Raw genomic sequence first — 72,089 nt, forward strand, 5'->3', positions numbered from 1 at the left:
CTTCCAAGAGCCCTATGAAATAGATTCTATTATTGCCCTGATTTTATAGATGAGGACACTGAGGTACATAGAAATTATGTGACTTGGGGCAGCTAGGTGGCACAGTGGATAGAGCCGCAGCCCTGAAATCAGAAGGATCTGAGTTCAAATCCGGCCTCAGACCAAATACTTGACACTTACTAGATGTGTGACTCTGGGCAAATCACTCAACCCCAATTGCCAAAAAAAAAATTGTGTGATTTGTCCAAGGTCAAATGTAAATGTATAAAACTAGATTTGAACTCAAGTCATCCTTACTCAGGACACCTAGATTACTAAATATAGAAAAAAGATAGAGCATCCATTTTCTACTTAAATACTACCAGTGATGAGGAGTTTATTAATTCCATTGTTACATGGATCTATTTTGTTATTCTTATGTTAAAACTAAAATATGCCCCATTGAAATTTCTACACATATTTTCCCAACAATTTCTCCTGGAGTAACAAAAGCTCATCTGTTCTACATCATGTGGAATATTTGAAGAGAGAGAAAATTGCTCCCTACAGCCCTTAGTATTCAGGTGTTTTAGCAGTCTCATTTTCACAAAGAAGAGAGTTAACTAGGTACAATGAATGCTTGCTTTAAAAATAATGCTGAAGTTTTCCACTTCTGGAAGCCAAGATGGTGGAATGAGATGTAAGTCGCTATTACTCTCTCATATTAACCCTGAAAGCCCAGAAAATATCACCCCAGGAAAAACCCTGGAGCAGCTGAACCAGAAGTAACATGGTGTACAGCAGTCCAGTAGTCCAGGTAGCTTGAGGGATGAAGGGGCAAGGCCGCTCTTGCCCTGGGGAAAGGGGAACAGTACAGGACAGGAGGCATCCCAACAAGCTAGCGGAAAGCCCCACCTTAGCATACCAGGAGGAGATCCTGAAACCCAGGAGGTGGAGCAGGCAAATACCAACACCTGTACCCCCAAGTGCCTCAGTGAGATCTGGGGAACCAGTGGAAAGCAGCTTGGAAAACCATCAGGTGCCTTGGCATTCTACAGCAACTGGCTTACCCAGGGCCTCAGCACTTCATGGGGCCCCGGGCAGTTAACTTCCTCCAACACCCATCAGAAAGGAGCTGAAGAATGTAAAAGGAAAGAAAGGTCCAGGTGAGCAGGAAATCTCCAGGAGCCATACTACCCAATCCTACACCTAGAGTTCCATTGTTACTGATTCCACCCCAACACCAGGTAAGCTGCCAGAACCCTACAGCCTTTAACAGCCAGCACTGGAGGCCCCAGAACACAAAGTCAGTAACTAGGCCATAGGCTCCTAACACAAGAAGCTGGGGTCAGTGTCCTCTGCTCCCCAGTAGGAGAGCTCAATCTCTTTAAAGGCCAGGAAATAAGCAAACACCATAAGCAAAAAAAAAAAAAAAGTATGACAGATTCTTATTATGGGAAGAGTAAGGATCAAGGCAGAAATTCTGAAGAGGACAACATTGTCAACAAACCCACATCTGGAACCTCAAAAGGGAATATGAACTGGTCTGAAGCTCAAAAAGCCTTCTTAGAAGAGCTCAAGAAGGATTTTAAAAGTCAAATGAGAGAGGTAGAAGAAAAAATGGGAAAAGAAATGAGAGGTATGCAAGAGAGAGTCAATAGCTTGGAAAAGGAAGGACAAAAGTTAACTGCAGAAAACAAGTACTTAAAAAAATACAATGGCCAACTGGGAAAAAAAAGCACACTGAAGAAAACAAGTCCTTAAAAAATACAATTGGCCAACTGGAAAAAAATCATAAAAGAAAACTGCCCTGAGGTCCTAGAACCAAAGGGTAAAATAGCCATAGAAAGAATGCACTGATCACCTCCTGAAAGAGATCCCAAATTGAAAATGCCAAGGAATATGGCAGCCAAATTCCAAAATTACCAGGTCAAAGAGAAAATACTGCAAGCAGACAGAAAGAAACAATTTAAATATCATGGAACCACAGTCAGGATTACACAGGACCTTGCAGCTTTTACATTAAAAGACCATAGGGTGTGGAATATGATATTCCAAGAGGCAAAGGAGCTTGGCTTACAACCAAGTAACAACTACCCAGCAAAAATGAGCATGGTCTTTCAGGGAAGTAGAATAAATTCTTATTGAATGATTACTAAATTAAATCAATTTTTGACTAAAGTGCTTTTCTCCATTCCCTAACAGCAAACCATGTTGCATATGTTAACCAATGAAATAGAGGACTTCCAAACCTTCCTGATAAAAAGATCAGAGGTCAACAGAAAATTTGATCTTCAAATGCAAGACTCAAGAGAGACATAAAAAAGGTAAATGAGACAGAAACAACATGTTATTAATAAGGGCAAACTGTTTACATCCCTACAAGGGAAGATGACATTTGTAACCCTTGAGAACTGTATTATTATTACACCATGTTAAAGGGGTATACATAAAGGGGGTGGGTATAAGTTGACTTTGATGTAATGATAAAAAAAATCTAATCAAGTTGGTTAAATGGATCCAAGTAAGTGGATTAATCTGGTCTAAATAAGAAAATGTACTGAGAGAAAAGGAAAGGAAGAGGCAGACAAGGGTAAATTGCATTACAGGAAAAGGTACAAAAATCTACTACAAGCAGAGGGAAAGAAGGGAAGGACATGAGCATAGTTTGAATCTTACTCTCATCTAATTTGGCTCAAGAAGGGAATAACATAATCAGTTAGGTACTAATATTGACAGACTTAACCCTTCTCAGTAATACAAGGATCTAAGACATCTCCAAAGGCCTCGTGATGGAAAATGCTATCCACTTCCAAAGAAAGAACTATGGAATTTGAATGCAGATAGAAGCATACTATTTACTGTTTTTTTTCTTCTGTTCTGTTTTGTTTCCTCTTTCTGGTGGTTCCTCCTATTGGTTCTAATTCTTACTTACAACATCAGTAATGTGAAAATGTTTAATAGGAATGTATATGTATAGCCTATATCACATTGTGCGCTGTCTTAAGGAGGGAGGTGGGGAGGGAGGAGGAGAAAAATTTAAAACTCAAAAGCTTATGGAAGTGATTGTTGATGAATCAAAATAAATTAATAAAAAACAAAAACAAAAACAAAAACAAAAACAAAAACAAACCATCATTCTCTGCCTTCTAAAATTATGTATCTTCCTAACATTATTATTTCAAAATGATGGATTAGCCAGACATAGAATAATGACTATTATATTCATGCTAAGACTAATTTCTTTGTATACTTTGAAAAAAAAACTTTTAAAAATTGAATTGATAGCAAGCCATATAAAAGGATATTACATACGTATGTTATACATATACACACATATATGGTATACAAACACACTCACATATATAAGAATTTTAATTCTAGTATTTAAATATTATTTTACTTTTTAAAAGAAAGATATATTTGGTTTCTGGGTGCAAAACAAATGGTAATGAAAGAAAATCTATTCATATGACCTATAAAATGATTAAAAATGAGAAGAAAAAAAACATCCTTCAAGAACAAGTAGAATAAATTCTTATTGAATGATAACTAAATTAAATCAATTTTTGATTAATAGTACTTTTCTCCATTTCCTAACCAACAACAAACCACATTGTACAAGTTAACCAACTTTCAAATTCTTTCTTCACTTCCATGAACCCAATAACTCTTTCCACTTCAGTATTGTTTTTTTGTTTTGTTTTGTTTTGTTTTATCTTTCCCAGATTCAGGCAAGGGGGATTTATACTGAAGTACTTATTAGATGCTGATTGATTGAATGAATAACCTCCTTTCCTCTATTTCATTTAAGGAATAACTATGTACGTAACAAACCATAAAGTTATTAATGTTTAGTGTATATCCTTAGACGATATATTTCCCCTGAGCAGACCTTTTGTCTTTATATATTGCATGTTATGTCATACATGGGGAAGGTAGGTGGCTCAATGGGCAGAGCGCTATTCTTGGCATTGTAAAGACTAATCTTCTTAAGTTCAAATCTGGCCTCAAAAACTTAATAGCTGTGTAACCGTGGACAAGTTACTTAACACTGTTTACCTGAGTTTCCTTGTCTATAAAACGAGCTGGAGAAGAAAATGACAAATCACTCCAGTATGTTGGCCAAGAAAATCCCAAATGGGATCATGAAAAATTGGAAATGACTAAAATGAACATTTTGCATGACTACCTTACAAACTATGGATACTCAAATATTAGAAAAAAAAAATTCGATTATACCAAATTTGGAGTGTGTGATGAGAAAAGGAAGGAAAAAAATGAGGGAATGTGAAAAGAAATTCAGCTTCCTTCATACTTCATCTTTCCCTCCCCCTTAGCTAACTATGCTGTGCAATCATTCACTTTCCCACAAAGACATGAGCTAGTCAGTTTTGAGAACACCTCTATTCTCATTCTTGTCTTGTTTCCTTCTTGTGGTCTGGATTCCTTCTTGTGACATCATAACAATTTCCATAACAGCTCATGGTAACCTGTAATAACCAGAGTCTGAGAAGTAGAAAAAAGAATTTTTTAAAGATACCATATGGAGAAAATGGTTTCTAAATAGAATGATTTTTCAGAGTTTCCCAGGAGATGTCAGCACTAGGTCTTTAAAATAGCATTTTATAATGTCAGAAGATTTTTTGTTTCACACTAGGTATGTCATATAGTGACATTAAAAAATAAATAAGATGTTTTTTTTTAAATTTCCAACTGTGAAATACTTTTTGAATAGTAGCACTGAAGCTTTTTTTTTGACCAGTACATAAATCTGCATGCCCTCACCCCTCAAAAAAAAAATACTGAAAGACCCTGTTTGTCCATTTTGCCTCATTTTTCCTGCTTTGAATATTCAAGATTTACTGCAAATATCTGGGGATTTCTTACATGCTGCAGTATGGGATATGGGGATTAGAGAGAAGTGGCTTTGTTGCTTAGGGTAAAGCAATTTAGTGTTGAAAAGGATGTTGTTTTTAAGTTCAATACCCTCTTTTTCAAAATAAGGAAACTGAGGCAAAGAGAGGTTAAGTGACTTTCTTATTATCTATTACCTCTGTGATCAAATGGAAATTTGTTGAGCTTTTAAAAGTCTTCATAACATTCCCCCAGTCAACTTTTACAATTTTATCATATTTACTCCCTTACATGTACTCTATAGTTCAATGACACTGATCTCCTTGCTGTTCCACATACAAGGCACTTTAGCTTCTAGGCATTTTCACTGACTATCCTTCATTCCTGGAATTCTCTCCATCTTCTTCTCCACCTCTTGGTTTCCTAGGATTCCTTCAAGTCTCAACTAATATACTAATTTCTGAAAGAAGCCTTTTCTAAGCCCCATTAATGCTAATGACTTCCCTCTGAGATTATCCTCATTTTAACCTGTATCTGTCTTATTTGCATACAGTCCTTTGCATGTTTTCTCCTCTATTAAATTGCATTTCACTTGAAAATAGAACTGTTTATTTTTTGCCTTTTGGGAGGGGGGATTCCAATTATTTAGCACAGCTTCAGGCATATAGTAGGTGCTTAATAAATGTTTCCTGACTTGACTTGACTTTCCCAGAGTTACAGTTACTAAGTATATGAAGTGGAATTTGAACCCAGTTCCTTTTTATTCCAAGTATAGCTTTCCATCCACTACTCCAGCACTGTTAGAAATTTTTGTTAATTCTTCAGTTCTTATAGCATCATTTGTATCATAATAAGTAAGACTATCTTCAGGCAATTAAGGAATCCAATTCCACAGAAAACACATAGGGAGGACACACCAACAGATATTTCTTAATATTAGAAAACTAGCAAAGGAGGCATCACATTTGTCAGCAGAACTGCAGATATGACTCTATCAATAATCCATGGCACTTTTGTATTTCCCAGCTGAGGCTATTATCCAGCTTTGGATGACAGCCTGCTTCAACTTCATCACAGGATCCACTGGGACAGAAACTCATAACTGGCTTTCAACCTAGATCCTTCTTATAAAAGGTAATAACCACAGCTAGGCAGGATAGAGGGATTATCAAAGTGCAGTAATGAACAGCAAAGTTTGTGGAAAGCAGTTTGACATAAACCTGACCAAAATAAAACCAAGCCCAAGACAATACTTCTTTAAATGCTTGAGGTAAACAGAAAATTGACACAATGTGAAAAGTTTTCATGCTTTTAAGTATCAGACAACAGCTGTAACTGGTTAAGTCATTCATTATATTGAGCCAAAGAACCTCAACCTACCTTACCCTAACAATTTTGCAGATTAAGTAAAATACTCTTAACAAAATATACCCCCAAATTGAACCCCCCTCAACATAATAATAATAATAATAATCTTCTTAGAATGTCTCCTCATATATCAACATGTTTGAAAAATAAAATTATAAAAAAAATTATTGAATTTAACCAAAAAAATAAGAATTGCTTTTTTTTTCATCTGAGGAGAAAAGCGGGATGTCCTGGTTCATGAGGGAGAGGGAGAGTGAGAGACAGAGAGACAGACAGAGAGATGGATATATTTTATATGTGTGTATGTGTGTACATGTCTGTGTGTGAGGCTCAAATGAGATAGTAATTGTAAAGCAATGAGCACAGTGCCTGGCACATAGTAGGCACTAAGTAAATATTATCTATTATTATTAAATTGGGGTTCATAATAGCACCCTACATCTGAGAGTTTCTTGTGAGGATAATAAACAAAATAACAAAACAAAATAATATTTGCAAAGCACTTAGCATAGTGTCTAGAATATAACAGGTTCTTAATACCTTGTTTCCTTCCTTTTCTTTACAGATATTCCGAAATCAAAAGAAAGTTCAGTATCTCCTACTGCATCCCAGACCATCTCCAATCGTCCTAATCTGTATTTGCCACTGGATTCATATAGCTCTGAAGGAAAGAGTAAGGCTGGTGACTTTGCACAACCCTCACTCAAATTCAATTCATTTGCAAGTCATGGCATTACCTTCCTGATGTCATGGTCCTATTCAGGAACAAAGGACAAATAACAACAAACTGAAATATCAGACACTTTGCATTAAACTCTGCTTCTTCAGTGGATGTACTTTAAGTTCCTTTTCAGCATCCAAGCAGAAATCAGAAAAAGGAAAAAAAGAGTGGAAAGCAGGACTTTAAAACTATTAAAAAGGTTAAAGTTTTGCTATATAACTCTAGACATATACCTATTTGTTGTCAGATTTACTGAAAAGTTTGAGGCTGCAATCTGACATATTTCTTGCATTACCTTGTATTGTAACAATGGGAAATCAATAAGTAAATGGCTGAGAACTTGGGGCAAATGGAACAAATTCCTGCCACATCAGTTACAGGTTCAGCTGTCAAATTAAACATTGGAGGAAAATTTGCCTAACATTACACTCTACATGACACCCTTTGAACCTGCTCTTCTCTCCCCACCATACTGACCCCCTCAAAGGAAAGTAATGTCACCTTATATGTAAAGAGACTGGAACCAAAACTGAAAAATAACCATTTAAACAAAAATAATGAACTTTCTTTTAGGAATTAGATTGATGGGAAGCTAAGCAGTAAATATTTCCAAAAGACACCTCTGCTATAAGTCCAATAAATCACATGAAAATAAAAATGAAAGGTTATTTGAATACCGAATGTCTTTTGGGGAGTTTTATAAGTGATATGATTTAATAAAAGACTTTAATTAAAGGCTAAAGGGTAGCTTTCTCAGGAGTCAAAAATAATCTCAACATAATTTTATAGATTTATATAACTGAAATGAGCTTCAAAAAGTCATTTGGTACAACTTCTCACCTTCTTGCATGTGAACATTTAATCATCTAATACTAGTGGTTATTCTTCCTAATTTGAAAACCCTCAAGAGGCCAAGTCCTTATGACTTTCTTAGATAGCCTGTTATGTCATTTAATTATTCTTACACTCACTATTATGTTTTTCCATACTCTCTCATCTTATAATCATACTTTTGTTTTTTAATCATATTTTGTGAAAATTGTTTGGCTTAAATTCTGCATCTGATACCACCTCTAGGCATATATGCACATGCAGACCTTTGATAGGATGTAAGCTCACTGAGGACAGTATCTCCTTCATTTTTATTTTAATATCCCTCCTACTGAGAATACTTCAGAACACATAGCCAGTGCTTAATAAACGTGTGTTTATTGGCTGATGTGTTATATTGTTGATTCTTGAACATTTCCAGGTAGCTAAATATTACTCTATAGAATATATGTATGTATGTATGTGTGTGTGTGTGTGTATATATATATATATATACACACACACACACACACACACACACATAGCTGCTCTTCATATGCATCCGTAGTGCCTGCTACCAATTTTTAAATCTTTAACTAAAAATGATGGCAATCAGATGTATGTTTTCTAGATAGCCATGTGCTTTATGTCATCATTCCACTGAAAGAAGGAAATCAAGGAAGGCAGAAACAATCATTTCTTGACTGATGCTTTATATTTCCTGGTGCTCAAATGAGCTACTCTCCCATTACTTCAAAATTAAACTAGCTACATGAGTAATGAGATGGTATACAAGCATGAAAACAGAATTTTAAAAGCCTTTCTTGCAAAAAATGAAAATGCTTAGATAAAAGAAGTCATTGTGAAGCTCAGAATCAGCTGGTGAGGAAGTGAGGGAGCAAATAGATCTTCCTCATTCCTATGGAGAAGCTCTATCTATTTCAGTCTTAATGGGATAACTGTTTATACTTCACACTCCAAAGAGAATACATAAATATTTGGAAACCTAGTGGGCATAATTATTTAGGTAGTGCAGTTATTATGAATGAGATGCTGTAAGAGGCACTTATGATGTGTATTGTTCATCCTACTGAAAAGGAAAATTGAGTCTGATTAAATGTATTTATGCATAGAAATGAAATAAAGATATTGAAATCATCCCTTTGAGCCTTAGAAGACATCCTTCTTCAAATGACCTGTTTTTAAGGGAATGGCATGATCCAATAGTCTGACTTATCTATCAAACTTCTCATTAACAAAATCAAATATTTATTTCCAAAAACTTCTAACAGTACCAATTCTATAGCTGTAAAAGAAAGATATTTCTATACACCAGCTGAAAAAGAAGAGTGCTTTTAGATGAAATGAGTGTGGGAAAACTCCTCTTATATAACAATTTTTAAAGTTCTCCATAAAATAATGAAGCTGAGATCTTAGCTAACACGATCACTCTATAGATGAGGAAACTGAGACCAAAGAGTTAGAGATGATGATGTTTTTAGGGGATTCCTCCCTCTATACTATAAATGACTGTGATAGTATTTAGGAATATAGTGCAACAACCAGATATTATAGTCACTATTATTGGAGAGACTGAGGGTGGTGGATAGCTTGAGCTGAGAAATTCTAAGCTACACTAGGGCTAAAGCCAATTGAGCATCTGTACCAAGTATAGCAGCAATATGTTAGTCCATAAGGGGATCACCAAGCTGCCTAAGGAGAAGCATACAAGCCCAAATCAGAAAAATGAAAAAGGTCAAGCTTCCATGCTTATCAGCTAGGGGATCATGTCCATGAGCGGCCAGAGAAGATAAATCATAAAAAAGAAAAGGACAATTCTATAACAATAAAGTAAATGTTACGCCTTTTCGAGAATGTCTTCAAAAAAAAGTTCAGGTGGGGAAGAGGTGAGGATGAAACCAACTTGCCTTGTGGTTCAGCAGAAATAGATGGAGTAGCTAGCCAATTTCTATCATAAGGAATATGAAAATCATATTGAGGGGCTAGAGCCAAGATGGCAGAGAATAGGTAGGGACTTTCCTGAGTTCGACCAAATTCTTCTCCAAATAACTTTAAAGAATGCTTCAAAATAAATTCTGGAGTGGTAGAACCCACAAAAGAACAAGGTGAAACAATTTTCCAGCACTAGATAATGCAGGTCAGCAGGAAAGGCCTGTCTCACCAAAATGAGAGGAAAGTGCAATCCAGGACAGCAGCCTGCATCCCATCAAACCAGCAGCAGTCCTTGGGGGTGACTGGAATCAGCAGGGGCAATGGCAGCTTCTGGAGCCCTCAGCCCACAGATGGCAAGGGGTCAAATAACTGATCAGAAGGGGATTACAGGGATCCATCTGCTGGAACTGGGTACAGGACTCTTGAATTGCCCATGCTTGGATCCAGGTCGCAGTTCCAGGGGGAGGAGAAGCATTAGCACACCAGAGCTTGAAGCAAAAGGGGGATAAGGGATTCTGGTCATAGTTGCAGGGTAGAAAAGAATGATTGTGGTAACTCAGAGCACAGGCTGGGAGAGTAGTAAATATGCCTCTCCTTAGACAATACTACCGTGGAAGAACTAAAAACTTACAGACACCAGAACTAGCTCTGAAAACAGCTACTGTAAGGCACTTATTAACATTATAGATAATTTTCTACTCTCTCTTCCCCCACCTCCATTTTACTGGTAAGGAAACTGAAGCCCAGAGAAAATGGCATGTCCAAGGTCACACAGAGAGTAAAGGGCAGAAAGAGAATTTAAACCCAGCTAGGTGGTGCGGTGGATAGAACCAGAGCACTTGTCTTGGAATTAGAAAAACCTTAATTCAAATCTGGCCTTAGACATTTTCAAGCAATGCAACTCTGTTAAGCGCAACCACTTAACCACTGTTTACCTCAGTTTCTTCAACCACAATGTTGAGGGGATGCAGATAACACCTACATTGCAGGTTTGTTGTAAGGATCAAAAGAGTATTAATTTGTACTTACCAAATTTTCTGGAAAACGTTAGGAACAATATAAATGCTTATTCTCTTCCTTTACCTTCTTACTGCAAGTCCAGCATTCTTTCCCCTGTAATACGCTGTCTCTCTACAATGTTTATTCAGATTTATATTCATGTTCTTAATGGGGCTTAAGTAGTTTAGGGCAAGCAAATCTATCTATGTCAAGTGGCTGTCTAAAAGTTTGTATTTAATGTTAATTTTTTAAAAAGAAAAGAAAGTACTTATTTTAAAATCTCTAACAAAAATAATAGCACCATCTAGAAACACCATTTAGGAATACCTGAAATTATAGGTAGGGTTTATTGATATGTTTTATTTCTTCTAATACTTGGAACTAATAAAAGAAAATTCATTTTTTCAAATAGCAAGACGCATTCTTTCCTGAGGTTCCACAAATTAACAGCAATACATATTTTTTTTCAGTATTTGGATGTTTTGAAAAGTAGATATATCATTGGTGTGCCTATTCATCAGCTTAAAACATGGTAAAATCACTCAAAGTTTCTTGAATTGACTTGATTGGAAAATTTTACATCCAAATGGTGGAAATAAATTACATTAGAATAACTTCTCTGGACTGATCTTTATACTTGAGCTATTACAAGGTCTGTACTTGAAGGATTTCTAGTTTCATAAGAGCTATCGTGGATTGAGCACTGGCCCTAGAGTCAGGAGGACCTGAGTTCAAATTTGACCCTCAGACCAAACCCTTGACACTTATTAGCTGTGTGATCCTGGGCAAGTCACTTAAACCCAATCGCCTGAAAAAGAAATAAATAAAATAAGAACTATCCAAACCTATGAGACCCCAAGGACAGGTCAACACCATAACTCTGAGACATCAGAATAGAAATTTAATGGTTTCATGTGGAGTCAAAAACACTCTCTTCCTGAGTTCAAATCTGAACTCACCCACATGACCCTGGGCAAGTCACTCAACCCCGATTGCCTCAGTTTCCTCAATTATAAAATGAGCTGGAGAAAGACATAACAAACCCCTCCAGTATTTTTGCCAAGACATTCCCAAAAGGGGTCAAAAAGAATTGGACACAGCTGAAAATCAACCAAAAAAGGTTATTCAATAATGGAATAAAGGCTACTTCATTCATTTTCCAGGCTATAATTTTTTTAAAGTTATTTTCAACCTAGAGGACTCTGGAATACCACACCTTTCTTCTTTTTTCAGATCTTTTATATTTTGCCTTCTCCCCTTAGAATATAAACAAGAATGATCTTTCTGCTTTATTTGTATTCCTGAGGCTTACCACAGTGGATAGAACATTAAAAGCACTCACTAAATTCTTTTTGCCCATCTTCCTACCTGTTTCTAATTTCATATTCCTTCTTTCTCTCTTTCTCATATTATTTCTTATAATTGTACATACCATATGGTTACTATAACCTTACTTTACATAGCTCTTTCTATACTTCCTCAAATACTTTCTATTTATCAGTTTAAATATAGATATAGGTATAGATAGATAGATAGTCATTTATGATCATTTGAATCCCAATAAGGGCCAAAGCCTGAACTAATCAACCGCAAGAAGCACCCCAACACAATAGATATGCCTATTTTGAGAAGAGATAATTGATATGCTGTAATTTGAGCTATGGGATGAAAGGCTGGTCCTCTTTGACCCCAAGTTGTAATGAAGCTTAGAGAGCATAGTATTTGTATTGGAGGAGAGGGGGCGAGAAGAGGCTGGGGTTGGGGTGGGGGGGTTGGTCAGTTCTTATAAGTACAGAGTGTTTGGCTGATATCTTCCCCACAAGGACTTAAACACATAGGTAAACATTGTGTAACAGCTTTGTTAACCACGGGCCTAAGAGAAGCCTCTTTGATTGGTTGCAAAGGTGGAACTGACAATGAATTCAAAAGGCATTTTGTTGTCCATATTCCTTCTACTTGGCTGACTTCTTTTTCCCTAGTTGTGTTCTAATGAAAGCAAAGAGGAATTTCATAAACGAAGAAGCCATGGGACTTCCCCATCTGAGGCCAATAAGTATCCTATAAATACAGATATTTTATTTTATTTTTTTACTTGCTGTGTATTCTTTTGTTTAAATAAGAAGAGTGGAAGTTATGACAATGTGCAATTCTAAAGGTCAGGAGAGTGAGGCACCAGGAACTTCAGGTGTGGTAAAAGTATTGGAATTATCTCCCAGCCAGCCCCTCTCTGAGACTCCAACAGTATAAAGGCACTCAGAAACTAGGCCCAAGGACTCAGCTAGCTGCAATACCATGTTTGGATGCAAACTTGGTTCAACCAGTACTATGTAGAAACTTTGTTAAATATATTTTCATCTCCCTAGTGACCGTTTGTGCCCCCTGAAGTCTTGAGGAGTGTAAAATTTAGATTTTTTCATCTTTTTCTATTTTCAAAGTAACTAATATTATTTGGTTAAATGAAACTGCAATGCTATTAACTCACAGGTAAAGGTGGGGAGAACATAACCAAATGGTAGGTATGAGTAAAGCAGGCCAACATTATTTTCATATTCCTTCTCACACAAAGGGAACTATACATTTTGGTTAGCTCCTTCTCTTTAGCCCTGGCACAGCAAACTTTTTTTTTTTAAGTAAAATGGAAAAATAGTAAAGGAATTTGAAATTATAATGTAGTATTTAATAGTTAATGTGAAAACACATATTTTAAATAAGTTTATGTGAAAGACAAAAAAAACCCCTCAAAACCCAAATAAATAAAAAGACTCTGTTAAACAGCAGATTTAATCTTAAGAGTCTCCAAAATGGTATCAACATGCAATGCCAGAATGCCACAGGTTCACACCATATGAGCAGGTGAACAAAATAAAGTGACTGTCAGCCTGTGATGAATTCTTGTCCATTAGGCATTCAGCTCAACATGCCCTCCTGCATCTGATATATATCTTAGTGTCTGAGATTTCAGTTGGTGATTTTAAGAAATTAAAAGGCCACATGTAATGTAAAAGGGATTGTGAAACAGTCAAAGAGTCTATTGAGGCAGCTAGCACAAGGTTAAATAAGATGGCATTGAGGGAGATTCCCATGCAAACTAAAAGAAATACGATGAACAGGTTTGTGTTCAATGTTGTTGTGCTAGTAGTATAACCAGATGCTGAGGGTGTACATTTTCATAAGTGAATTTTATTATTTTTTGGACTCAACCTGTGATTTCATCAATGTAGGGATCTTGAGGAAAAACTGCCTCCAGAAATACAGATTGGGATTTTCTTGGCTGTTTAGACTAGGACAGCTGCCTAGACTTCGAGTATTCAGAGTAAGTGACATTTCCAGGATCACACAGCCTTATGTGATGAAGGCAGGACTTAATCCTAGTAGACAGTGATAAAAATTCTTAAATCCATGAGGTAGCATAAGAATGTAGTGAAATTATGCAATAATAATATTAATTAACATAATTAATTAAAGAGCTAAAGAACATATTAACTCATATCTACTAAATTATTGTTGTAGAATAAATATGTGAATAAACAATAGTATTTCTGAGAAGCTGCTTCAATTAAAACTTAACTATATTTTTCCCTCCTGAGGCTTGTCAGACAGAGCCAACAGAAATGTTTTAAAAAGCTTAATCCTATGTAAGCCTCAACACAACCTTGCTACTTAACCATGTAATCTTATATCTCCCCTTCCAGAGTACCAAAGAGCTCACTTGTTTTGTGTTTCCTTCTTCTCCCTTGCCCCCTAGAATTAAAAGTTATGTTCATAATTGTTGAAATTGAATTTAAAATAGGAAGTTGTTGTTATTGCTGTTTTTTAGCTAGAAGGAGTAGCTTCACTAATGAGGAATTGCCACTTTTAGTTGCTCTTGAAGGAGTCTTTATTTCTGCCAAGAAGCAATGCTTTCCCAGCATGATGTGGGTAAACAAATTGCATATACCCTTCTGTGAGGGGTTCTGGAAGATTCAACAGTTTCAGAGGGGAGCCATCATAATTTTGTATTAAAAAAATCACCACAAGATTAAAAAAAATATTTACCAACAGTGCCAAGGAAGGGAGAAAAAAGTCTTAGAAATATCCTGTATTTTTATTAGTGGTTTTTACTGAAATTGCCGTGAACTGGATAAAACTGGAGTGTATTTTTCCCTGAGAAAATGTTTTATATCTCCCCAAGGACATGTTTATTGTGATCATTCCTGCACTAAGAGCACATCTTTATTGATTATTTTTGTAAACATCAACAAAACTTGTAGATGGTGCCAAGGTGTGTGTGGGATACATATACATACATACATACATACATACATACATACATACATACATACATATGTACATACATATATTTATATTTATATATACACACATATACATATGCATATATAAAATTCCATATAAATGCCCAAATCTTCAATAGTGCTCCACTGCTGAGAAGATTTCTTAATCCAATACTCAAGGTCTACTCAGATTTTTCCCCCAGCTAATTTTTTCAAGCAAATCTCCTACTTCTTTCTTACACAAACTCTTCATTCCCTCCATACTGGCTTGCTCACCATCCCCCAAATATTTTTCTATTTCTCTGCTGTCTTACTTCCTCCTATTCTGAAAGCTCTCCCTCTGTAATTTTTTTCTTTCTATCCAAATTTTTACCATCTTGCAAGGCCCAGCTTAAATCAGTAATTCTTTTATCTCCTCATATCTGATGTGTCATAGCCCGCTTCTGAACTTTGAAGGCAATGATAATGTACTCTTTCTTTATTATCTTAAATCAACAAAGGAATTATTTAAGAAATTCAACCTTTTAGTGTTTGTGTCATTTCTCTACCTAAACTGAAGATTCCTTCAAGTAATGAACATTTTTTTTATTACTTTTCCCCCTCAGTTCTCCCCAGTTTATCACAGTGCCTTCTGCATCCTCGATGCACAGTAATATCTTGTTTGATGCTTGATGACCTGGTAAATGGAAGTTTCCTCTTCATATTCTCCCAGAAAAGCTTCGAAACAATTCAATGTATACCATATCAGAGGTTCTTAAACCTTGTGTGTATGTGTGTGTGTGTGTGTGTTTGTGTGTGTATATCTGTCTGTGTCTGTGTCTGTCTGTGTCTCTGAGGTAAAATCTATAGACTTCTCAGAATAATACAGTTAAATACATAAAATGAAATACACAGGATTACAAAGGAAATTAATTACATTGCAATAAAGTCAGATAGACCGTATCCACTGACCTATCTGTTTTCTAAATCACAAATCCCTGCTGCTTCAGTGATTGCACTTGTAGCCTTTACTTAAAGTAACAGAGCTTAGGACCTTCTTTCCTTTTCATTGTTATTAGTTTTATATAGTCAGTGCTTGTATTTAAAAACAATAAAAACATATTCCTTTATATAATGCATATGTATCAATAATAAAAACACCCATAAGTCCTAGGAAAAATGCTCTCAATTGTGTGAGTAAAGAGTTCCTGGAAACCCTGAAGTATTGAAAAATTAAAAGGTGGGGGGAAACCCTATGTATTACTAAATGGAGCCATATAAACTCTGTAGTAGAAACAGGGTCTCATTTGGGCACTCACTCAATCACCTTTTCAGGAAGCAACCTAAGGAAGTCCACAGAGGTAAGCCTGAAGGAGAAGCAGTATTCATATAGACAAAGTAAGGTTCAACACAATGAGACAATGCCTGAAATTACTGGCTTGGAGTTTATCAGGTTTACTCACAATGTTTTATTGTCTTCTGTAGCAGTTCGTAAAATATAGCTGTTTAAATTATACATCGTAATCATGCAATTTACAGATAAGGTAAATGAACTAAATGTTTCGGCTGCTCTTCATCCAAGGAAACTTGATCAATGACGCATTGATTTTGATGACACAATATATCAGTGTTAAACTACTTTCTCTTTTGTAAGGCATAGTTTTATTATATGTTAAATAAAACCACACAATCGATAGGCAAGTGAACTTCATGACCTCTATGTATAAAACACAGCGACTCTGATTAGCATTGGAGTTGTTTCATGGTTTCCTATCCTATGGCTATTTTGTCTTTTTTCTTGGACATAATGTAATGAAAAGTACTATTATGTATGTATGTGTGTGTACATATATATATATATATATATATATATATATATATATATATATCACACTTCATACATTTTTACCTTGATCACTATGAGAAAAAAAATCTTAGAATGGTGGTGCCTAGGAAGAGCAAAAGGTACAGGAAAGAAAAAAAAATTGGATGTGAGCAAGCTAAAGTGTTCGAGAGAGAGAGAGAGAGAGAGAGAGAGAGAGAGAGAGAGAGAGAGAGAGACAGAGAGACAGAAACAGAGAGAGTTAGACGATGGTGGAATAAAGGCAGGGACTCACCTAAGCTCTCCCTGAAACCCCTCCAAATACCTTTAAAAATGACTCCAAACAAATTCTAGGGCAGCAGAACCCACAAAAAAGACAGAGTGAAACAAATTTCCACCAAAGATAACTTGGAAGATCAGCAGGAAAGGTCTGTGCCCCAGGTAGAAAGAGGAGCACAGACCAGCCCAAGCCATGCCAGCACAGAACTGGCCGTAGAAAACAGGGAGCAGGCCTATGGGTGACTGAATCTCTCACAGCAGTCATGGTTTCCAGATGGCTCACAGACATCAAAGACAACTTAGAAGGTCAACAGGAAAGGTCTGTCCCACCTAGGTGAGAGCAGAGGGCAGTCCAGCACAGGCCACACCAACACAGCCCCTGCTCAATCAAACCAATAGCACTCCTTAGAAGTGCCACCAGTAGTGGCAGCAGCTGTCTCTGGTAAGCCCACAGAAGGTAATGGGGTTAAACAATGGGTCAGAAGGAGATTACAAAGGTCTTTTTGCTAGCCCTGGGGTTCAGGACACTGTTGCTTTTCCCATACTTGGATATTGGTTGCACTCATAGGTGGTAGTCCCAAGTTGAGAAGGAGTACTGGCATAGCACAGCTTGTGGCCACAGTGGATGGGGGTCCCTCTTCATAGTTCCAGAGCCAAAAAGAGTGCTTGTGATAACTCAGACCAGAGCAAAGGCCAGGAGGGTAGTAAATATGTCTTCTTAGACCATACCACCTTGGAAGAACTGAAAACTTACAGGTCCCTAGAAGTATCTTTGAAAACATCTGAACAAAACATCTGAAGCATGGGACAGTTTGCCTTCCACCCTGAAAACAGAGCCCTACCTTAACAAAGAGTTACAAGGTTAAGTAATAGGGTAGGAAAATGAACAAGCAACAGGAAAAAAAAAAAAACCTCTGACTTTTGAAAGTTGCTATGGTGACAAGGAAGATCACAACACACACTCAGAAAAAGACCACAAAATCAAAGCTCCTATATCCAAAGCCTCCAAGAAAAATATGAGTTAGTCTCAGACCATGGAAGAGCTCAAAACAGTTTTTGAAAATCAAGTAAGAGAGGTACAGGAAAAATTAAAAAAATGAGAGCAATGCAAGAAAATCATGGGGATTTCTGCTTCTGGGAGCTAAGATGGCAGAGTAAGAAGTAAGTAGCTGACCCTCTCTCATTGTCCTCTGAAAGCCTAGAAAATATCAACCCAGGAAAATCCCTGAGCCAGCAAAAAGACAGGGCACCACAATCTTACACCCCAGGAAGCTTGGGGGGATTAACAGGAAAGGCTTTCCTTACTCTGGGGGGAGGAGGAGCAGTAGAGGATTGGAGACATCCCAGCAAGCCAGCTCCACCCCAGCATGCCATGGGGGAGATACTGAGACCCAGGTTGGGGAAGCAGGCAAAGGCCAACACCAGGAACCCTGAGAGCCTCAATACAAGAAGGGTGACTGCTAGACACCAGCTCATAAAACAATCATGAGTGATGGAATTCTCCAGCAGTGAAATCACCCAGTGCTTCAAACACAACTCTGGGAAGCACAACTACAGAAGGAAAGATCCAGGCTCAAAGAAACCCACCAGCAGTGAAACATCCCTGTGCAAGGCCCAGGCAGCCAGGAGCCAAACATCCAAGTGCAAGGCTCCAGTGAGTAGGAAAAGAAGCTTGTGTCCCCTTTGCTCCAGCAGGAGAACTCAATAGTATTTTTTGTAAAAAGCCAAAAAATAGGCAAACACCACGAACAAAAAGCAGAAACAGAAAATGACCATAGATTCTTATTTTGAGGAAAGGGAAGATCAAAGTACAAATTCAGAAGAGAACGACCTTGTTAAAATACCCACATATGAAACCTCAAAGGGGGATATGAACTTGTATCAAGACCAAAAAGCCTTTTTGGAAGAGCTCAAGAAGGATTTTAAAAGTCAAATAAGAGAGGTAGAAGAAAAAGTAGGAAAAGAAATAGAAGGTATGCAAGAGAGAGTCAATAGCTTGGAAAAGGAAGGACAAAAAATTAACTGCAGAAAACAAGACCTTAAAAAATATAATTGGCCAAATGGAAAAGGATCCACAAAATCTCAATGAAGAGAAGAACTTAAAAATAAAATTGACCAAATGGAAAATGAGGTACAAAATCTAATAGAAGAAAACAACTCCTTAAAAAATTGAATGGGGGAAATGGAAGCTAGTGACTGTATGGGAGAGTAAGAATCAGTCAAACAGAAACAAAAGAATGAAAAAAATAGACGAAACATAAAATATCTCATTGGTAAAACAATGGACCTGGAAAATAGATCCAGGAGAAACAATTTAAAAATTATTGGTCTACTTGAAAGTGATGATGAAAAAAGAGCCTGGACAACATCCTTCAGGAAATCATCAAAGAAAAATGCCCTGAGGTCCTAGGACCAGAGGGAAAATCAGTCATGGAAAGAATCCACCTATCATCTCCTGAAAGACATTTCAAATTGAAAACACAAAGGAATATAATAGCTAAATTCCAAAACCACCAGATCAAAGAGAAAATACTGCAAGCAGCCAGAAAGAAACAATTTAAATATCATGGAACTACAATCAGGATTATGCTGGACCTTGCAGCTTCTATAATAAAAGATCAAAGAGCATGGAATACAGGACTCTGTAAGGTAAATGAGCTTGGATTACAACCAAGGATCAACCTCACTGAAACTGAGCATAATCTTTCAGGGGAGAAGATGAACATTCAATGAAATAGGGGACATTCAAACCTTCCTGATGAAAAGACTACAGCTCAACAGAAATTTTGACCTTCAAATAAAAGAATCAAGAGAAGTATAAAAGGGTAAACAGGAAAGAAAAAAACCCAACAACATCATATTATCAATAAGAGCAAACTGTTTACATTCCTACAAGGAAAGATGACACCTGTAACTCTTAAGAATTGTAATGGTATTATTACATTTAAAAGGGGGTATACTTAGACAGAGGTGTTTGTTTAAGTTGACTTTGATGTGATGGCAAAAAATCTAATTAAGTGGAGAAAAGGGATTGGTGGGAGAAAAAGAAAGAAGGAGGAAGACAAGGATAAATTACATCACATCAAAAGGCACAAAAACCAAATGCAGTAGAGGGAAAGAAGTGAGGGAAAAGAAAATTGTTTGAACTTTCCTCTCATCACATTTGGTTCAAAGAGGGAATAACATAATCAGTTAGGTATAGAAATCTAACTTACCCTATAGGAAGTAGAAAGGGTAACAGGAAAATAAAAGAGAGGGAGCTGATAGGAAGGAGGGCAGACTGAGGGATATGGTGGTTAAAACCAAACTCTACTGAGGAGGAAAAGGGAAAAAGGAGAGAAAAAAGCATACATGAGGGGGGAGGGGAATAGGATGGAGAGGAAGACACAAATAGAAATCAAAACTGTTAATGTGAATGGGAAGAATTCTCTCATAAAACAGAAATGGGTAGTAGAGTGGATTAAGAACCATAAACCTACAATATGTTATCTACAAGAAACACATTTGATACAGAGGGATACTCAGAGTAAAAGTAAGAGATTAGAGAAGAATATATTATGCTTCAGTTGAAATAAAACAAAACAAAACAAAACCAACAAACAAACAAAAAACAGGGGTACCAATCCTGACCTCAGACAAAGCAAAAGTAAAAATTTGTCTAATTAAAAGAGATAAGAACAGAAACTATACTTTGATAAAATGTACCAGAGATAATGAAGTCATATCATTGCTACACATATATACATCAAGTAGCATAGCAGCCAAATTTTTAAAGGAGAAGTTAAATGAGATACAGGAAGAAATAAACAGCAAAACTATACTAGTCGGGGACTGCAACCTCCCCCTCTCTCAACTAGATAAATCTAACGCAAAACAAATAAGAAAGAAGTTAAGGAGATCAATAAAAGCTTAGGAAAGTTAAATATGGTTGACCTCTAGAGAAAACCAAATGGGACAGAAAGGAATATACCTTTTTTCTCATGGAACATGGCACCTACACAAAAACTGACAATGTACTAGGGCATAAAAACCTCACAGTTCAATGCAGAAAGGCACAAATATTAAATACATCCTTATAAGATTATGATGCAATAAAAATTACATGTAATGAAGGGCCATCAAAAGATAGACAAAAAAAGTAATTGGAAACTAAATAATGTAATCCTAAAGAATGAGTGGGTCAAATAACAAATCATAGAAACAATCAATAACTTCATTCAAGAGAATGACAATAAGGAGACAACATACCAAAATTTATGGGATTCAGTGAAAGCAATTCTTGGGGGAAATTTTATATCTCTAAATGCTTACATGAATAAAATAGAGAAAGAAGAGATCAATGAATTGGGCATAGAACTAAAAAAGCTAGAAAAAGAACAAATTTAAAATCCTCAATTAAATACCAAATTAGACATTCTGAAAACCAAAGAAGAGATTGATAAAATGGAAATTAAGAAAACTATTGAACTAATAAGTAAACTAAGAGATAGCTTAATGAAAAAGAGCAATAAAATAGAAAACCTTTGATTAATTTGATTAAAAAAAAAGAAAAAAAAGCCAAATGACCAGCATAAAAATTAAAAGGTTGAATTCACCACCAATGAATAAGAAATGAAAATGATAATTAGGAGCTATTTTGCCCAACTGTATGCCAACAAATTTGTCAATCCTATGAAGTGGATGAATATTTAAAAAAAATATAAATTGCCCAGATTAATAGAAGAGGGAATAAAATACTTAACCAAGCCCATTTCAGAAAAAAGAAATTGAACAAGCGATTGATGAACTCCTTAAGAAAAAATCTCCAGGGCCAGATGGATTTGCAAGTGAATTCTATCAAACATTTAAAGAACAACTAATTGCAGTACTATATAAACTATTTGGGAAAATAGATGAAGGAGTTCTACCAAATTCTTTTATCACACAAATATGGTACTGATACCTAAACCAGGAAGAGCCAAAACAGAGAAAGAAAATTGTAGAGCAATTTCCCTAATGAATATAGATGCTAAAATTTTAAATAAAATACTATCAAAGAGATTACAACAACTTATCTCAAGGATAATACATTACAACCAGGTAGGATTTATACCAGGAATGCAGGGCTGGTTCAATATTAGGAAAACTATCAGCATATTTGACCATACCACCAACCAAACTAATAGAAACCATATGATTATCTGAATAGATGCAGAAAAATCATCTGACAAAATACAGCATGTATTCATATTAAAAACACTAGAGAGCATAAGAATAGTGTCTTCCTTAAAATGATGAATAATATCTATCTAAAACTATCAGCAAGCATTATATGAAATGAGAATAAACTAGAGGCATTTCAAATAAGATCAGGGATGAAACAAGGATGTCCATTATTACCACTGTTATTCAATATGTTACTAGAAATGTTAGCTGTAGCAATTAGAGAAGAAAAAGAAATTGAAGGGATTGGAATAGGCAAAGCAGAAACAAAGCTATCACTCTTTGCATATGATATGATGATATATCTAGGGAATCCTAGAGAATCAAGTGAAAAATTACTTGAAATAATAAACAAATTTAGCAAAGTTGCAGGATATAAAATAAAACCACACAAATCATTGGCGTTTCTATGTGTTACTACCAAAGCCTAGTGGCAAGAGATAGAAAGAGAAATTCCATTTAAAAATTACTGTAGACACTATAAAACATTTGAGAGTCTATCTGCCAAGAGAAAACCAGGAACTATATGAACACAATTACAAAACATTTTTCACACAAATGAAGTTAGATCTAAATAACTGGAAAAATATCAGTTGCTCATGGGTAGGACAAATGAATATAATAAAAATGACAATTGTATCTATACTAATTTACTTATTCAGTGCCATATTAATCAAACTACCAAAAATTATTTTGTAGAGCTAGAAAAACCAATAACAAAATTCATCTGGAAGAACAAAAAGTACAGAATATCAAAGGAACTAGTGAAAAAATGCAAGTGAAGGTGGCTTAGCTGGACAGGATATTAAATTGTATTGTACACAGCAATCATCGAAACTACTTGGTATTGGCTAAGAAATAGAGTGGTACATTAGTGGAATAGGTTTGATATTCCAAACACAACAGTCAATGACTATACTAATGTACTATTTAATAGACCCAAAGACTCCAGAATCTGGGAAATGAAATCGCTATTTAGCAAAAAGTGCTGGGAAAACTGGAAAAATGTATGGCAGAAACTGGGCATAGACCAACATCTTACATCCTATACCAAGGTAAAGTCAAAATGTATACAAGATTTACATATAAAGACTGATACTATAAGCAAACTAGAAGAACAAGGAATTGTTTACCTTTCAGATCTATGGAGAAGGGAAGAATTTATGACCAAACAAGAGAGAGAGAACATTATGAAATGCAAAATGAACAATTTTGATAACATTAAATTGAAAAGTTTTTGCGCAAAGAAAGCCAGTGCATTCAAGATTAAGAAGGAAGCAGAAAACTGGGAAAGACTTTTTATAACCAGTGTCTCTGATAAAGGCCTCATTTCTAAAATATATAGAGAACTAAGTCAAATTTATAAGAATGCAAGTTATTCCTCAAGTCGAAGCATATGGGGGGGCAGCTAGATGGCTCAGTGGATAGAGCACCAGCCCTGGAATCAGGAAGACCTGAGTTCAAATACGGCCTCAGACACATAATGCTTACTAGCTGTGTGATGCTGGGCAAGTCACTTAACCCCGTTGCTTAGCCAAAAAAAAAAAAAAGTCAAAGGATATGAACAGGCAATATCATTGATGAATAGTCCATTAAGTCCCCAATCATACATTTAATCATTCATCATCCATCTATTTAATCATTCATTCATCCAATTTCCCAGCAAGACAGGAACAGAGTTGTCATACCTGCTTACCACCACCCGTATGTGCTAGCTCAGTGCTTGAACACTATGGAAATGGTGAAGTACCTGGGTACTTCCAGTTAGTCATACATATATTACTTAGTTTAAAATTAGTCCAGCACTATGGATTTGAAAAAGAAAGCACCTTATGGATTATTAAATAGAAAGGTCTAATGATGACTTAAAAGGGAGTGGCCTGTTCTCCATTGTATCTTCTCTTCCCTCCATATTCTGTGGAATCTATTCCAGTGTATCTCAGAAAAAAGTGAGAGAAGGTATCTGCTCTTCCCCCTAAACCTGACAGAAATGGTAACTGTTCCCATTTAACAGGCAAAGAAGCTCAGCAAGAAGAAATGAGGTCAGTGTTTGTTTCCTTTTCTGAATTGTGTTTGTTCTTTCTAGAGTGTAGGTCTGGTGGTTATTTCTCAGCTCTTACCTTTCTCGATCCATTTTCTGCTTTTGAAATACCAACTTCCCTTTCCTTCTGAATTTACTCTTTTCTGGATTTTCATGATGTTACTGTCTTCTGGTTCTCTCTGACTACTCCTCTATCTTCTTTGATTACTTCCATATCATACCCACTAACTGTGGGTGCTTTCTAATGTCTGTCCTAGACCCTTTGTCCTCTCTACATTCTCTCTTAAAAATCTCATTAGTTCACATACATTTAATTATCTCTGTGTAGAAGACTTTCATATCTATATATCCATCGTCAGTATCTTCCTTGGGCTTCAATCTTGCATTGTCAGTTGCTTACTGGACACATTATACTCTGTGTTGCAGAAATAAGTCAAGCATCAAAGTCTTCCCTTTTCCCCAATTTTCATATTTTTGTCTACCTACAATCCTTCCAGTACTACAGGTTTGTAACCATAACATTATCCTTGGACTTCTCTGTCTCTCTCACTCATATAGCCAATCATTGCTGTTTCCAGGATGAGGTGAGTTAATATTTGTAAATTGACTAGTACAGTACCTAGCACATAGTAGGTGCTTAAAAATACTTATTCTCTTCTCCTTCCCCTTCTGCTTCCACAATATCCCCTCATCTGACTTGCACTGGCTGCACTTCTGGAGGATTACTTGGCAATGACTCCAACATCCTTAAAGAAGATGAGATCAGTTCCTGGAAAGGCTGGCAAGAGAAGACAAATTTTGAGAGAGACAGTACAGAGGTAAGGTGAAATATATAAATGCCTGTTCAGCAGTTTTGTAAACTGTTTTACATTCTAATCTGTAGTGTTATAACCGCCAAGGAAAGAATAATAGTAACTATGGATTTTAAATTACTATTTATTAAGTTTTGCCAGTGAGAGTTTTGTGATAGCCTTTGTGTTATATCTTATTGTATATAGGATATAAATTCCTGCCTCATACCTGACTTATATCATATGTTGTGTACCTGTATGCTAATCATTTTGGGGGAGAATTTAGACAAGTAAAATATGAACACTCTTGCCCAGGGTGGGAGTGTCATGAGCCCAAAAGTACTAGAATAAAAGACTGATCCTTCTTCTATTTGCTCAGGCTCACTCAGAAGTGAACCTGGGTCTGTCACTGCATGCATGGGCCCAGAGTAGATGGATCCCCTTCACGAAGGAGAGAAAGGGCAGAGTAGCGCATGCCCTTGGGACCAATGGTATGTTTAATTATTCAACATAGGCATATCTACTTCTATATGGATATATATACATACACACACACACATATATATGTATATGTATATGTATATGTATATACATATATGTATATGTATATGCACATATGTGTGTGAATACTTACGTATCTGTATGTGTATATACATTTACCCACATACATATCAATGCACGTATACATGAAGTGTCCCAAAAGTCTTAGAACAATTTTGCTTTAATAACTTCAGCAGTGTAAATGCAACAAACATATAAAACAGCATTTGAAAAACTAGTTATGTAATTTTAGAAAATAAATGTTCTCATTCAGATTCAACATAACCACTGTAATGTGCTATACATTGCTCTAGAGAATTTTATAACTTTGTAAAAACTTTCATCAACTCCTGTTCAGAGACTAAACATTTGTATAGTTTTATCATCTTCCAAAGAATGAGGTTTTAATGCATAAACAGCACAACTGAGGCATTTCTCTAGGTCTTTTAAAATGTCAAGAGTTTCTGTATAAGACTTAAACCAGCCATTTGTTCACCTTCACAATTGAAACATGGCTGAGCCATTTTATTTTCCACTTATAAATTTGCTTGATGATCTCTTTTACGTCATATTTTCCATGTAAGTCTTTACTGACTACATACATCACATTTTTTTTGAAATTGTTCAGAGATCATTATATTTCATGATTTGGTGTCATAATAGTACTGACAATTGAGATAAGCTCATGACTCCATTTTCCCATGTATTTTAAAATAGTTTGTCAGATATAAATTCTTCTGTGGATTTATTAAGGCAAGAATAACAATTGTATTGGTTAATACAACATGGATACATTGCAAGGAAATAAGTACTTTGGTGAGCTCGTAAATCCATTACAGTATCTATGTACTTCACTGAAGTTGTAATCTGATGTCTAATCATGGTGCAAAGGTATCTCTATCTTCATAGAGGTTCTGTTACCATTGTAAAAGTTCAAGACAGACTTAGAATAGACTGAATACATAATCCTAGGAGTAGCCTACATAAATTTGAAGCAGCCCATTACCAGAAGGCTGGTCAACAAGTAAACAATAATTTTGGTCATAGTAGATCATGACTGGATAATTAAGGCAGCAAAGAGTTGCTATCCACACCGATATAATCACAGATATTTTTCACATATTAAAATTTATGAAAACTAACACATTGTATACTTTACCACACGTGATTGAGTTTGTGCTTTCTTTTCAAAGAACAAAGTTTGTGAGTGATATGTCATAATGTCGCTTTTACTTTAAGGTACAGAATCCAGAGTGCATTGTAATCTCATTAATAGTAATTCAGGGGAGAGATAAGATGGTGGGAAAAGATAGCAAGTCCCCTGAGCCCTGCATAAAACCACTCTAAACATCTTTATATAATGACATAAAACAATTCCTGAACATCAGAACCCACAAAAGGACAGGGGGAAATAATTTACCAGCCAAAGACAACTTAGAAGGTCAATAAGAAAGGTCTGCCACACCTGTGTGAGCAGAGCTTTCATCCCACAGATGGTAAGGAAGTCAAACAACTGGTCAGAAGGAGATCATAAGGGTCTCTCTGCTAGCACTAAGACAGGACACTGTTGCTTTGCCCACACTTAGTCCAGGTCACAGCTCTGTGTGACCTGGAAATCCCAGGGAAAGAAGGGGCACAAGCACACTAGAACTTGTGGTCACAGTGGAGCAAGGACTTCCATTGTCTTAGTTCCAGGGCAGAAAGAGTGCTTTTGGTTGCTTACTGACCAGGAGAGGAGTAATCACACCTGTCCCTAGATCATACCACTTAGGAAAACTGAAAACTTGCAGGTCTCTGAAAATATCTCTGAAAACAGCTGCACAAAACCATGAAGCTTAGACCAGTGAACTCTCTGGAAGCAGAACCCTACTGTAACAAAGAGTTAAAAGTCAAGTAATAAACTGAGAAAAATGAGTAAATGGCAGAAAAAATTCTGACCATATAAAGTTACTATGGTGAAAAGAAGATTAAAACATACACTCAGAAGAAGATAGCAAAGTCAAAGCTCTTACATCAAAAGCCTCCAAGAAAAATATGAATTGGCCTCAGGCCATGGAAGAACTCAAAAAAGGATTTTGAAAATAAAGTAAAAGAGGTGGAGGAAAAGTGGGATGAGAAATGAGAGCAATGCTAGAAAATCATGAAAATGAGTCAATAGCTTGGTAAAGGAGACACAAAGAAAAGTGCTGAACAAAATAACACCTTAAAAAGCAGACTAGGCCAATTGGCAAAAAAAAAAAGGCACAAAAATTCAGTGAAGAAAAAACTCCTTAAAAGGTAGAATTGGCTAAATGGAAAAATAGGTACAAAAGGTCACTAAAAAATGATAATTCCTTAAAATTAGAAATTAGCAAATGGAAGCTAATGACTTTATAAGATGTCAAAAACAATAAAATAAAACCAAAAGAATTTAAAAAAGTGAACAATATCATTGGAACAACATTTGGTCTGGAAAATTGATCAAGGAGGGATAATTTTAGAAATTATTGGGCCACCTGAAAATCATGATAAAAACAAAAACGAAACATAGACATCATCTTTCAAGAAATTATTGAGAAAATCCTCTGATAGTCTAGAACCAGAAGGTAAAATAGAAATTGAAATAATACACCAAGAAAAAAATCCCTAAATGAAAACTATGAGGAACGTTACAGCCAAATTCAAGAGTTCCTAGCTTAAAGAGAAACCATTGCAAATAACCAGTCAGAATAACAGAAGGGTTAGTGGCTTCTTGATTATAGGATCAGAGGGCTTGAATATAATATTCCAGAGGACAAAGGATATAGGATTGCAAACAAGAATCTTCTACCCAGCAAAACTGAGTATAATCTTTCTGGGGAAAATGGATATTCAATGAAATAGAGGAGTTTCAGCATTCTTGATGAAAAGACCAGAGCTGAATAGAAAATTTTACTTTCCAATACAAAACTCAAGAAAAGTATACAAAGGTAAACAGGAAAGGGATTTAATAAGGTTAAAGTTTTTCCATTTCTATATGGGAAAATGATACTCATAACTCATAAGGACTTTATCATTATGAGGGAAACTAGAAGGAGTGTATATAGACAGAGGGCACAGGTTTGAGTTGAATATGAAGGGAAGATAACAAAAAATAAAATTAGTGGGTGAGAGAGGAATGTGCTGGGAGAAAGGGAAAGGGATAAGTAGAATGGGGTAAATTATCAGAGTTAAAAGAGGCAAAAAAAAGCATTTATAGTGGAGGGAAAGAGGAGGAAATGAAGGGGAGTGAGTAAAAGTTACTCTGATCAGAATTGGATGGAAGAAAGCATAACACACACTGACTTGGTTGTAGAAATCTATCTTACCCTACATGAAAGTATGAGGGGAAGGAGATAAGAGGGGGGAGTGACAGAAGAAAGGCCAGGTTGGGGGAGGCAGTAGTCACAAGAAAACACTTCTGAGGAGAGATGGGGTGAAAGAAAAGAGAGAATAGGAAAAAAAGGGGGGAGGAATAGGATGGAAGGAAATACAATTAGCAATAGTATCTGTGAAAAAACATTTTGAAGCATGTTTCTCTGATAAAAAGCTTCATTTCTCAAACATATACAGAACTGAGTCAGATTTATAAAAATAAGAGCCATTGCCCAACTGATAAATGACCAAGACATATGAACATGTTTCGGATGAAGTAATCAAAGCTATTTATATTTATATGAAAAAAATGCTTTATTTTACTATTGACTAGAGAAATGCAAATTAAAACTCTTCTGAGGTACCAACTTATACCTATTAGACTGGCTAATAGCACTGAAAATGAAAATGATGCATAATGGAGGTGATATGGGAAAAAGGAGAAATTAGTGCACTGATGGTGGAGTTGTAAATTGATTCAACCACTCTACAGAGCAATTTGGAATTACGCCCAAAGGTACATAAAACCATGCATGCTCTTTGACCTAGTAATATCCCTACCAGGTCTGATACTAAAACAGATTAAAAAAAAAAGAAAAGGACCTATAAGTACAAAAAAATTTATAGCAGCTCTTTTCTGGTGGCAAAGAACTGCACATAGAGGGGATGCCCATCAACTGGGGAATGGGTGAACAAATTATGGTGTGTTGTTATTTTTTATTAATTTACTTTATATTTTCAACATTTGCTTCCATAAACTTTTGAGTTTTAATTTTTTTCTCCCCCTTCGTCTCCACCTCGCTCCCCAAGATGGCACACAATCTGATAATAGGTTATACATATACGTGCCTATTAAACATATTGTTTTTTAACCAGGGCTGATGTTTATTCTAAAGTGCTTATAAACTGATACTGTGTCATACTATCAGGTAAAAGTCTCCACAATTAAGTCTCTTAAACTTGCACATTATGTCCCTCTACCCAAGTGACTCTTTATTATACGTGCACATAATACTCAGAATCCATTTCCTAAAGTAAGTAAACTACTTCAGATCTTCTCCACCAACTTTCTAATAAATTTGTCATAATATCATACTAATGTTTTTAACCTTTCAAACAAATACAGTTCAATACAGTTAAAGTAAAACTGCTAAGAGAGGACAATTGAAACTCATTTCCATTTGTATAGATTTCATTCACTTATTTAAAAACACAGTCACTATAAAAATGGACAAAAACAATTGTTTTTTAAGGATTTTCAATACGAGATTTAGTTTTTATTACTTATTCTGTCATTAATCCCGAGACATTTTTCACCTTTCTCTACTCTTTTTTCTTTTTTTATTAATTAATTTATTTTTAGTTTTCAAAATTCACTTCCAAATATCTTGAGTTTCAAATTTTCTCCCCATCTCGTCCCTCCCCCCACCACAAGATGGCATGCGATTCTGTAGGTTCGCTGAGACCTGGTTTGCCTGTACACCCATGTCAAACTGCACTCCTCTCCCTGCCTGGCATAATAGAGCTTTCTGATCAACCATCCAGGTTGTCTTGGGCTGGAAATTTGTTTCACTCTGTCTTTTTGAAGGTTCTGCTGCTTTAGAATTTGTTTACAGCCATTTTGCAGATATTTGGAGGGGTTTGGGGAAGAGCTCGAGCAAGTCACTGCTTTTACTCCACCATCTTGCCTCTGCCTATTAAACATATTTTCATATAAGTCATGTTGAAAAGAAGAATTAAAACCAATACGAGGAACCACAAAAAAGAAGAAATAAAACAAAACAGAAGTAAAAAAAGAGTAAACCATATCCTTCAATCTGCACGCAAAGTACACAGTTCTTTTCTCTGGATATGTATAGCATTTTCCACCATGAGACTTTTGGAGTTGTCTTGTAACCTTGCATTGCTGAGAACTAAGTCTATCAAAGTGAGTCATCGCAAAATGTGGCTATTACTGTGTACAGTGTTCTTCTGGTTCTTCTCACTTCAGTCAATATCCATGCATTTGCTGGGTAGATCTTTTGTCCTCTGGAATATGATATTCACTACCCCTTCCCCTAATCTACCCTCCCTTCTATCTCTCTCCCTTTCTCTTATCCCTTTCCTCTTCAATTTTCCTGTAGGGCAGGATAGATTTCAATACCTCATTTCATGTATATCGTATTTCCCAGTTGCATGTGAAAGCAATTTTTTTTAATATTTGGTTTTAAAACTTTGGGTTCCAAATTTTCTCTATTCCTGCCTCTCCACCCATCTTCATTGAAAAGGCAAGCAACTCCATATAGGTTATACATGTGTAGTTATGCAAAACACTTGCATAGTAGTCATGTTATGAAAAACTAACTATATTTCCCTTGATCCTATCCCACCCTCCAGCTATTCTATTCTGTCTTTTGACACTGTCCCTCCTCAGAAGTATTTGCTTCTGATTATCCCCTCCCCCAATCTGCCCTGCCCTCCTTCATCTCCCTGCTCTCTTGTTTCCTTCCCCCCCCCCTTGTTTTCCTATAAGGTAAGATATATTTCCTTACCCAATTGAGTATGACAATAAGATTCACTCATTCCCTCTCACCTTCCTATTTCCCCTCCACTGTAAAAGCATTTTCTTGTCTGTTTTATGTGAGATAATTTACCCCATTCTACCTTTCCCTTTGTCCTTCACCTAGTACAATCCTCTCTCAATTTCATTTTTTAGCTATTACCTGTTTATCTTCAACTCACCCTGTGCCCTCCATCTATCTATCTATCACCTACCTATCTATCTATATCTATATATCTATATCTATATATCTATATCTATGTATTTATGCACACATACATACAATTTTTTGCCTCCAACTACCCTAATACTGACAAAGGTCCTATGAGTTATAAATGTCATCTTTCCATGCAGGAATGTCGACAGTTCAACCTTAATAAGTCTCTTAAGATTTCTCTTTCCTGTTTACCTCTTCATGTTTCACTTAAGTCTTGTATTTGAAAGTCAAATTTTCTATTCAGCTCTGGTCTTTTCATCAAGACTGCTCAAAAGTCCTCTATTTCACTGAATATCTGTTTTTTCCCCTTCAAGGATTATACTCAGTTTTTGGTTGTAATCCTTTCTCCTTTGCCCTCCAGAATATTAGATTCCATGCCCTCTGGTCCCTTAATGTAGAAGCTGCTAAATCTTGTGCTATCCTGATTGTGTTTCCACAATACATGAATTGTTTCTTTCTGGCTGCTTACAATATTTTCTCCTTGACCTGGGAACTCTGGCATTTGGCTACAATATTCCTAAGGCTTTTTCTTTGGGGATCTCTTTCAAGAGATGATTGGTGGATTCTTTCCATTTCTATTTTGCCCTCTGGTTCTAAAATATCAGGGCAGTTTTCCTCGATAATGTCTTGAAAGATGGTGATTAGGCTCTTTTTTTGATCATGGCTTTCAGATAGTCCAATAATTTTTAAATTCTCTCCTGTATCTATTTTTCATGTCAGTTGTTTTTCCAGTGAGATATTTCCCATTGTTTTCTATTTTTTCATTCTTGGGTATTTCTTTTACTGTGTCTTCATTTCTCATAAAGTCACTACCTTCTAATTGCTCCATTCTAATTTTTAAGGATGAATTTTCTTCAGTAAGCTTTTGGACTTCCTTTTCCATTTGGCCAATTTTGCTTTTTAGGGCATTCTTCTTTTCATTGTCTTTTTAGACCTCTTTTGCCATTTGGGTTAGGTTATTTTTAAGGTGTTATTTTCTTCATATTTCTTTGTGTCTCCTTTAGCAAACTATTGACTTGTTTTCATGGTTTTCTTGCATCACTCTCATTTCTCTTCCCAGTTTTTCCTCTAATTCTCTTACTTGTTTTTCAAAATCTTTTTAAGCTCTTCCATGGCCTGGGACTGATTCATATTTTTCTTGGAGTCTTTGGATGTAAGAGCTTTAACCTTGTTGTCTTCTTCTGGTTGTACATTTTGGTCTTCTTTTTTAACCAAAGAAAAATGTTACTGTCTGACTTTTTTTGCACCTTAGTTTGCTCATGATCTTAGCCAATTACTTGAGTTTTAAACTCTTTGTTAAGGTAAAGGTCTTCTTCCAGTGTGGAGAATGTACTGTTCCAAGCTTTGGGGGTTTTGTGCAGCTGTTTTCAGAGATACTTCTAGGAACCTGTAAATTTTCAGTTCTTCCAAGGTGGTATGATAAGGGGTAAGGTGTTTACTCTTTTCCTAGCCTGTGCTCTTGTCTATGAGTGACCACAAGCACTCTTTTCTGCCTTGGAACTGTGAGGAGGATTTATTCTTCATCACCACTACAAGCTCCACAATGCCAGCACTCCTCGCCCCAAGACTGTCTCCTAAAACTGTGACCCAGATCCAAGCATAGGTAAAGCAAGAGAATACTGCACCAGCAAAGAGATCCCTGCAATACTCCTCTTATCATCCACTAGGTTTCCCCTCAGTCTTTGGTCAGGAAATTGTGGAAGCAGCCTCTAACCCAGGGCCATGTGCAGGCACTGGGGCTGGGACTTCACTTCTCTCTCACCATAGTCACAGACTTTTCTTACTAACCTTCTAAGTTGTCTTTGGCTTTTGTCTGTTGAGAAGTCTGGAAACTGCCACAGCTGCTTGTGATTCAGTCCTCTGAGGCCTGCTCCAGGTTTGCTGAGGCCTGGTTTGCCTGTATGCCCATTTCAAACTGCGCTCCTCTCCCTGCCTGGCATGATAGAGCTTTCTGATCAACCATCCAGGTTGTCTTGGGCTGGAAATTTGTTTCACTCTGTCTTTTTGTGGGTTCTGCTGCTTTAGAATTTGTTTACTGCCATTTTGCAGGTATTTAGAGGGGTTTAGGGGAGAGCTCAAGCAAGTCACTGCTTTTACTCCACCATCTTGCCTATGCCTAGTAAACATATTTTCATATTAGTCATGTTGAAAAGAAGAATTAGAACCACAAAAAAGAAGAAACAAAACAAAACAGAAGTAAAAAAAGAGCAAACCATATACTTCCATCTGCATGCAAAGTCCACAGTTCTTTTCTCTGGATATGTATAGCATTTTCCACCATGAGACATTTGAAGTTGTCTTATAACCTTGCATTGCTGAGAAGAGCTAAGTATATCTAAGTGAGTCATCGCAAAATGTGGCTATTACTGTGTAGAGTGTTCTGGTTCTTCTCACTTCAGTCAGCATCAGTCCATGCAAGTCTTTCCAGGTTTTTCTGAAGTCCACTTGCTCATCATTTCTTATAGCACAATAGTATTCCATTACATTTGTATACCACACCTTGTTCAGCCATTTCCCAATTGATGGGCATCCACTTAATTTCCAATTCTTTGCCACCACAAGAAGAGCTACCATAAATATTTGTGTGCATGTGAATCCTTTTCTCATTTTATGATCTCTTTGGGATACAGCCTGAGAGGCTTTGTTGCTGGGTCAGAGCATGCACATTTTTATAGCCCTTTGGGCATAGTTCCAAATTATTTTCCAAAATGGGTGGATTAGTTCACAACTCCATGTAATGTATTATTACGATGGCATAGAAGAGCTAATCTTCTATTTAGAAGGCACAACATGTACAGTTATAAGTAAAAACCAGGTAACTGGAGGGATGAGAGCATTAAAATATAGACCACTTTACCAATTTGGTTTCCTAGAGTTCTGAACAACAACAAAAAGGTATAATAATAAAAGGAGTAAACATTTTCTTATTAGTTGGAAATGTCAATTAAATAAAGGAAATGTGATGATATAATAATAGCTGGAATTTATATAGTGTTTTAATGTTTATTATGTTATATATATGGATACCTATCTATCTAACTGTCTTATTTCATTTGATCCTCACAACAATCCTATGACATATATATTATTATAGACATTTTACAGATGAGGAAACTGAGGCTGAAGGAGGTTAAGTAACTTGCCCTGAGTCAGAAAGCTGGTAAATGTCTGAGGCAGTATTTTAATTCAGGTCTTCAGGACTTGCTTCAATCAGGACCTGACTCCAGGTGCAACATTTTATCCATTAAGGCAGTTATGTCAAATTCAAATAGAAATGAGGACCACTAAACCTGCGTAAGAATCCCTGTGTGATGCATATTGACTTAGAAAACCACACCTAGAAAATATTTTTTCCTTATTAATAGATCAATAGATTAAAGTCAAGTAAGAACCTCTTTATTCTGCTTCTGTTTACATTCAGGAGTATTGTGGGCTATATGTGGCCTGTGGGATACGTATTCATTAACACAAATGCACTGTAGTATTTATCTGTCTGAAGATTGTGGTAGATGAAAAAAGTGTTGGCCTTTACCAATGAACTACTATTAATTAAAACAACTGACCTATATATACTCATTCACACACATATACTTATGAACACAAATGTATACACACTTATGACAATAGAGTTAAAGCTAGAAGGAATCTTTGCTTTTGTTTAGTCATTTTAGTCATGTCCTACTCTTCATGACCACAAGGACCTCTCTCCATGGGGTTTTCTTGGCAAAGATAATAGAAAGGTTTGCCATTTTCTTCTCCAGTGGCAAACAAAGACTTACCCAAGGTCACACAGTATGTTTCTGAGACTGGATTTCAAATCAGTTCTTCCTGACTCCAAGCCTGATGCTCTTTCCACTGTACCACCCAGCTGCCTCTGAAGGAACCATAGAAATTCTTTAGTCCAAGCACCTCACTTTACAGATGGGAAACAGAATCCTAGGGAACCACAATAACGGTTGAATATACATAATTGAGAGTCCTTTGTATACACATAATAGTTTAATCCATTAGAAGTTCTGAGATCACCAAGAAAGTATCAAGAGAAAAGAGAAGACATGCTAGGAAAAGCCCTGGAGATCAACCATAAGAAATGGATAGGGTGTGGATGATAACACTCCAAAAGAAACTGAGAAGGATTGTTCAAAGAGAGAAGTTTCATGAAGCTCTAGGGAAGAAAGAGTATCCAAAAGGAAGTGATGGACAACAATGTCCAAAATCTGCAATGAGGTCGTCGGTTGTTGTATTTCATTCTTTTAGAGGATTAAATGAGGGGCAGCTAGGTGGCGCAGTGGATAGAGCACCGGCCCTGAAGTCAGAAGGACCTGAGTTCAAATCTGGCCTCAGATCAAGCACTTAGTACTAGCTGTGTGACCCTGGGGAAGTCACTTAACCCCAATTGCCTAAAAAAACCCAACAAATAAATAAAAATAAGAGGATTAAATGGCATTACTGTGTTGGTGTCATTGCACAATGTGTCTGACTGTGGTTGATCAGACCAATGCAAGCTCAAAAGGTTTTAGTACAGGTTGGGTAGAAACTTCTGTCCATATGAATATCTGGAGTGGAGATGTTTCTAAATTTGCTCATCTATTGTATTTTTTGAGCTGTTGCAATTCTGCTTTGCTCACAGAGCACAGCCCTTTTTTTAATGCAGGAATGCCATGCAGTGCAGTACTGTGCCAGTGTCTCTCATTTGTCACAGCAAATTTCCAAAGTTCTTCAGAGAGACCTTGAAAGTTTCCTTGCATCGCTTTTTTTTTACCTCTATGTGAGCACTTGCCTTGTGTGAGTTCTCCATAAAATAATCTTTTAGGCAAATGTACAGTTGGCATTAAAATAACATGGCTAGCCCATTGGAGTCATGCTCTCTCCAGTAGGGATTGAAAGCTTGGCAGAACGACTTCGGTGTCTGGTATCTTGTCCTGCCAGGTGATCTTTGGAATCTTCCTAAGATTATTCAAATGGAAGCAATCCAATTTCCTGGCATGGCTTTGGTATGCTATCCAGGTTTCACAGGAATGTAATAGGGAGATCAACACAAAGCCTCCGTAAACCTTCAGTTTGGTAGACAGTATAATACCTCTTTTGTCCCACGCTTTCCTTCAGAGCCTCCCAAACACTGAGCTAGCTCTGTCAACCAATTTCATCTTCTATGTGGACAACCCTAGAAAATACACTGCCAAGGCAAGTGGATTTATCCATAGTATTCAAAGTTTCTCCATTTGCTGTAACTGGTGGTTCCATTTAAGAATGATGGAGGCTGATTCAAACAGGAATGATAAATAAAATTCAGAAAATAGGCTGAGGCATTTATTTAAAGGTGATTCATTCCAACAAACCAGATTTTTGACTGTAGAAAGGAAATCTGTGAAATATAGTATGAAGTCATTGTATATAACTTGGAGAAAAAATAACCCAAAGATTAAGGGAAGCAAATGAGTGCAAGCTGTGAATGCCTTAAAACTACTTGAGGGTCAAAATAGATAATCTTTACTGAAAGGCAGCACGATGTACTGATAGACCATTGGACAAGGAGTCATAAGGATTTGGGTCCAAATATTAACTTTGTATTTACTAATTATATGATACTAAGCAAATTGTTTAACCTGTCTCAGCCTCAACTTTTTCATCTGTAAAATGGAAATAATAAGAGCTTGTAACTCCCAGAGAAAGATTAAAGAAGGGTGGAAAAGCAATGAGAGGAGAAGGAGGATTCCATGTCACCATTTATGATATAGTTTGAACTCATATTGTCTCTGGGCATCAGGGATACTAATAATGAATGATAACAGGTTGACCTCATGATGAGAAAAGTTCAAAAATATGTTTCTGAATGCAGTGAAATAATGTATATACAAATGCATACATACATACACACACATACACTTTTTCAATTACTGGATAGAAAATATATTTTAGTATTCCTGTAAAATTAGGTATAATGAACCTTTCCCACCTTGTATAGATGTTTTCAGCTATGTCTATTTTTTTCCATCAATGCTCAAAGGATTTACACAAACAAATTTCATTAATGATATGTAATTCCCACATGCAAAAGAATATACCTCAGCATTAAATGATCATCATCTCAATTTTACTGTTATTGTTGTTGTTAAACACACTTTTATCTGTTTTAATTCTGCTCTGCTGTCATTCCTTTATAGTGATTTCTGATCCCAGTTGGCTCTTTATAAAGTGTGTTCTGAGCCTAAACTGAAATTGACCAAAACCTAACTCAATGAAGCAAACTTTTAGTACAGTGCAAGGCACATAATCAGTGTTTAATAAATGTTTGGTGATAGATTGAAGTTTAGAGAAAACTATCCTAGTTCATTTTAATAAAAGCGTAGTAAAAATTGAATGCCAGAGCTAGGGGACTTTAGAGATCAGGTAATCTCACTCCATTATATGAGAGATAAGGAAACTGAGACCCAGGGAGGTAAAGGAATTTGTTTAAAATCCTGTAACAAGTTAAGGGTAGAGTTGGGATGAAAGCCAACTCTTAAAATTTATAAATTGCTTGTTTTCACACTTTATAATGCTATTTCACCTGGGATTACTAATATTGTTATTACCTGATAAAAATAATAGCTCACACTTGCATGGCACTTTAAAGTTTGCAAAGTATTTTACCTAAGTTGTATCATTTGATCCTCACTACAACCCTGTGAGGTAGTTACTACTATCTTTTGTACAAAGGAGGAAACTGAGGCTGAGAGAGGTTGCATAACACCTAGGATTACACAGTTAGTAAGTAACAGAGGCAGAATTTGTGCTAAGGACTTCCTAACTCCAAGTCCAACATACCCTCCAGGACAGCAATTGTTATTGCGCAGTTATTTCAGTTATGTCTGACTCTCCACAACCTCATTTGAGGTTTTCTTGGAAAAGATACTGGAATGGTTTTCCATTTTCTTTTCCAGCTCCTTTTGCAAATGAGGAACTGATGTGAACAAGGTTAAATGACTTGCCCAGGTCCACACAGCTAGACTGAAGCCTGATTTGAGTCTTCCTGATTCCAAGTCCAGTGATCTATCCACTGCACAACCTAGCTGCTTATTTATAGCTGTCTGAAATAACAATACTTATTCAGTACTTTAATATAGCCTCTATTTCATTATTAATACAGGTATTCCCTATAATGAAGCAAAGTACAAATAGAAGTCAGCAGGGAAAGATAACTCAGGCGCCACTCAGTTAAAACAATGTCCCAAACTAATTCTGTCCACAATATCCCTGACAGGTGGTCTTCCAGTCCTTGTCTGACAGGCCTCCACTGAAGGGAATCCCATTGCCTCCCAAGGCTGTCAATTCTCATAGTGTCACAACAGAAGGAAAGTGTGAGGAAAACAAGCATTTACTAAGTGTCTACCATATGCCAGCAATTGTGCTAAATTCTTTACAAATGTAAAAATGTATTTACAAATTAACTGTCTCATTCGATCCTCACAACAACCCTATGAGGTTGGTGGTATGATGATAGCCATTTTATAGTTGAAGAGACTTAGCTATATGGCAATAAAGTGACTTCTCTTGTGTTATACATATAGTACGTGTCTGAAGATAAATTTGAACTCAGATTTTCCAGGCTTAAAATGTGCCTCCTACTTGCCACATAAGAAAGAAGCTTCCTTATATTAAACAAAATTTGACTCTTTGCAATTAAAATTTCACTCATTAATCCTAGATCTTCTCTCTGAGACTGAAAAAGAAAGAGGACAAAAAAATAAAAAACAACTTAATCATTCAACAATCTTTGAAATAATTGAAGACAGATGATATCTCATGTGAATCACCTTTTCCTAAGGCTAATTATACACTACTCTTTCAAAAGTTCTTCATATGAACTGGAGGCCCTTTACCATTGTGGTTATCCTTCCCTGAGCATTCTCTAGTATGTCAATGTCATACTTAAAATAAGATGTCCAAGAGTAAACAAAACACTCCAGATGTAGTCTTATCAAGATAGAATTGAGTAGGACTATCACCTCTGTATTCCTGGGTGCTCTAAATGTAGCCTGAATCATATTAGCTTCTTGGGACTCTATATGAAGCTACTGATTCATATTGAACTCATAGCTTACAAAAATCCCTCAGATTTTTTAGACAAACTATTATCTAAGCATACCTTCTCCATCTTTTACTGCATCTTAAATAAAAGGGTCTTTCATGGAAGATGTGAAAAAAAATATTGACAAGAAGAAAGCAAAATGGTGAAGTAATGGCAGCGACTCATCTGATCTCTCCCAAATTGCCCTCTAAACAACTTTAAAATAACACCTCGAAATTAATTCTGGTGCAACAAAACCAAGAAAAGGATCACGTAAAACATACTCCAGGCCAAGACAATTTCAAAGATTGGCAGGAAAGGTTTGTCTCACTGGGTTAAGCAAGGGAGCCCAGTTGACACCATGTCACACCTGGCAATCTAGTAGCACGGTGGTGATTCTCCACCCCCCACAAGCCAATAGCAGGAATCCAAGCCTGGGCATAAGTCAGCAGCAAGATCCTGGTTCCCTGTGTGAGGCAGTCAGAAGCAGGCCATACCAACTGCAAGCCAACAGCAAACTTAAGAGTTCGTAAGTCCTCAATAACAGGCCCTTAATTTGTTCAGATTTTCAAATTTAACCCCAGTGCCTTCAGAACTATCCTTGTTTCCAGAGGCATAAGAATGCAAGGACCACTGAAATCCAGAAACCCTGATTTCCAAAGATAGTGCAACTACTGCTGCTATAAATTAAAAGCTTTCCCCATTGGCAATGTTAATATTTCCCCTCTGACATATACAGATACACACAGACACACTCACCTGTATGTATGTAGGGGTGTGTGTATCTCTGTATGTGTGGATGTTTGTGTATATGATAGATCGATATGCATACACACATATGTTTCCAATCAGAATTATGCCCTTGGGTTTTCATTTCCTGATCCTTTAGCGATCAAATGTGCTGTCCTGAAGAGCAGTCTTTTAAAACTGACTTTTGCCTTAATACTTTAGGCTAACTTAAGTAGGAAGACCAGCTAATTATAGTATCTACTACTCTGAATGTGTATTGTCTTTGTCCAAATGTACTTGCACTCATGATGAGGCCACAGCTAAAGAAAAGGCTATTTTTCTTCTTTCTGATGAAGAAAAACATTCTTTTTACATTGTGAACAGTGTGTATTCTTTGTGTTACATCTTTCTTTAAGCTGGTAAGGTGTATAACATTTTAGGATTCTATAATAGAAGGAACCAAAGAAAACTTATTCTTTAATTTGTGTCTCCTCTTTGTGCTACTTCTTCATATCTCTCTGGCAGTAGATCTCTGAATAATTCTGTCTTAATAATCCTAAAAGAGTTCTTCATGAAGTCAACTTAGGCAACAAGAAGGTAGATATTTGTTTCCTTCTGAAATAGAGGGTTTATCCTCCTCTCTCAGTATTCCCTTCTGGGATGGCTGACAATAATAATTACTACTGACATTTATATAGCCCTTGACATCTATTACACATTTCGGTCCTCAAAACAACACAGTGATTCAAGTCATACAGATTTTTTTGTCTTCATTTTATAGATAAAGAAATTGAATCTGAGAAAATGAATGTGATTTACTCTGGGTTACCCAGTCTAGGTATCTGAGGTGGGATTTGAAACATGTTATTCCTGATTTCAGGTCCAACACTGTCTATTATATCATGATGTGACTTACAAAGTTCTTGAGCTTATAGTTCTGAATGCCTGGTTCATACCTCACCTCTGATTTTTAGAAGCATCTTCTTAAAAATACCTTCCTACAAGTAGTCAGTTAATGTCTATAGTGCAAGGTTCCTCTCCCAGATTCTCTTTAGTTATTCTTTCTAATAGACTGTATCAAATCAAATAAGATATTTGTAAAATGCTTAACACAGTTCCTGGCACATAATAGGTGCTTAATAAATGTTTGTTCCCTCCTTCCTCCCTATTATGTAATGTAAAGCAAATGCATATATAACAAATAAAAGCACAACCTCCAAGATAAGAAAGAAAGAAAGAAAGAAAGAAAGAAAGAAAGAAAGAAAGAAAGAAAGAAAGAAAGAAAGAAAAAGAAAGAAAGAAAGAAAGAAAGAAAGGAAGGAAGGAAGGAAGGAAGGAAGGAAGGGAAGGAGGGAAGGAGGAAGGAGAGAAATAAAATAAAATGCTAGTATTATAGGCCACAATATTCATTGATTTAGAAGAGGATGGGACCTTGCAGGCCATGTATTCTATTACTATCAGCTTACATTTGAGGAAACTAAGTTCCAGAGAAATTAAATGAATTATCCAAAGTCACACCAGTAGTAAGTGTCAGGGATACAATTTGAAATCATATCCTTTGATTTTAAAGCCAAAACTTTCTACTGTGTACCATGCCATATGATTCTGGGCCAACAGTGGTTATATAACAAAATATGCCATTAATATATCTAGATTAATGAAAGATTAGGGTAAAAAGCAGCATAGAATTCATCTAGTTCTTTATGACCTCACATGATTGTACAAATTAGAATCATAAAGAGGTCTGGCTCTTTTAACAGTCAGCAAAATCTATAACATCTGTGGTCATTGAACCTCACAGTCAGAATTCTTTTTTGTAAACTTTTAGGTATTTTTCTAATGATGTAGGTAGGGAGGATAATCAAACTGGGAAAATGGAAAAAATAAAATAAAATAAAACTATGCAAATGAGTTTAAAAGTCTGTATTTCAGAGACTATTCTTAGTCATTATTTTACCTCACATCAGGTATCACAACTGAGAGTCCATTTTTCATTCAATGTAATCCTTTCCTGCTTTACTACTAGATTGCCTATTGCCACCATTTGAATCATAAGGATGCTTGAGCCAAATGTGCTGAACACTAATCTAAAAGATTATTCCACAATGGATGAGTCTGAAAGCTATGTAGTGGAAATAGAAACAACTGAACATTTATATAGTGGACAATAGATAAGTTAAAATAGGCATTTCACAATGTGGTATTATGGCAGACTTTAACAGATTCATATAGATTTTGTCTAAAGAACAGCCTGACAATAAAGATGTACTCTCAGGTTTAAATATTTGGGAAGCTTCTCAATTCCATCTAACATAGGGTAGGTCTGGTTCTGTTAGTAGGCAGAGCAGGAAACTGTAGCTAAATAGTGTGATTGGGGGCAGGAAGCCGGGCAAGTCATGGGGGGAATAAAGGTTTCCTTTGCAGCAAATTGTTTCTAATTCCCTTATAATAGTGCTTCAAATTCTTATTATCATCTTCAATCCAACATTTCATAGTCAAGGAGGAACTCTTAAGCTAGGGTTTATGAATTTACTTAAAATAAATATTTTTATAATTTAGTTTTAATGTAAATGGCATATTCTATAATGCCACATATCTTACTCATTTAAAAACATTATTATGTGAAAGTGTCCATAAGCTTCACTAGACTTTCATGTGTCCATGAAACAAAAACATTAAGAACCCCTGGTGCATTAGAAAATGCAGTCAATTCGTATTCAAATGATTGGAGTTCAAATCATGATTCTCAAATTTATTAACAGTGTGACTCCAGGCAAACTTTCTGAGTTGCTGTGTCCTCCTCAATAAAATAGGGTTAATAATATGTCTACTACACACCTCACAAGTTTGTCATAAGAAAATCATTTTGTAAAACTCAAAGTGGTATATTTTTATATGAGTTATTCCATTGGGTTACCTTCAGAAAATGAAAATCTGTCACAGGAAAGGGTGATGTATCCAGATCCATCAACCTTTTCCATGAGTTTGTTTCTTAGCATCAGTTTTAACTCAGAGCATTGCCTTAAGTAAACGAAACATACAACATGTTACTGGTCTTGCTGTGTAGATCTAGGATAACATAACCCGTGTAAGATAAACCAAAAAAAAGAAAGGCCTAAGCATTTGGAAACTAATGTGATGTAGTTAGGTTCTAATGTGGAGAACCTAGATCAGTCAAGGGTAAATGAATATTTGATTGGTTTAGCAGAACAGCATTGATAGGGGAATTGGTCATGAGTGAAGGCAAGCATCATACATTTGCAAATTTATTAAGTAAAGTCTGTGACTAGCAAAAGTACTTTTCACTTGGTATTCCAATGCTTTGAGATCTTCTATTTCATTGGCAGAAGTATAAAGTCTATTGCAATGATCATATTTTTTTAAACTTGGAGGGATATGTCAGAATTCATATTCTACTGGCATAATCCAGGCTCCCCTCAGTGTCATGATGAGGTAGAAAGACACAAATACTGCTGGATAATTATTTGCTTGAGTTCAAAAGTATTTTTTGAGAGGAATCTTTGAATCCTCTTCTACTGAAAAAATTTTGATTCTCTGATAATTTCAACATAAATTATTACTTAAGCAATTATCTTTCAAGTCAAAAGTCAACAAGTATGGACCCTAATTGAGAACACATATAACCCTCTACTCTAAATAATAACAATATTCTGGTCATGATAATGAGTAAAAAAAAAAATCATTGGCCAGATGGCATTAAATTGCAGTCTGCCAAAATCCATACCAGTTACAGTGGTTCTGTAAATGGAACTAACACATGCTGACACTTAGAACTGTCAAGTGCTAATTTGCTAGACAATCAATCTCTTCTTTTTGCTTGCCAGTATATAGCAGCTCACTGTCTAGATATTGATGAATTGTGTATATATGTATGCATGTATGTATGTATATATACATGTATGTGTGTATTCCATATTTATTTTGATAACATAACAAAATATGAGGATTGTTGGTAGCTTTCTTTAAAGAGTCAGTATGGGATAGAGAAAAAAAAAACCTTGGGCTTGAAAGGCTTTAGGCATGTATAATAATTCTGATTCTGGAACTAACTGGCTAAGAAACTTGAAGCAAATCATTTTGGTCCAATAGACCTCAGAGGGAAGTACATGGTAGAATAGGGAAGTAAGGGATCTGGAGTAAGAGGATTTGGATTCAGATTCTTACTCTGTCCATTAGTCTAAATGTTGGCAAGTAAATGAACCACTCTGGGTCTAAGCTTATTTTGACATAAACTGTGGAGGTTGGACTGGAATAGTTTTTGTAGTCTCCTCCAGCTCAAACTCTATGATACTTTGATTCTTCAACAATAAGTCAAATGTTGAATGAAAATGCCTTTAGAATCCAAGACTTCTGGGGGCAGCTAGGTGGTACAGTAGATAGAGCACCAGTCCTGGAATCAGGAGGACCTTAGTTCAAATCTGTCCTCAGACACATAACACTCGTTAGCAGTGTGGCTCTGGGCAAGTCACTTAATCCCAAATGCCTCATCAGGAAAAAAAAATATCCAAGGTTTCTAAGGCATCTTTCAAACTAGATTTTTATACACCTCTGTTGTCACTCTTAAAAGAATATATGAATATATATATATCTGTCCCAAATCATAATTAATAATTACAGGGCTTATGTTAGATTTACCCCAAAATTATATTCTAAAACACATTCATTCAATATTTTATTATTCTTACAATTATTATTCTAGAAATACATACAGCATGTCCCAAAAGTCTTAGTGCAATTTCCCATTATTAAAAAAAATTAAAACTGCATTAGGACTTTGGGGACACCATGCACATATACGTAACACACATATATAAAATAAAAATTTTAGATTGGTTTAAGATTTACAAAGTGATTAATTAACTCCTATTTTCCTTGCAAAAACCCATTGTGGTAGACAAGTCAGGTATTATTATTGCCATCTTTCAGATGAGAAGACTGAAATTCAGATAGGGTCTGAAGAGATAATGGTCACAGAGATACTAACTATGAGAGGTGAACCTGGAGATCATGTCATTACTAAATCAAACTGACTTCGATAATATAGGTATATCCCAGGAACTAACGAAAAAAAAATGTAAAGAAGGAGGTTTAGCAGTATCAGATCTTAAACTATATTATAAGGCTATGATTGTCAAAAATAAAAACTATCTAGTACTGGAACAGCAGAACCAGCAAAAAGACAGGGTGAAATAATCTTTTAGTCTAAGAAACTTGGCATATCAGCAAGAAAGGTCTGTCTCACTTGGTTAAAAGGGGAATGCAGTCCAGTTCAGGAACCATCACAGAAAGGCAGCAAGCCCCACCTCAACAATCCAGGAAGGTGATTGTGAACTCAATGTGGTGGAGCAGGCAAATATCCACATGTGTTGGCATACCCAGGGGAACAGGTAGACTCCAGCTCCAAGAATGGCCACCTGCTTTAGCACAGCCCTGGGCAAACAGGCAGCCAACTGCTACTAGAATTCCATGTGCTTCAGGGTAACATGGTGAAATGCAGAAACACCCACTGACCTCACACACCAGATATTAGCACTAGAACCCTGCATCAGAACCTGGTAAGCTTCCAGACTCATATGGACTCCAGCACCACCTACCCCACACCTCACCCCCTCAGCACAGTATCAGACATAAGGGTCCCCTGTGGGCCTCAGAGTAACATGAGTGCAGCACCAGAGCTCAAATTTAAAAGACATGGAAAAGGATAAAAAAGATGAGCAAACAACAACAACAACAAAAAAGAATCTGACCACAGAAATTTATTATGGTGACAGGTAAGATCAAGACACAATCTTAGAAGAAGACAACGATGTCAAAACACCTATGGGCAAAAATCCAAATAAAAAATGGGAAATTGTCTCAAGCCCAGAGCAAACTCATGGAAGACCTCAAAAGAGATGTCCAAATTATATAAGACAGGTAGAAGAAAAAATTAGGGGAAAAAAGAGTGATGCAAGAGAAGTATGGAAAAAGAGTCAACAGCTTTGAAAAAAGGGGAAAATTACTTGAAAAGTAGAATTGGCCAAATGAAAAGGAAGTACAAATGCTAACTTAGGAAAATAGCTCCTTAAAAGTTATATTTAGGCAAGCAGAACCTAATAACTCTATGAGACATAGAGAATCAATCAAACAAATTCAAAAGAAAAAAAAATAGAAGAATATGTAAAATACCTAAATGGAAAAATAATGGACCTAGAAAAGAGATCCAGGAAAGACAATGTGAGAATCATTAGATTACAAAAAGCAATAATCAAAAGGAGGACCTGGACAGCAACTTTCAAGAAATTATCAGGTAAAACTGCCCTGATATCCTAGAACCAGAGTGCAAAATAGGCATTGAAATCCACTGCTCACCTAAGGAAAGAGATCTCAAAATGAAAACTCCAAGGAACATCATGGCCGAATTAGAGAACTATCAGGTCAAGGAGAAAAAAAAAAATATTGCAAGTGTCCAGAAAGAAACAATTCAAATACTGGGTAGCCAAAATCAGCATTACAGAGGACTTGGTCGTTGCAACATTAAAGGATTAGAGGCCATGGAACATGATATTCCTGAAGGCAAAGGATCTAGGACTACAACCAAGAGTCACTTCACCAGCAAAATTAAGCATAATACCTAAAGGGTGTGGGTGGAGGGGACAGACAGGGGGAATAGTGATCTAATGAAATAGAATGATTTTAAGCTTTCATTAGGAAAAGATCAGAACTGAACAAAAAAATACATGTCCAATGCCAAGATGCAAAAGAAGCCTCAAAAAGTAAAAAGGAAACATAAAGGCATTCAACGGAGCTGAGCTATTTACATCCCTATATATGGAGTTGATACTTGTAACTTTTTTTCTTATTTTTAATCTTTTTTTCTTTTTCAAAAATTATTTATTTATTTTTCAACATTCACTTTTATAAAATATGAAATTCCAAATTTTTTTCTCCCTCCTTCTCATCACCTCCCAGCATGCAATGTGATATAAGCTATACATGAACAATCATATTAAACATTTCCACATTAGTCATGTTTAAAAGGAGAATCAGAACAAAAGGGAAAAAACCACTAGAGAGAAAAAAAGAGAGAGACAGAAAATAGAATGCTTTGATCTGCATTCAGAACTCATAGCTCTTTCTCTGGTTGTAGATAGCATTTTCCATCATGAGTCTTTTGAAAATGTTTCAGATCATTGTATTGCTAAGAAGAGTTAAGTCTATCAAAGTTGATGGTTGCTCAATACTGCTGTTGCTGTGTACAATGTTCTCATGGTCTGCTCACTTCACTCAGCATTACTTCATATAAAGATTTTCAGGTTTTGTTTCATTGTGATTCGTTTTGTTTTTCTGAAATCTGCCTGCTCATCATTTCTTAGAACCATAGGATTCAATTACATTCATATACCACAACTTGTTCAGCTACTTCCCAATTGATAAGATCCTCTCAATTTCCAATTCTTTCTACAAAAAAAAAAAACTGCTGTAAATATTTTTGTACATGTGGTTCTTTTTCTCTTTCTTCTGATCTCTTTGGGATACAGGCCTAGTAATGGCATTTCTGGATCAAAGTACATGCACAGTTTCATAGCCCTTTCGACATAGTTTCAAATTGCTCTCCAGAGTATTGGATCAGTTCACAGCTCCACCAACAACATTAGTGGTCCAAGTTTGCCACATCTTCTGCAACATTTATCATTTCCTTTTTTGTCATAATAGCCAATTGATAGGTGTGAGGTGGTGCCTCAGAGTTGATTTAATTTTCAGTTCTCTAATCAATAGTGATTTAGAGTATTTTTATATGACGACAGATAATTTTAATTTCTTTACCTGAAAACTGCCTGTTGAGGGTCTTCTGGGAGCCAAGATTGCAGAGTGAGCAGTAAATCCTTGTCATTCTCCCATATTGACCTCTAAAATACTGGAAAATAGTGCCCCAGAAAAAATTCTGGAACAGCAGAGCCAGTGGAAAGAACAAATGGCACAATCATTTAGCCTGGAAAACTTGGAGGATCACCAAGTAGAAGAAAACGTAAAATACCTGATTGGTAAAACAACTGACCTGGAAAATAGATCCAGGAGAGATAATTTAAGAATTATAGGTTGACCTGAAAGCCATGATTAAAAAAAAGAGCCTGAAAAGCATATTTCAACAAATTATCAAGGAGGTCCTAGAACCACAGGGTAAATTAGTCATTGAATCCACCCATCATCTCCTGAAAGAGATCCCAAAATTGAAACTCCAAAAATTCCAAAATTTTCAGGTCGAGAGAATATTGCAAGCAGCCATAAAGTAATAATTCAAATATTGGGAACCCACATGCAGGATTACATAGGCTGTAGCAGTTTCTACATTAAGAGACTGAGGGCTTAGAATATGATATTCTAGAAAACAAAGGAGATTGGATTACAACCAAGAATCAACTACCCAGAACTTTCACAGGAGGAGATGGACATTCAATGAAATAGAGGATTTCCAAACTCTCCTGATTAAAAAAAAAAAAAAGCAGAGCTGAACAGAAAATTCAATCTTCAATCAAAACTAATCTAGTCAACAACCTTGTATGCCTAGCAAAAGGAGTGAATGACAGATTCATGAAAATGAAATTGCCACTTGTGGTAAAATGCCATGCCACATCATCAATGACTATGCTCCCACCCTGATGAAGCCTGAGGAGGTAAAAAAAAAAAAAAGAAAAAACTTTTACGAAGACCTGAAGACCTTTATCATCAATGTTCCCAAAGGAGATAAGCTTATAATCCTGGGAGACTTTAATGATAGAATAGGCTCAGACTAACAGACATGGAAGGGAGTCCTTGGGAGGAATGTAGTTGGAAGCAACAATAGCAAAGGTCACTTATTTGTGCATCTCATGACTTTCTCATCACCAACACTGTTATCCATTTATCTAAATGCAATAAAGCTTTGTGGATGCTCCCTGGCAGCAAACATTGTCATTTAATAGACTACGTGATTGTAAGGAGAAGATACAGAGAGGATATGAGAATAATGAAGATAATGTGTGGTGCAGAGTGCTGGACTGATCATAGATTTAACCTCTCTGAGCTAAATATTTGTATTCAACAAAAGCAGCAATCCCAGGGCAAAATGACTACCAGAAGAATTAATTTCAGCAGGTTAGAGCACTTCTCTGAGCTGGGACAGTTTATTATTAACTTGGAGTGAAAGTTGAGCCAACACACAGTTGGTAAAGGGGGAGCAGAAAAGGAGTGGGCAGCTTTCACAGATTTAGTGTACAGCATTGCATTTGTTCATCTGGGTCAGGACATACACAAATATTAAGCTTTGTTTGACAAAAATAATGGGGAAATTCAGAAGCTGCTAAATGAAAAATGAGAACTCCACAAGGTTTAACAGCAGGGTAGTTTATCTATTTCTGAGAAGGCAGCATTTAATTCCATCAAAATTAAAATATAAGTGAAGTTTAGAGAGATGAAGGATTCTTGGTTCAGTAAGAAAGTAGATGAAATCCAGTTCTGTGCTGACAGCAATAATCCAAAGTATTTTATGGTGGCTTGAAGGTGATTTATGGGCTAAAGACATATGGTGCATCTCAAATACTCTGTGCTGATAGAGCCATATTGATTAGTGATAAGGACAAGTTTCTAAGAGAGCTGGGCTGAACATTTCCGTTGTGTTCTCAACAGACCATCATCAATCAATGCTGAAGTCATTGACCATATATCTCAGGTTGAAATCAATCCCTCCCTAGGTGAAGTTCCAACTGAAGAAAATTTGAATGGCATTAGGGACCTTTCTTGTGGGCAAAGCACCTGGTGCTCATTCTATTCCAGCTGAAATTTACAATGTTAAAGGTCCATTGCTCATGTAAAAGCTGACTGAAAATTTCCCAGGTTATATGGCAAGGGGAAGTTATCAGACAAGATTTCAAGGACACTTCCATTGTCCATCTCTATAAAGGCATAGGAAATAGATTGTCCTGTAGCAATAACAGGGGGAGGGGGGAAGGGGAGGGGTCCTCTTTCTTAGTCATTGCTGGAAAAATTCTTTCCATAGGCTAATTCTTCACTTAGAATATGATCATCTACCTGAGAGTCAGTGTGGCTTCAGAAAGGATAGTTGATATTGTGTTTTCTGCCTGATAGCTCCAGGAAGAAATACCAAGAGCAGAACAGAGGACTGTACACAACTTTAATAGATCTGACCAAAGCCTGTGATATAATCAGTTGTGAGGCTTATAGGAAATTATAGGAGGCAGAGCCCAGATGGCAGACTAAAGCAGGGACTCACCTGAACTCTCCCCCAACCCCCTCCAAATTCCTTTAAAAATTACTCAGAACAAATTCTAGAGCAGCAAAACCCACAAAAAGGTAAAGTGAAACAAATATCCAGCCCAAGACAACTTGGAAGATTGGCAGGAAAGGTCTGCTGCAGCAGGATGAGAGAGGACTGCAGTCCAATGAAAGCCACATCTACACACACTAAGCCCCAAAATTCTAGGAGCAGGCCTAGGGGCAACTGCATCACTCTTAGCAGTGGCAGTTTCCAGACTTCTTAGCTGATAGATGCCAAAGACAACTTAGAAGGTCAGCAGGAAGGGTCTGTGGCACCTGAGTGAGAGTGGAGCCCAGTCAAATGCATGCCACACAACCTCAGCAAACCAGGAGAAGGCCTCGAGAGTGACTGAATCAGCAGCGGCAGAAGCAGTGTTTGCTTCTGGAGCTCTTGGACCACAGATGATAAGGGGAAAGAACAATTGTTCAGAAAAAGAGAAGAGGCATGTCTCTGTTAGTGCTGAGGCAGGACTCTGTCGCTTTGCCCATATTTGGATATGGGACACAGTCCTGGGTAGCAGTTCTGGGGCAAGGAGGAGCACAAGCATAGCAGAATGTGTGGTAGCACTGGAGAAGGGACTCTCCTCACAGTTCCAGGGCAGAAACGAGTACCTGTGGTCACTCACTGACCAGAGCACAGGCCAGGAGAGGAGTAAACACCTCACCTTGAATCATATCATCTTGGAAGAACTGAAAACTTATAGCTCCCTAGAAGTATCTCCAAAAATAGCTGCACAAACCTCCTGAAAACTGAGACAGTGCACCCTCCACCCTAGCAGCAGAGCCCTACTTGAACAAAGACTAAAAAGTCAACAAATAAGCTGGGAAATGATCAAAAACTGGAAAAAAAAAACCTCTGACTTAAAATTGACTATGGTGATGTAGAAGATCAAAATACACACTCAGAAGACAACAAAGTCAAAACTCCTACATCCAAAGACTCCAAGAAAAATATGAATTTGTCCCAGTCCATGTAAGAGCTTAAAAATGATTTTCAAAATGAAGCAAGAGAGGTAGAGGAAAAATTGAGAAGAGAAATGAGAGCAATGCAAGAAAATGAGTCAACAGCTTGGTAAAGGAGACACACACACACATGTACACACACACACACACACACACACAGACACACACACAATACTGATCAAAATAACACCTTAAAATAAATACTAAGCCAAATGGAAAAAGAAGTTGAAAAAGTCAATGAGGAGAACAATGCCTTAAAAGACAGGACTGGCCAAATGTAAAAAGAGGTCCAAAAGCTCATGGAAGAAAATAATTCCCTGGGGCAGCTAGGTGGTGCAGTGGATAGAGCACCGGCCCTGAAGTCAGGAGGATTTGAGTTCAAATCCAACCTCAGACCAAACCTTGGCACATACTAGGTATGTGACCTTGGGCAAGTCACTTAACCCCATTTGCCTCATCAAAAAAAAAAAGAAGAAAAAAGAAAATAATTCCCTGAAAATTAAAATGGAGCAAATGGAAGCTAATGATTTTATGAGAAATCAAGAAAAGATAAAGCAAAACCAAAAGAATAAAAAAAAATGGAAACATGAAATATCTCATTGGAAAAACAACTGACCCAGAAAATAGGTCCAAGGGAGATCATTTAAAAATTATTGGAGTACACGAAAGCTATTGGACTACATGATTAAAAAAAGGAGCCTAGACAACATCATTCAATAAATTATCAAGGAAAACTGCCCTGACATTCTAGAACCAAAAGGTAAAATAGAAATAGAAAGAATCCACTGACCACCTCCTGAAAGAGATCTCCAAAAGAAAACTTCCAGGAATATTATTGCCAAAGTCCAGAGTTTTAGGTCAAGGAGAAAATATTGCAAACATCCAGAAAGAAACAACTCAAATATCATGGAGCTACACACAAGCCATAACACAAGATTTAGCAGCTTCTCCTTAAAAGGATCTGAGGGCTTGGGATATGATATTCCAGAAGGCAAATAAGCTAGAATTACAACCAAGAATCTCCTATCCAGCAAAGCTGAGTATAATCCTTCAGGGGAAAAATGGATATTCAATAAGATAGAGGATTTTCAAGCATTCTTGATGAAAAGACCACAGCTGAATAGAAAATTTGACTTTCAAATACAAGACTCAAGAGAAGCATAAAAAGGTAAACAGGAAAGGGAAATCATAAGGTACTTAATAAGTTTGAATTATTTACATTCCTACATGGGAAGATGATATTTGTAACTCATAAGACCTTTCTCATTATTAGGATGGTTAGAAGGAACATATATAGACAGGGCACAGTTGTGAGTTAAACTTGAAGGGATGCTATCTAAAATATAAAATTAAGGGTGAGAGAGGAATGCAGTGGGAGAAAGGGAAAGGGAGAGGTACAATGGGGTAAATTATATCTCTTAAGAGAGGCAAGAAAAAGCTTTTATAGTAGAGGGGAATGGGGGGAGGTGAAGGGGGAGAGTGAATCTTACTCTCATCAGAATTGGTTCAAAGAGTAAATAACATACACACTCAACTGGATATAAATTCTATTGTACCTGTCCTGCAGGAAAGTAGGAGGGAAAAAGGATAAAAGAAGGGGGTGGGGGGTAATAGAACAGAGGGTAAATTAAGGGAGAGGGTATTGAGAAGCAAAAGGCTTTTGATGAGGGACAGGTTGAAAAAATATAGAGAATAGAATAAATGAATGAATACTGTTAGCAATAGTAATTGTGAAAAAAATTTTTGAAGGAAGTTTCTTTCATAGAGATTTCATTTCTAAAACATATAAAGAACTTAGTCAAATTTATAAAAATAAAAGCTATTCCACAATTGAGAATATCATCTTTGCATGTAGGGATATAAACAGTTTACCTTTATTGAATAACATGTTATTATTGTGGGGTTTTTTTGTTTTTGTTTTTTGTTTTTCCTTTCCTGTTTACCTTTTTATGCCTCTCTTGAGTCTTGTATTTGAAAATCAGATTTTCCATTGAGCCCTGGTCTTTTCATCAGGAAACTCTGGAAGTACATTATTTCATTGAATATCCAGATTATGTTCAATTTCACTGGGTAGTTGTTCCTTGGTTGTAAGCCAAGCTCCTTTGCTTTATGGAATATCATATTCCAAGCCCTCCAATCTTTTAATGTAGAAGCTGCAAGGTCCTGTGTAATCCTGACTGTGGTTCCACAGTATTTGAATTGTTTCTTTCTGGCTGCTTTCAGGATTTTTTCCTTGACCTGATAATTCTGGAATTTGGCTACAATATTCTTTGGCATTTTCAACTTGTTATCTCTTTCAGGAGGTGAGAAGGGCAAATTCTTTCTACGAATATTTTACCCTCTGTTTCTAGGGCTCTCCAGGCTCTTTTGTTCATCAGGTAGACCAATAATTCTGAAGTTATCTCTCCTGGATCTATTTTCCAGTTCAGTTGTTTTTCCAATGAGGTATTTTACATTTCCTTCCACTTTTTCCTTCTTTTGATTTTGTTGGACTGATTTTTGATGTCTTATAGAGTCATTAACTTCCAACTTTCCAATTCTAATTCTTAAGGAATTATTTTCTTCAGTTAACTTTTGTATTTCCTTTACCATTTGCCTAATTCTGCTTTTTAAGGAGCTGTTTTCTTAAGTGTTTTCTTTTTTTCATTTGGCCAATTGTATTTTTTAAGGAATTTTTTCTTCAATCAATTTCTTCAATCCTCCATTTTTCCAAGCTGTTGACTCTCTCTTGCATACCTCTTATTTCTTTCCCCCATTTTTTCTACCTCTAATATTTGACTTTTAAAATCATTTAATGCTCTTCCAAGAAGTATTTTTGGGCTTAAGACTAATTCATGTTCACCTTTGAGGTTTCAGATGTAGGTATATTGACACTGTTGTCCTTTTCTGAGTTTGTTTTGATCTTCCTTGTCACCATAGTAATTTTATATTTTACAGTTTTAAAGTTGAGCTCTCTTGCTGGGACAGAGGAAGCACTGGCCCAAGCTTCTTGTGCTGGGAGCCAAGGGTCTGGTCACTAGTTCTGTGCACTGGGGCCTCAGGTGCTGGTGCTTTGCTCATTGCACGGGTGAGGGCTACCTAGTTGTGCCTGTTGTTGCCTGGATTATGGATCTCACAATTGGCCTTCTGCACTGAGGCTGGAGGCCTCATCCTTGGCCTGCTGTGCCACTGGTCTGCTGAGCCTAGACCAAGTGTGCTTGGTTGCTTATCTTTGCTGTATGTAAGAGCTTCCTGCTGGCTTGGCCAGACACTATCTGTGCTGTGCTGTGCTGTGCTCCCCTTTTGCCCAAATGAGATAGACCTTACCTGCAGTACTTCTAAGTTTTGTTAAGCTGGAAAATTGTTTCACTCTGTCTTTTTGTAGGTTTTGTTACTCCACAATCTTTTAGAGATTTGATTTTACATTGTTTCTAAGAGAAACTGGGGAGAGCTCAGGCAACTTCTTAGTTTCTCTCTGCCATCTTCTGTAATTTGTTTTATACTTGTAATTTAAAAAATATATATATTACTAACAGTACAACTAGATTGAAATTACATAAACATAAGGTTTGGATAGCAAATGGCTTTGAGGGAATGACATTAAAAATAATTAAGAAATGACAATGAGATGTACACTAGGTGAATGACATTAAAAATAATTAAGAAATGACAATGAGATGTACACTAGGTGCAGAAGGAAGGGAGAGATAGAATGGGGGGGTAAATTATTTCACATGAAGAAGCATGAAAAACCTATTACAGTGGAGAGAAAGATGGGACGATGGGTGATGGGCATCATTTGAACCTTACTCTCATCAGTATTGGCTCAAAGAGGGAATAATATACACACTCAGTTGACTATAGAAATCTATTTTACCCAACTGGAAAGTAGGAGGGGAGGAGATTAAGTAAAAGGTGGGGGGACTGACAGGCGACAAGGAAGACTGGGGAAGGCAGTAGACAGAAGCAAAACACTGCCAAGGAGGGAATGGATGAAAAGAGAGAGTGTACAAACAGGCAAAACAAATATGATGGTAGGGAAATACACAGTTTGTAATTATAAACAAGAATATGAATGGGATGAACTCTTCCATAAAATGGAAGCAGTGAACAGAGTTGGTCAAAAACCAGAATCCCACAATATAGTGTTTATAAGAAAAATGTCTGAAGCAGAGAGACACACACAGAGTAAAGGTAAGGGGCTGGTGCAGAATCTATTATACTTTAGCTGAAACTGAAAAGAAAACCAAGGGGTAGCATTCCTGATCACAGACAAAATTTGAGGATCATAGGTCACCTGAACGAAGACAAGTCAAAAAAACCTGAAGGCCAAAAAAGGCAGTTGTTAATATGGTACTGTGGTAGTCTGAACCCTACCTCCTAAAAATGTATCATTCAAGAGAAATGAAGACACGCAGTTAATAAATACCATCATGTTTATTGATCAATCAAGTAACATACAATTATGAAGGACTTGTAGGTCATGTAATAAATAAGATATAAAATAGGATATTTTCTATAATATTCAGGACCTCTCAGAATTTCACAAAGTAAGAATTCATGCAAGAGGTAACCTAAGTAAAACTGTCTACACAACCTCCAATTTCCATGGAGTCTAAACCAGAATAAAATGCAATTGCAACATATTTAATTAAATGAGCAAAAATACAGTAGAACATATATGCTGTTAATCTGATTTTCTAAGTTAATATATGTTCTACAGGGAATCATTTGTATGTTTTACATCATTGCTAAATTTGTTTTGACTATTCCTTTAGTCCTCTTCTAGTTCTGCTCCTGATTCTACAGATTTCTCCTCCATATACCAGCAGCCTTCTCACACTGAAATATTCATTTATCCTTGTGACCTTGCCACCCTGAAAAATTCTTTCACCCACAGTTGTTGCTGTTGTTGTTGTTCAATTGTTTCAGTCATGTCTGACTCTTCATGACCTCATTTGGAGTTTCTTGGCAAAGATACTGGAATGGTTTGCCATTTCCTTCTCCAGCTCATCTAGGAAATTGGAAAACAGGATTTAGTGACTTGCCCAGGGTCACAGAGCTAGCAATTGTCTAAGGGGAGATTTGAACTCACAAAGATGAGTCTTCCTGACTCCAGGCACTCTACCTACAGTACCTCCTAGCCATCCTTTTTTCACCCAACAGTCCCCTCTTCTAGTTGAAGAGGTCCTCTTAGAACATTCATTTTGATGAAGTATATAGACAAGACATTCTCACTCCTTAACTCTATTTGCAGCTCTACTTCTGACTCTCTGGACTTGGCCACCATGCTCCCCATGCCATACCTCCTGTCCACTCACCCCTATAATTCAGTTACCTCTTATGACTTTTCTTCTTCCATTAGAATGAAATTGCTTTTTTTTGTGCTTGCATATATATTGCCCATGCTTAACACAGAGTGTAGCACAAAGTAAGTACTTGAATAATTCTTGTTTACTTATTAATTTTGACCAAGTGGATATGCTTCCTAAAACAATTTAATATATAAAAATTAAATTGTAATGTATGCACAAATAATTAATCAAAAATTATATTAATTGGTAACATATAATACCAGTACTTTTGGAATTTGATTCTGCAATGAAAAATGATAGATATTTTAACCTCTCAAATATCTACTTATGCCTTTCTTTAATATTCTCATTAAACAATCTAATATTATTTTCTGTAGAATAACTGTGTGCTAATATAAGTGATTGCACTAGAGTAAATTAAGAAGTTCAAAAGAAACCACATAAAATCTTTTTTCAAAAGCCTTTTACATTTAATTATTCTTAAAATTATAGCTATTATAGAATGATCTTTATTCAAAAAATTGTTTTATTAGTATTTAGATTAATTATTTTCACATATATTTTACATAAACAAGATATTTTATTTTTTCTGTTTGTTAGTTGGTAAAATTAATGACAAAGTTCACCTTGGTTCAACTGCTTTCATATGTAAGTTCAGATTTTAATCAAAGTGCAAAATTTCATAGAGTTCATAAATCTTTTAATGCTGAAATATCCAGCAAAGGATCATTATTACATAGTTGCAAGAATTACTTTTAATGTCATACATTTAAAATACCAAGTATTCAAAAGTAAAGCATTATGATAATTATGTTTGCTAATGACTGAGGCCCTTAAATTTCATTCAGAGCTAATGAATCTTGAAAGTGACTCACCAACTGAATGCAGGATTGCATGGGATACTCCCATTTAGAATGCTAAAATATAAAGTACATTTCAATTAAGAAAGCTACTCTACCATTCTCCCAAGGCTTAAAATGTACCATCTGAAGGAATGCATCAAAAACAAAGGTGATGACCTTTAATACACAATCAATTGAGATGGAGCCAAGATGGCAGAGTAAAAGCAGGGACTTGCTTGAGTTGTCCCCCAAACCCCTCTAAATACCTGTAAAAAATGGCTCTAAACAAATTCTAAAGTAGCAGAACCCACAAAAAAGACAAAGTGAAACAAATTTTCAGCACAAGACAACCTAGATGGTTGATTGGAAAGGTCTATCATGCCAGGTGGGGAGAGGAAAGCAGTTTGTTGTGGGTGTACAGGCAAAACAGGCCTCAGCAAACCTGGAGGAGACCTCAGAGGACTGAACTGTGAGCAGAGAAGCTGTGGTGCTTTCCAGACTTCTCAACCCACCAATGCCAAGACAACTTAGAAGGTCAGTGGTAAAAGTCTATGACTGTGGTGAGAGAGAAGCAAGGTCCCAACCCCAGTCCCCAAGCTTGGCTCCAGGGCAACAGCTGCTTATAGAGCTTCTGGCTGACCAACTGAGGGGGAATTGAGTGGCTGATCATAGGGGGATCACAGGGATCTCTCTGCTGGGGCAGGATTCTCTTGCCTTACCCGTACTTGGATCTGGGTCACTGTTCTAGGTGGTGGTCCTGGGGCAAGGTATGGTGGAGCTTGTAGTGGTGGTGGTGGAGAAGAAATCCTCCTAACAGTTCCAAGGCAGAAAAGTATCTCTGAAAACAGCTGCACAAAACCCCTGAAGCTTGGGACAGTACATTCTCCACACTGAAAGCAGACCCTGACCTTAACAAAGAGTTTAAAATTCAAGTAATTGGCTGGGATCATGAGCAAACAAAGGTGCAAGGCCCAGGCCTTGGAAGAGCTCAAAAGGGATTTTGAGAAGCAAGTAAGAGAAGTAGAGGAAAAACTGGGAAGAGAAATGAAAGTGATGCAAGAAAATCATGAAAAACAAGTTAACAGTTTGCTAAAGGAAACCCAAAAAAATGCTGAAGAAAATAACACCTTAAAAAATAGACTAACCTAAATGGCAAAAAATAAAAAAAGGTCCAAAAAGCCAATGAGGAGAAGGATGCTCTAAAAATCAAAACTGGCCAAAAAGGAAAAGGAAGTCCAAAAGCTTACTGAAGAAAATGGTTCCTTAAAAATTAGAATGGAGCAATTGGAACATAGTGACTTCATGAGAAATCAAGATACTGTAAAACAAACCAAAGGAATGAAAAAATAGAAAACAATGTGAAACATCTCATTGGAAAAACAACTAACTTGGAAAACAGATCCAGGACAGATAATTTAAAAATTATTGGACTATCTGAAAGCCATGATCCAAAAAAAAAAAGAGCCTATACATCATCTTTCAAGAAATTATCAAGGAAAACTGCTCTGATATTTTAGAACCAGAGGGCAAAATAAAAATTAAAAGAATCCACCAATCACTTCCTGAAAGAGATCCCCAAAGGAAAATGCCTAGGAATATTGTAGCCAAATTCCAGAGTTCCCAGGTCAAGGAGAAAATCTTACAAGCTGCCAGAAGGAAACAATTTAAGTACTGTGGAAACACAATCAGGATAACACAAGATTTAGCAGCTTCTATATTTAGAGACCGCAGGATGTGGAATATAATATTCCAGAGGCCAAAGGGCATAGGATTACAACCAAGAATCACCTACCCAGCAAAACTGAGTATAATCCTGCAAGGGAAAAAAACAAACATTCAGTGAAATAGGGGACTTTCAAGCATTCTTGATGAAAAGATCAGAGCTGAATAGAAAATTTGACTTTCAAATATAAGACTCAAGTGAAACATGAAAAGGTAAACAGGAAAGATAAATCTTAAGAGACTTATTAAGGTTGAACTGTTGACATTCCTGCATGGAAAGGTGACATCTATAACTCATGAGACATTCGTCAGTATTAGAGTAGTTGGAGGCAAAAAATTATATGTATGCATATATATTAGAGAGAGAGAGCAAGCACAGGGTGAGTTGAAGATGAAGGGGTTATATCTGGAGAGTAAAATTAAGGGGTGACAGAGGATTGTACTGGGAGAAGGAGAAAGGGAGAGGCAGAATGGGGGTAAATTATCTCACATAAAACAGAGAAGAAAAGGCTTTTACAATGGAGTGAAAGTGAGGAAAGGTGAGAGGGAATGAGTGAATCTTATTCTTATAGGATTTGACTTAAGGAGGGAATAGAACACATGCTCAATTGGATATGGAAATCTATCTTTCTGCACAGGAAAATAAGGGGGGAAGGGGACAAGAGTGCATGGGGATGATTGAGGGGAGGGCTGCTTGGGGGAGGGGATAATCAGAAGCAAACACTTCTGAGGAGGGACAGAGTTAAAAAAGAATGGAATAAATGGGGGCAGGATAGGATGAAGGGAAATATACTTAGTTTTTCACCGCATGATAACTATGGAAGTGTTTTGCATGACTACACATGTATAATCTGTATCAAGTTGCTTGCCTTTTCAGTGAGGGTGGGTGAGGAGGGAGGAAAGGAAAAAATTTGGTACCCAAAGTTTTAAAAACATACGTTAAAAAAATTGTTTTCACATGCAGCTGAAAAATAAGAAATTCAGGAAATGGTGTACAGAAATCTATCCTGGGGGAGCAGAGCCAAGATGGCGGAGTGAAAGTAGTGACTTGCTTGAGCTCTCCCCCAGACCCCTCCAAATACTCATAAAAAATGACTCTAAGCAAGTTCTGAAGCAGCAGAAGCCACAAAAAGACATAGTGAAATAAATTTCCAGCCCAAGACAAACTGGATGATTGATCAGAAAGGTATCATGCTAGGCTGGGAGCACAAGCAGCGCGGTGTGGGTGCGCAGGCCACAGCAAACCTGGAGCAGGCCTCAGAGGACTGAATCGCGGGCAGCAGTGGAGGTTTCCAGACTCCTCAATCCACCAATGCCACAGACAACTTAGAAGGTCAGTGGGAAAAGTCTGTTTCTGTCAGTGGTGAGAAAGGAAGGTGGGGTTTAGGCTCCGTTCTCCAAGAGCATGGCCTGGGGGAGGGAGGCAGCTGCTTCCTGAGCTTCCAGCCCACAGACTGAGGGGGAATCCAGTGGCTGATCAGAGAGGGATTGCAAGGATCTTTTTGCCAGTGCTGAGGTAGGAATCTCTTGCTTTGCCCGTGTTTGGATCAGGGCCACTGTTCTGGGTGGCAGTGCTGGGGTGAGGAGGAGCTCTGGCTGGTGGAGCTTGTAGTGGCTGTGGAGAGAAAACCCCTCTTCACAATTACAGGACAGAAAGGAGTACTTGTAGTCACAGTCCAGGAAAGGAGTAAACACCTCGCCCCTTATCATACCACCTTGCAAGAACTGAAAATTTACAGGTCCCTACAAGTATCTTTGAAAACAGCTACACAACACCCCCGAAGTTTGGGAGAGTACATTCTCCACATTGGAAGCAGATTTGTACCTTAACAAAGAGTTTAAAACTCAAGTAACTGGCTGGGATCAAGAGCAAGCAACACAAAAAAAGTCAGACTATGTTATCTTACTTCGGTGAAAAAGACCAAAATATACAACCAGAAGAAGACAACACAATCAAAGCTCCTACATCCAAAGCCTCCAAGAAAAATATGAATCAGTCCCAGGCCTTGGAAGATCTCAAAAGGGATTTTGAGAAGCAAGTAAGGGAAGTAGAGGAAAAATTGGGAAGAGAAATGAGAGTGATGCAAGAAAATCATGAAAAACAAGTCAACAGCTTGCTAAAGGAGACCCAAAAAAATACTGAAGAAAATAACACCTTAAAAAATAGCCTAACCCAAATGGCAAAAGAGGTCCAAAAAGCCAATGAGGAGAAAATGCCCTAAAAAGAAAAATTGGCCAAATGGAAAAGGAAGTCCAAAAGATTACTGAAGAAAATACTTCCTTAAAAATTAGAATAGAGCAATTGGAAGATAGTGACTTTATGAGAAATCAAGACACTGTAAAAAATCCAAAAGAATGAAAAATTAGAAAACAATGTGAAATATCTCATTGGAAAAACAACTGACCTGGAAAATAGATCCAGGAGAGAGAATTTAAAAATTATTGGACTATCTGAAAGCCATGATCAAAAAAAGAGCCTAGACATCATCTTTCAAGAAATTATCAAGGAAAACTGCCCTGATATTTAGAACCAGAGGGCAAAATAGAAATTGAAAGAATCCACAGATCTCCTCCTGAAAGAGATCCCCAAAGGAAAACTCCTAGGAATATTATAGCCAAATTCCAGAGTTCCCAGGTCAAGGAGAAAATATTACAAGCTGCCAGAAGGAAACAATTCAAGTACTGTGGAAACACAATCAGGATAACACAAGATTTAGCAGCTTCTACATTAAAGGACCAAAGGGCATGGAATATAATATTCTGGAGGGCAAAGGAGATAGGATTACAACCAAGAATCACCTACCCAGCAAAACTGAGTATAATCCTTCAGGGGAAAAAATGGTCATTCAGTGAAATAGAGGACTTTCAAGCATTCTGATGAAAAGACCAGAGCTGAATAGAAAATTTGACTTTCAAATACAGGACTCAAGTGGAACATGAAGAGGTAAACAGGAAAGAGAAATCATAAGAGACTTATTAAGATTGAACTGTTTACATTCCTGCATGGAAAGATGATATTTATAACTCATGAGACCTTTGTCAGTATTAGGGTAGTTGGAGGAAAAAAATTATATGTATGTATATGTAGATAGATAGATAGAGGGCACAGGGTGAGTTGAAGATTAAGGGGTCATATCTGGAGAATAAAATTAAGGGATGAGAGAGGATTATACTCGGAGAAGAAGAAAGGGAGAGGTAGAATGGGGTAAATTATCTCACAAAAAAAACAGAAAAGTGTCTCAGTGGAGGGGAAAGGGGAAGGTGAGAGGGAATGAGTGAATCTTATTCTCATAGGATTTGGCTTAAGGAGGAATAACATACACATTCAATTGGGTATGGAAATCTGTCTTACCCTACAGGAAAATAGGGGAGAAGGGGACAAGAGAGCAGGGGGATGATAGAGGAGGGCAGAGATTGGGAAAGGGTAATCAGAAGTAAATACTTCTGAGGAGGGACAGGGTCAAAAGAAAGAATAGAATAAATGGGAGGGCAGGATAGGATTAAGGGAAATAGAGTTAGTTTTTTCACAACATGTCTACTATGGATGTGTTTTGCATAACTGCACATGTACAATCTATATTGAGTTGCTTCCCTTTTCAATGAGGGTGGGTGGGGAGGGAGGAAGAGAAAATTTGAAACCTAAACTTTTAAAAACATATGTTTAAAAAAATGTTTTCACATGCTACTGGGAAATAAGAAATACAGGAAATGGGGTACAGAAGTCTATCCTGCCCTACAGGAAAGTAGAAGAGGAAGGGGATAAGCAAAGGGGAGAGAGATAGAAGAGAGGACAGACTAGGGGAAGGGATATTCAGAATGTCATCTTGGAGTGGGGGAGAGGCGAGATGGGGTGAAAATTTGGAACTCGAAAACTTGTGGAAGTAAATGTTGAAAATTAAAAATAAATAAATTTATATTAAAAAAAGAAATTAAAAAAATAAAAAAAAAGAAATCTATCCTGCCCTACAGGAAAGTACAAGGGGAAGGGGATAAGAGAAGAGGGGGAGAGATACAAGGTAGGGCAGTTTAGGGGAAGGGGTATACAGAATAAATGCCATCTTGGCTTGGGGGGAGGGATGAGACAGGGGGAGGGATGAGATGGGGAGAAAATTTGGACCTCAAAATCTTGTGGAAGTGAATGTTGAAAACTAAAAATAAATAAATTTATATTAAAAAAATAAATAAATTTTAAAAAGTTATTCCTCATACTTACAATAGTATTCCTTTATGTTTATATACCATAATTTGTTCAACTATTTAGTAGCACCTCCTTAATTTCCAGTGCTTTGATATAAAAAAGAGCTGATGCTAATATGACTATATACATAGGGACTTTTCCCCTTATTTTGATACCACTGGAGTATCAGCTTAGTAGTGATATCACTGCTGCAAAATATATGTACTAACAGTGTATTGGTGTTTCTTTTTTTCCCAAAGCAACTCTAATAATACTCAATTCCATTCCTTCCTTCCTCTCTTTCCTTTCTCTCTTTCCTTCCTTTATTTCATTCTTTTTTCTCTCTTTCCTTCATTTTCCTCTTCTTTCTTTCTTTGTCCTCTTTGCCAATCATTTATGAGGTTAGGAAAAATCACAAAGTTGTTTTAATTTGTGTTTCTCTACTCAGTGGATTGGAATACTTTCACTTGGTTGTTAATAGCCTGACTTTTTTCTTTGAAAATTTCCTATTCATACGCTTTGAGCATTTGTCTTTTTGGGAATGACTCATTCTTATAAGTCCAAATCCATTGCTTTTACATCCTAGACATGAACCTTTTCTCACAGAAATTTTTTTAAAAGATATTTTCCCTATTTAACTGTTTACAGTTAATTATAATTATGTTGGCTTCGTACAATGTTTTAAATTTATGTAATTAAAACTTTCTTTTTGTCTTCCATGATCCTTTCTATCCTTCCTTTGGTAATGAACTCAGAGTTATGAATGGTATTGTCTTCCTTGTTCCTCTAATTTGTTGGTCTTTATCAACTTTCTGCTATATTGCTTTCTGGTTTTCTTAACTTTTCTCATCTTTATTACCTCTTCCCAAGATGTTGTAATAGCCTTTAATTAGTAATATCCCTGTCTCATTACTTCTTCTCATAAAAATTCATTCAATATTTAAGATTTACAGAGATTTACAATTTCAGATCCTTAATTATCTATTTTTTCACCCTTCTTTCATGGCAACTACCACAGTTGAATGTCCTAACCTAATACCTTCCTCCATTTTCTCTTTTCTGCTACCTCCCACCACTTAGAAACCCACAAGAGTATGCTTCAAGAGATTTAATACCATGAGTGTCTCAGTCTTGCGAGACTGTGAAAGGCAGTGGCTTTTTCAACACGAGAATTCTATCTTCTGATGTTCCAGGATGTGACAGTAGAAATATATGCCAGGTCTGAAATTGCTATCTTATGGACCCTGGAAAAGTCACTCCATCAGTCTAATTTCTTTATCTGTAAAACAAAGATAACATTACTTGCACTGCCTACTTTAAAAGTTTGTTGTGAGAGGGGGAAGAAAAGTATAAACCATATAACACTAAATAAATACGTAATGCTATTATTTATCCATATGGGTTATCTCTGGACCAAGTTCATTCACTTATTTCAAAATGTAACAGATTCATAACCCATGTGAGGATATAATTATGTGAAATTGTGGATAGAACAGCAAATGCCTACTAATAATCACTGCCTAATTCCCTTGCCATAAAATATAATGAGGGGATTAAAAAGAACTGTCAGATACAATAAAAAAAATGCCACCATCACATCTAAAATATTACTTTAAAAAAATACACAAACATAAATCTTTCAGTTACATTGACTCCCTGTTATCTTCCAACTGAAGTAAAAACTTCTCAATTTAATACTTAAGGCTATTTACAACATAACCCTAGTCTATATCTCTAGTTTTTTTCTCATTAGCATTTATTCTCTACCAGAAAGTCAAGGTAAGTCTTGCGCTGTCCTCCAAACATACCTCATACTTTCCTGCCTCTAAGCCTTTACTTGTGCTGTCTTTGCTATGAAAATTCTTTCCTCATCTTTATCTCTCAAAATACTACCTATGACCTGATATCTGACTCAAATGATAAATCCTTCAGGTAGAATCCTTTGATAATTGCAAGAAATGTGACACACACCTATATGCATGTATGTTTTTGCATGGATGAATGGATGTACTCACATGATCATTCCCTGACTTTGAGAGGAAAAAACTTACATAAAAATAATTGCTCATGAGTTTAAATCCCATCTCAGACATCTACCAGCTCCATGACCCTGTTCAAGTCACTTCACCCTGTTTACCTCAGTTCCTCACCTATAAAATGAATTGGAGAAGGAAATGTGAAACCACTCCAGTATTGCTGGCAAGAAAACCCCAAATGAGGTCACAAAGAATTACACATGACTGAAGTAACCCAACAGCAGTTACACTTCCATACCTGTGGTTCTCTAAGTGCTAAATTAAGTCACAACTACTTCTATATTCAAAATAAAAGACTTTTTCTAAGGAAAAAAATAAGGAAAAAATTTATAACAAAAAAAATTATCAAAGTGCCTGAGATAATTTAAGGTTTATCTTACTGGTATCTTCCATATTTTTCCTTGAGGTTAAAGTTTTCTTTGTATTCATTAATGGATTAAGTAATTATTTTTAATTATTAATAGTTTAAGCCAGTGGTATTAAATTCAAATGGAAATGGATGGGTAGGGCACTAAATCATGTAAAAGGATTCCAGTGGGCCATTTATTGGTCAGCTAGATGGCACAGTGTATAAAAAGCCAAGCCTGGAGTCACGAAGACTCCTCTTCTTGAGTTCAGATCTGGCCTCAGACACTTACTAGTTGTGGCCAAATCACTTAAATATGTTTGTCTTAGTTTCTTCATTTACAAATGAGCTTGAGAAAGAATGGCAAGGCACTCTAGTGCTTCTGTCAAAAAACTCCAAATGGAGTCATGAAATGTCAGACAAAACTGAAAAATAAGCGAATAAAAAAGGCCACATATTGACTACTCTTAAAATGTAATATTCTCTATGTTTTGAGATATATTTATTTGGTTAAATATTTCCCAATTATATTCTAATCTGGTTCAGAACCACTCAGGAGTGTTGCAGGCCTCAACAGGACTTACAGCTCTGTCTAAGCCATTGTGAAGTTTACAAGATAGTAGTCAAAAATGATTGACTTATAATGCTTACAAGATTGCATCAATCCATGTGGAGGACACTAGGGAGCTGTTTCTTGGGGAATCATGATAACTTGTTAGAGCAGTGCCTTAGGAGACTGGAGCATTCATAAATAGTTTATAACTGGTTCTAGTCAGCTAACCATATAATGAAGAGAGGGTTTTGAGTGTCTTTGGAGGCATTCAAAAAGATTGTCAGCTTTAGCTACAATATGTTTCCTTTAGCACTCTTGGAGGAGCTCAACAATCAGTGAAGGGAGTAGAATCTATGACTTTGTGAGTTTGAAAGGTCCAGAGGATTCCATGAAATCTCATGATCCTGGATTTTGTGTTTGTAGCCAGCACAATATTGATGTCCCCCATGTATGTAGGGAGTAGAGCCTTCCTCAGCATCCTAATCATCCACATTTGCAGGGAGTGCAGCATTTATCCTGGAAAAGCAAGCAGTGACCTTTTAAGAGTGACCTTTTTGACCCTAATTAAAAGTAACTGAGACAAAGACTCATACTATAGCAATGGTCACCTCTAGATATTAATTTAGTGAGACTGATACTATACAATAACTGAGTTAAGATCTAGGGGAGAGAATAACTTCCCCCCAAAAAAGGGACAGAATGTTGGTATTTCGTTCCTGCTATAATTTTGAACTTAATATCTCTTTGTAAAAACCAATCTACCTTAAGTGGTTAGATCAGATTGGAATGATGGTCACTGCCTTCCCTCCAAAAATATTGAGGAACAACCTATCAGGGGGTTGAACCTATAGAAGTAAAGAAGAGACATACCCAAAGCACTCAGGGTACCTGAGAAACTGATGAGGAGATGTAGCAGCTTGGCCCTGGAAGAGTGGGAACAGAGCGCGCAATAAAACTCACATGGAGAATATTAGAAATATTCTTAGAAATCATCTAGTTTGACTCCTTTATTTTATTAATTAGGCCCTGAGGGTCAAAGAGGTTAAATGACTTGCTCAAAGCAAAATAGCTTGTTAGTGTCACAGCTCAGCACACAACAGTATCAAAAATTAGGCTTGGAAGGGACCTCAGAAGACAACTATCCCTGGTCATCTAGACTTTGGTTGAAAATTCAGTGAAAGTGAACTCACTATATCCCAAAAAGAAAAAAAAATCTACTTTGGGCAATTCTAATCATTAGAAAGGATTTCTGGTTTATTTTAACATTGTATCTAGGTTAAAGTTTTTTTGTTTTTTTTTTCAATCCTGTTTTAGACTTTTGACTTATTATTCCTTGTCTCTTCCCTGGAGTAAGTAGAGGAGGCCTACTGCTTCTTCTATTTGACAGCCCTTCAAATAGTTGAAGATATCAATTATGTCTCTCCACCTCACCCCATATCTTCTCTTATTCAAACTAAAAATACCTGATTCCATCAACTCATCCTTATATGACAAGATCTTATCCTAGTTGCCACCATGCTACTTTGAATGCATCTGGCTTCTCATATATCCTTGACTCCACAGTTTCTCTCTCTCTCTCTGTCTCTCTCTGTCTCTCTGTCTGTCTGTCTGTCTGTCTGTCTCTCTCTCTGTCTCTGTCTCTGTCTCTGTCTCTGTCTCTGTCTGTCTCTGTCTCTGTCTCTGTCTCTCTCTCTCTCTCTCTCTCTCCTTTTTTGTCCATTCTGCTACAATATCTGCTATATTATTATGCTACTAGTGCATAATAATCACACAAAAATAGCTACAATATATTGTAGAGTGTGATAAATATCTTAAATGCACTATAACAATGTTATAGAACTTGAGAGAAATTCATTTTGATGTAGATGATAAAACAAATCACTATTGAAGAGATGAAATGGAGTCCATCCTCTTTCTTTAATACCTGCCTTCATTTGACATTTCTAATAAACAAATATTTCTGTTTTACCATGGGTAAGTCACTGTAAGATATCAAGCAAAATAAGGAAAACAAAATAGTCCTAGTTAAAAAAGTACTGTCTTAAGAGAATTTCAGTACTGCCATAGTTTACCTGAGACAAGAGTCACATCTCCAGCTAGAAGAATTTATCAGTTATTGAATTTTGGTCTTGGTGATATATGATCAGTTCATGTTCTGACTGTATACACATTGAAGTATAAATGAATCCTCTAGCATTTGTTGATCAGCTTATTATTTTATCATGTAGATATGATCTTCCCCTTCTCTCAGTTCTCTGATGTTTAAATCCTTACATTCCCTTTCATTTCCTGTAAAAATTCCAATTGTTTCCATCCTGCCCTGTGCTATGTAAGATTTTTGGAAATGTTTTAGTGTACCATGAGACTGTGCTCCCACTAGTTGTTAAACTTTCTCTGTATATTGATAAGTATGATTGGTAGCAGTATCTATCAATGAATCCTTGATTTTTTTTATATAAATGTTTACATTTTGCTGGAGAGATAAAACATCTACACAAAGTAGCACATACAAAGAATAAACAAAATAATATAAGGAGAGTGTCCATGTAATGTTCCTTGAAGGAAGGGAGGTAGTTTACAAAGAAGAGGTGAAGAGGGAAGGCAATCCACACAAGGGAGATCATTGATTCAGAATTAGGTAGGGATGAGTTAACAGGCAGGTTTGACTAGAAGAGAAAGTGAGTGAAGAACAGTATGAAATAAGATCAGAAAGTTAGGCAGGAATTAGAATGTGAAGTGTTCAACCCAAGGTCCAATTTATTTTATCAGAAGAATTTAAAGTATTCAAATAAAAATCACAAGCTTGAATATTTATTTCTTCTACATTTTCCTTGTGAATGAAAATTGTAGATGGATGTACTGAAGTGAAATGATGAAAATTTGAAGTCACTAAAGGCAACTTGAATAATGTGACTCAGAGCTGAACATTACAAACAATAAAATGTTTTGGCATAAAAAAAATGATGCCTTCTGTGACAGAGAAAACAAATACAAGAGTGTGGAATACAAATCATGAAACTATGCAAACATTATTACAATGAGTTTGGACAGAGTGAAATCATCTTAGGCTAATTTTCAGTGCAATCTTCCAGGAAACAAGCATTTAATATAGAACATGTATTTTAAAGTGAAGAATTCACTTTTAAAATTCTTCTTGTTATATAATCCACCTAGCTATTATTTTTTTTTAAATGTGATCTCTGCAAAAGTGAAAAGCAATCCAGTTTTAAGGGATGAACCACACAAAGAGCAATTCCATCATTTCCACACTATGCTAGTGACTTCACCAAACACAGTGGAAAAGGTGAGAAATCCATCTACAGATGCCACTTTCCAGATAAGAACTTCACTGTGAAGTATGTCAGGTTTAGCAAGCTGTCTATTGCAAATGCCAGTCTTAACACCAAATGGTTTCCAACTCTTCATTTGCATAATAAAAGCACATTGGTTAAATAAGAAAGCATGTAGTGTTTGGCATGGATGAGCTTAATAATATAAAACTCTTCAGCCCAGAGTGCTTATGGGTGAAAAAAAAAAAGATGAGTTTGTTCAGCAATTTATGTAGGGAACTGATTTCCTAAACAAATATTACCTATTTCAATTTGTGAGAAGGCACAAGGTGAGTGTGAGAAATTACAACATGTAACCAATGAGAAACTCTAAAGAAACAGTAAGGGATGTCATCAAGGAATTATATGATAGCCAGAAAAAGTGGGTTGGTCATAGAGCAAAAATGAAGGATGACAGATAAGCAGGTAGATTGCATTTTTGGGAGAAAGTAAAGGCCTCCAGTGTGTTGGATGGATTCCATCTGGTGAATATTGAGAAGGAAATGGACAAGAAACACACACTGGATGGGCAGACACAGATGAGTTTAGAAAAATATAGTTGGAAGCAGTACCTGAATTGAAACAATCACAGAACAATTTTGAATATTTAGATTTTTTTGCCTACCTGCCACTTAGGTTTACTATTGTGAAAGAATCTTTTAAACCTCAAGGTTCTATGTAACTTGAGTTATTTATTATTACTTCCAAAATGTCCTACTCACATGATCCATCCTGTAATTGGAAGAAAAAAACAAAACTCTCCCTCTTTCCTTTCCCTACCCCTGCTCCCAGGATAGCAAGCAATCTGATATAGGTTATACATGTACAATAATGTTAAACATATTTGAACATTACTAATGTTGTGAAAGAAGAATCAGAACAAAAGGGAAAAATGAGAAAGAAAAATTAGAACAAAAAAAAGTGAAAATGGTATGCTTCTATCTGCATTCAGGCTCCATAGTTCTTTTTCTGGATGTGGTAAGCATTTTCCGTCATCGTGAGTCTTTTGAAATTGTCTTAGATCACTGAATTGCTGAGATGCATTAAGCTTATCAAACTTGGTCATCATATAATGTTGCTATTACTGTATGCAATATTCTCCTGGTTCTGCTCACTTCACTCAGCATCCGTACATTTAAGTCTTTCCAGGATTTTCTGAAATCTGCCTGCTCATCATTTCTTATTGCACAATTGTATTCCAGTACTTTCACATACCACAACTTCTTCAGCCATTCCCCAATTCATGTGCATCCCCTCAATTTCCAATTCTTTGCCATCCCCGAAAGAGCTGCTATAAATATTTTTGTGTCTGTAGGTCCTTTACCATTTTTTATGATCTCTTTGGGACACCTACCTAGTAGAGGTATTGCTGGATCAAACAGGTACACAGTTTGGTTGCTCTTTAAGCATACTTCCAAATTACTTTCCAGAATTTTTGAATCAGTTCACAACTTTAGCAACAATGCATTAGGTTTCCAATTTTCCAATATCTGCTCCAACATACATCATTTTCCTTTTTTGTAATATTAGCCAATCTGAAAGGTGTGAGGTGGTACCTCAGAGTTGTTTTTATTTGCATTTCTCCAATCAATACTGATTTAGAGCATTTTTTTTACATGACTACAGATAGCTTTGATTTCATTATCTGAAAACTGCCTGTTCATATCCTTTGACCATTTATCAATTGAACAATGGTTTGTATTCTTATATAAATCTGACTCAGTTATATATATATATATATATATATATATATAATTTAAAAAATCATGTAAAATCATGTAAAAATAATTTAAAAAATAATTTAAAAATCTTGGTAGCACTAATTTTGTTTGTGCAAAACCATTTTTCATTTAATGTATTCAAAATTATCTATTTTTCATTTCATAATGGTCTCTATTATTTGTTTGGTTATAAATTATTCCCTTCTCCTTAGATCTGACAGGTAAATTATTTCTTGCTGTCCTAATTTGCTTATGGTATCATCATTTATGTTT

Source organism: Phascolarctos cinereus, unplaced genomic scaffold (assembly GCF_003287225.1).
Source record: "Phascolarctos cinereus isolate Bilbo 61053 unplaced genomic scaffold, phaCin_HiC Scaffold_4;HRSCAF=312, whole genome shotgun sequence".
In the NCBI taxonomy this organism is placed as follows: domain Eukaryota; kingdom Metazoa; phylum Chordata; class Mammalia; order Diprotodontia; family Phascolarctidae; genus Phascolarctos; species Phascolarctos cinereus.